The sequence below is a fragment of the Rhodamnia argentea genome, chromosome 10 (assembly GCF_020921035.1).
Source record: "Rhodamnia argentea isolate NSW1041297 chromosome 10, ASM2092103v1, whole genome shotgun sequence".
NCBI lineage: Eukaryota > Viridiplantae > Streptophyta > Magnoliopsida > Myrtales > Myrtaceae > Rhodamnia > Rhodamnia argentea.
Genome location: NC_063159.1, coordinates 10,892,282 through 10,960,330, shown reverse-complemented (window position 1 = coordinate 10,960,330; position 68,049 = coordinate 10,892,282). Strand labels below are relative to the sequence as shown.

The 68,049-nt window shown below is 41.8% G+C and overlaps 7 protein-coding genes and 1 pseudogene across 10 annotated transcripts in view; 2 read left to right on the top strand and 6 right to left on the bottom strand.

Moving 5' to 3' along the window:
* LOC115742725 (carboxylesterase 1-like) overlaps positions 1-1,605 on the bottom strand; it is a 10,544-nt gene extending 8,939 nt beyond the window's left edge. Inside the window, exon 1 of the mRNA XM_048271702.1 lies at positions 725-1,605. Within this exon, the coding sequence (XP_048127659.1) occupies positions 725-1,513 (789 nt within the window). The 5' untranslated portion in view covers positions 1,514-1,605. The remainder of the gene's footprint in view (positions 1-724) is intronic.
* Positions 1,606-21,678: 20,073 nt separating this feature from the next.
* LOC125312698 lies at positions 21,679-23,103 on the top strand. Its single transcript, XM_048271807.1, has one exon. The coding sequence runs from the start codon at positions 21,679-21,681 to the stop codon at positions 23,101-23,103; it is 1,425 nt and encodes a 474-aa protein (XP_048127764.1).
* Positions 23,104-26,232: 3,129 nt separating this feature from the next.
* Positions 26,233-29,225, top strand: LOC125312697 (annotated as a pseudogene).
* A 6,009-nt stretch (positions 29,226-35,234) lies between these two features.
* LOC115742705 (transcription factor bHLH36-like) lies at positions 35,235-36,571 on the bottom strand. Its single transcript, XM_030677147.2, has 3 exons — positions 36,305-36,571; positions 35,819-36,157; positions 35,235-35,701 (listed from the first exon to the last, which is right to left on the bottom strand). The coding sequence occupies exons 1-3, from the start codon at positions 36,506-36,508 to the stop codon at positions 35,621-35,623; spliced, it is 624 nt and encodes a 207-aa protein (XP_030533007.1). The 5' UTR covers positions 36,509-36,571; the 3' UTR covers positions 35,235-35,620.
* Positions 36,572-41,455: 4,884 nt separating this feature from the next.
* Positions 41,456-43,241, bottom strand: LOC115742647 (transcription factor bHLH36-like). 2 transcript variants are annotated; one of them, XR_004015593.2, is made up of 4 exons: positions 42,969-43,241; positions 42,483-42,821; positions 42,131-42,366; positions 41,456-41,573 (listed from the first exon to the last, which is right to left on the bottom strand). XR_004015593.2 is itself a non-coding variant. In XM_030677061.2 (3 exons), the coding sequence occupies exons 1-3, from the start codon at positions 43,239-43,241 to the stop codon at positions 42,286-42,288; spliced, it is 693 nt and encodes a 230-aa protein (XP_030532921.1). In that variant the 3' UTR covers positions 42,112-42,285. The 2 variants fall into 2 exon arrangements, 1 of the variants encoding a protein (XP_030532921.1); XM_030677061.2 differs by lacking the exon at positions 41,456-41,573 and having other exon boundaries at positions 42,112-42,366.
* A 3,182-nt stretch (positions 43,242-46,423) lies between these two features.
* On the bottom strand, positions 46,424-51,299 carry LOC115742646 (probable protein phosphatase 2C 75). 3 transcript variants are annotated; one of them, XM_048271328.1, is made up of 5 exons: positions 50,666-51,299; positions 50,150-50,476; positions 48,416-48,521; positions 47,080-47,455; positions 46,424-46,477 (listed from the first exon to the last, which is right to left on the bottom strand). In XM_048271328.1, the coding sequence occupies exons 1-4, from the start codon at positions 51,140-51,142 to the stop codon at positions 47,106-47,108; spliced, it is 1,260 nt and encodes a 419-aa protein (XP_048127285.1). In that variant the 5' UTR covers positions 51,143-51,299; the 3' UTR covers positions 46,424-46,477; positions 47,080-47,105. The 3 variants fall into 3 exon arrangements, with proteins under 3 accessions (XP_048127285.1, XP_048127284.1, XP_030532919.1); XM_048271327.1 differs by lacking the exon at positions 46,424-46,477 and having other exon boundaries at positions 46,533-47,455; positions 50,666-51,298; XM_030677059.2 differs by lacking the exon at positions 46,424-46,477 and having other exon boundaries at positions 46,533-47,437; positions 50,666-51,296.
* Positions 51,300-55,452: 4,153 nt separating this feature from the next.
* LOC115742645 (subtilisin-like protease SBT1.3) lies at positions 55,453-58,054 on the bottom strand (the record flags this gene model as incomplete). Its single annotated transcript, XM_030677058.2, has 1 exon — positions 55,453-58,054. A coding segment is annotated over one exon (2,409 nt), but the record flags the coding sequence as incomplete, so codon positions are not given.
* A 3,400-nt stretch (positions 58,055-61,454) lies between these two features.
* Positions 61,455-63,306, bottom strand: LOC115742701 (3-ketoacyl-CoA synthase 6-like). Its single transcript, XM_030677142.2, has one exon. It carries the CDS (start codon positions 63,131-63,133, stop codon positions 61,658-61,660), a length of 1,476 nt encoding a protein of 491 aa, XP_030533002.1. The 5' UTR covers positions 63,134-63,306; the 3' UTR covers positions 61,455-61,657.
* Positions 63,307-68,049: the final 4,743 nt, after the last annotated feature.

Here is a 68,049-nt window from a genome sequence, read left to right as displayed (position 1 = left end):
CCGACACATATTTCACCTCTCGCCACCCAACAACGTCATTGCTTGCCATTTTCGACGACAGCCGCGCTCTTCCAACTCCGAGATCTTGAAGGGAACTATAACGTGTATGTGAGTAAGATTTTGTGTAATAGAAGGTAATCCTTTCCATCTCGATCTACAAAAATGTAATCGTTTGGTGTGAACATTCGTTTGTTTATTTTAGACATGCCACGTGTTCCAAATTTTAGCATTATTACATGTTAATTTATTTCTGTAAATACTCGTGATTGGCTGCGTTTTCTTTCTTTCTAAATCACCCATGGTGTATATCGTACAAAGTTCAATGTTTTACATCCCCATAAAAAAGAAGAAAAAACCAAAAAAATTGCATCTTTGAATTTCGAGTAAAATCCATCAAAATTGCCAAATCAAATATTTTTCATGAAAATGGTACCGAAAGGGCGTTAGAGAAATCTGACGTAACCAAATCCCCGAATTCAAAATCTCCGGTTCGCGGAAATAAGATAGTTTTCTCCCGCTATTTTATTTAGGTTTCTAATCAACCTACCGAAAATGATTAGTGGCGACTCCAAATTCAAATCACATTGCATGTTAATTATTTGAACCTTAAGTTGCGATTTGGTATGGACTTGGGAGAGTCCGAGTTAGGTTAGTTAATTAATTAACCCGATAATCCATTAGCCCGAAAATTAACTTGTCTATTATTTTTTAGGTCGCGACACACCCCTTCCGACAGCTTGGAGCCACCGTATACCGCTGAATTGCAGTACTCGTGGTCGCGGCTAACCCCGAGCGGTAGCGACAGCTCCCACATGAGATCGCTGGCCGCCAGCGGCAGCATCTGGTCGTTTTCCAGCCTCAGCTCCGACGGCGTCCGTTGAGTCCCTCCAAAGAAGGGATGGTGAAGTATCAGTCCTCGTATTTTCAACGGCTCCAGGTCTTCCTGCGACGCGGATGCGCGTAGCCCTGCATGGAAGGCCAGGTTGCCGCCCGCGCTGCTGCCCATGAGATAGCACGTGGAGAGATCGGCATGGTCCGTGAGCCACTCGTCTCGGGCGTTTTTAACCCAGTGCAGCGCCTCCACCGCGTCGTCGAATGCCAAGGGGAGCCGGTGCTCCGGGGCGAGGCGGTACTTCACTGACACAACAACAGTGGAGAGTTCGCGGGCCAGAGCGACGCAGAACTCGTGGAATATATTTGAGGCCGGGCTGCCCAGGATGAATCCCCCGCCATGGTAGTAAACTATGAGGGGGAGTTTCTCCTCCGCCGAGCACGACCGTGCATGGTGGGGTAGGAAGATCCTGGCCCAAGTGTTGTGGGAAGGGTTGATTGGGACGTCCTTGGAGAGGACTGGACCGGCGGGCAGGGTGGGATCGGGTGTGGCGGAGGTGTCTGGAAAGATGAAGCAGTCGCGGTTGAGGGTGCCTTCGGGATTGAGGGTGACCTGGAGATATTCCAAAGGGTTGACGGTGAGATTGGATGGTGCAGTTTCGGTCGACATGGTGTTAGGCATTGAGCATCGGAGTGAACGGGAGGGACAAGGCAAGAGGTGATTCTTATATCCTTGTGTCTTTGTAGCGTGGGCGTGTGGTTGCGGCCTTGCCGGTAGCTAAAATTTGTCAAAACTGACCGATATTTTGTCACTTCCAAGTGCCAAAAGTGGAATTGATTTTTTAAACTTTCATCTGTTTGGTTCTTCCTTACAGTCAATCTTGCTGCATTCGTCTTAGTCGACAACAAATACTATTCGGTCAATAGAACATTGGTACTTAGAATTAGGAAAGTAAATTCCTAAATTTAAAAAGATGAAAACACCTTCTAAAATTGACCTTCTCTATTTTTTTAAATTTTTAAATTTATTTTTTATGTTAAATTTTTCTTTTACTTTATTATAATTGATTTTACAATTTCTTTTCTTTTCTTTTCTTTTTCTTTTCCTTCTCCCTACTCAAGTGGCCAGGCCTAAGCAACCGCCAGCGGGCTCGAGCTTGCTCATGGTCCCCGCTGACCGATCGCTGTGATGGAAAAAGAAAGAAAAATAAATTAATAAAATAGCAAAAAATTATTTAAATTTTTGATTTTTTTCTTGAGATAATGTGATCAGATTAAAATAATTTTTCAAATAAGATCCAAACACCATAAAATATTTTCGGTCACTAAATAATTCATACATAAATCTAAAAAGCTAAAAACACTTTCTAAAATTGATCTTCTCGAATTTTTTAATTATTTAAATTTTAAATTATTTTGTAAGTTTCTTTCTTTCTTTCTTTTTTCTTCTCCCTCCCCAGGCCACCACACCTCGGCGACGAAAAGTTATGAGTTTGCTAGTAAGTCAAGGGCCCAATACCAAAAAAAAAAAAAAGAAATCCCAAACTTTAACACATGTCTCAATTATATTCAACTTTTTTTTGTCTCATAAAAAACCCCAAACGTTTACTTTTTTCTCAATTCTACCCGCCAATGCCCAAAAAAAGCCCCAACTTAAGCATTTGTTTCGATTATATCTAAAAATGTTTTAATCTCATAAAAAACCCACAACTTTTATTTTTGCCCCAAATCTATCACCGTTAGCCTTCTATCTATAATCACCGTTAGTTACTCTTACGTGGTATTTCCACGTCGTTAATAAATTACATCTCAGCAAAGCCGACGTGCTTCTCTTCTATTGTGTGCTTTCCATACATATTACCGAGATATACAAAGCCACTCAAGACGGTGCATTTCGGATTGTCCCCGATACTCAACAGTTCAAAGAACAGCTAGACGCGGAGATCTTATTATTTGGATTAATGATCTCAAATCTCGTCATCCGTGCAACCTACTGTTTTCAAATTTCGAAGATTCTTTGGTACGCTCAGCGAGAAAGTTTGAGCCACGTAAGATTAATTAATGGTGATTATGGACATAATACCGAAGAAGGTAAAATTACAATAAAAGTAAAAGTTTGGGATTTTTTATGAGATAAAAAAAAGTTTTGGACCTTACCAAAAAAAAAAAAAAGTTTTGGATATAATTGGAACAGATGCTAAAGTTGAGATTTTTCTTTGTATATATATATATAAGGACGGTAGAATTAGGACAAAAGTAAAAATTAGGGTGATTTTATGAGACAAAAAAATTAAATATAATTAAGACAAATACTAAAGTTGGAGATTTTTTTTGGGTATCAATCGGTAAGTCAAGCCATACTTTTGAAGTCCCTGTCTATGATTGTGATAAGACGAAAAGTTATGAACTGGCCGGTAGGAAAAGTTTTGCTACCTTCCCGAAACACATCGGACACAGAATCCACGTTTTTTCTATTTGAATCGTACCTATCTTCAAAAGATTTCTTCATGGCAGAGCATAACATCGGTGCCATCCAATAATACTCCGTCTTCCTTGCTACCTTGACCCCATCTTTCTACCACAAAGGCATTAGCTTTCCCTATTTTTGCGAAGCCATCATGTTCTTGCGTAAGTCCTCCTCCTCCTCTCGCCATTCTAGACTTGGGACACTACTTCATGTCCAACATAGATACTTCGACTTTCTGGCTCCGGTTCTCTTCACGCTTGAGAAGGAATCAGCTGCCCTAGAGAGACAAGGTTGTCAGACAAGATGGAACCATCTCATGTGATGGAAAACGTGTTTCACGAAGGTCCTATGAACTTTAGATCTTGGGTGTCGGCATGGGTTTCTGACACTGGATTAGACAGCCTAACTGCTACAAATGAATTGACAAATAGGCTTCAAGTTCATAGGCTTAATTTCCTTTAAAAACCCATCTACCTTGATCTTTTTTTATTTAAAGAAAAAGTTCTAAAGTTTCAGCTCAATCTCAAATCTATCTTTATCTTCTTTTTATCTTAAAAAATTCCAAATTGGCCTCGATTTTATTTTGTCTAAAAAAATTAGGAGTGAACTTTTTTAGGTTTTGTACAAGTTTTGCTTAAAACCTGAAACCTATCCGTCGGAACATATTTTTTATTTTTTGGAACCTATAACCTAACCTCTATACCATGAAATCTACCATATTACTGATTTCAAGATTGGTTCTAAGTTTAACATGTATTTTTAATTAAACTATTGCAGTTAATCATCATTTTTAATGACCAACATTTGTTGTACAATCTACTGATCACAATTCATACTTAGATACACAAATAAATATTAAACATTAACAAAGTAAAATCTTCGATAATAAATATCGCTGGAAATGGAAGATCGGACTAGTAGTTTCATATTATACACTGATCATAGAACACAATGAAATACGGCAAGATCCCACAAAGACGTATGCTAAGAAAAATATTACATATTATAGGTTCTAAGTTCTAGGTTCCACCTAATTGAAACTTGGAATCTACCCATTAGAATAGGCTCTCCAATTTTTAAAATCTGTAACATACCCTACATATCTTAAGACTTGGAACCCGACCGATTCCCTACCGGTTCGATTATGCTCACCCCAAAAAAATCACCAACTGTCAATCTATTCTCAAATCTACCCTGCACTCTAGTCCCAACTTCATGTGATATTTCCATGTCGGTAACAAATCTACATCAACAAAGTAATGTGCGATAGATACAGACCGACGTGGCATTTTCATGTGAACAACAAATCCACCTTAATAAACATTGTTCAAATCTGCTTTAGGATATTAAATTTAGTGATGAATAACAGTTTTTTGAACAAAGAGCTAGTATGGGATTGAGATTAGAGTAAAAATTGTGATATTTCTTTTAAATAAAAAGTATGGGGTAGATTTGGAACTGGGCCTAACATTTAGGGTTTTCTCTGAGATAAAAAAAAAAAAAAACATACGATGTAGATTTGTGGATTGGACATAAAGTTTGGAGTTTTTCCTCAGACAAAAGAAGTTTTGGGGCAGATTTGAAATTGGACCTAAAATAGCGGATTTTTCAGGGAATTAAGCCCAATTCGATAGGATATTCTTGGCTTCAGTAGCATATTCAACTTTTTCCTGACCCTGTTTCATCCTGATCCAGCATGGGATCGTGGGCTATGGCTTCGAACCACTATTGCGGGTATGGGCTTTGCTTATTTGAGTCAAATAGCAATACTCCTCTGTATGGGCTGTGATGATTGCGCCCACGGAACTAGCTAACAGTAACATGGGCTTAGCCACTTCGATTATGTATACCAATCGTTTTTTTTTTTTGGTCGAAGTATACCAACCTTAATTTGAGTAGAATAGCAGAATGCATTCAAAACTTTTAATTAATAGCCTGAACTCGATCTTTCATTCACTATTGGTGTTGCCTGGTGCTCCACTGTATGAACTGCGAAGACGAAAGTGCATTTTCTCTATAAATATACAGACGTGAGAAAAAGAAAAGGAAAATCCATACTTTTTATCGCACTAATTTTGGCACGAGTAGAAAGCGCACAAATAAGGTTTTGTTTGTTTCGCGAAAAATGAATGATTTAGAAAATATTTTTCCAAAAAGGACTGCTTATATCGCTTGTAAAATTATATGAACGAAAAGTTTTTTCATTATCAACGAAAATATTTAGACATAAGTAGTTGTCAATAATAAAAATAGTTTCCATTAGCTAATTATTTTAAGCGGTACAAGCGATTATTTTTTTGAAAAGTAATTTTCAAATCATTTATTTTTTGCGAAACAAACGGAGCCTGAGAAATTCTTAGTTTTCTGATTAACTCAAAAGAACAAAAACCATCTTACAAAAGTACAAATGCACATTTAAGGTGCTTAAAATATATGAAAGAAGTTGTATTTTGCCTCAGGTAAGAAGTAAACCGAGGTCAATCAATGTACGCAAATTGGGTCCGAACTGACAAATAAATGGGCCCAAATTGCAAAGTCGGCAGGAGGAGAACAACTGATTACCGAGGATGTCTTGTACTTCTTATAGTTCTTATTGTGGGCAAAAAATACCTGAAAGTGTCAATATTTTTGTACAAAACTCACTTTGATATCGATATTATTTTTAGATCACTTAAGTGACAATTTTTTTGAAAAACGGTTATTCAATGCCAACTCCGGTGAGCTTCCTTAGAGATTTATATAGTATTTACGTAGCTCGTTGGAGGATCCTAGTTAGCAATGAAAAAAGATAAAAATTAATAAAAAATTTCACATAATATTAAAAAATTAAAACATAAGCTAAAAAAATTTAAAAAAAAAATACAAGTTACAATGGCGAGGGTGGGTTGATGGTCGAGGGGGGTCGTCGAGCCCCAACGACCCCTGCCCAAGCCTAGCGAGGGTCGCAACGACGACCTTGCCCAAATCTATGAGGTCAACCTCACTATGAGTTTGCGAGGCCTAGACAACCCCCACCACCCCCACCCCCCCTCCCCCGCCCCCCACTCGGCCGGCCATTGCCGTCGATGGTTTGGGGGGGGGAGAAGGGCAAGGACTTGCAAAGCCTTGGCCACCGTAAATAACTTTTTTTTTTACCTTTATTTTATTTTTTACCTTATTTTTATGTTTAATTTTTTTTTAAATTTAATTTTTTTTTAATTTTAAAAGTCCACCTGGTGACGTGGATGGCCTGATTTTTATTTAAAAAAAAATTATCACGTGATGTTAAACAGTTAAAAATAAATGACATGTAATTAGTTGGTCGGATTTTCTCGTCGTTGGTACTAATGTGATTGTTTTTTCTTGATTTGGCACTTAAGCGATCAAAAAAATATTGGCACTAAAGTGAGCTTCGTACACAAATATTGACACTCCGGATGTCCTTTTGCCTCTTATTATGTAACTAGTTAATTAATTACTACCCTTTTGCTTAGTTCCCGATACCATTTACATGTGTCTCTGTAAAAAAAAAAAAAAAACTTATATATATGAACACACACACACACACACACACACACACACACACACACACACACACAAGTTTTTTTTTTTTGTTAATCGAGGATCTATAGGGACCTGCCGACTTGCCGGCTTCGCCGCCGCCAGCGTCCAGCTGTGTCAGCATCTCGGGGGGAGCTAGCACGGCAGCCCACCAATTATGGCCCCCCACTTAAGTCACGAAACTGAGTAGGGAGAGTTTCGAACCAGTGACTTGACGAGGGATAACACGCCCCTCAACCAACTCAGTCATGCGTGGGTGGGTCTCACACACACACACACACACACACACACACACACACATATATATATATATAGTTTGTCCCTCCTTTATAAGTTAATGTAACATTATATAATGCTGATTTACCTAATGGCCTAGGCTCGATGGAAATGTCTAATAATTGAAGAAATAGGACAACATGGGTTTACCCGTGATCTTGAAAAGTATACTATAATGTTTGTAGACATATAATACTCCTCATTCTCTTGCAACAGAGACTGGAGCACTGGTTTCTTTTCTTAGATGAAAATACTTTTTGTTCCTTTTATCAGTTGTAACTTGTATATCATTTCCCTCCTCGATAAATTAATTAATGCTGGCTCACCTAATACCCTAGGCTCGGTTAAAAGGTTCTAGAATTGAAGAAATAGGACAACGTGTGCTTATGGGTGATCTAGAAAATTATACAAAATCTTTTGTAGACAGATAATCTTCATTGTTTTCCTTGCAAAGGAGACTGGACCACCGGTTTCTCTTTATTCATGTGGAAGGGGTGGCCAGGGCTTCATTTGGTTTGTAATCATAGTTTATATTCAGTTAAACTCCGTAATTCAGACCACTTGACCCATCACGTAATCAAAGCAGAGCAATTTACTCATTAGAATGCCACTGGTTATATTGCATGTGTACGCACGTGTAAAAGGTTGATGAATTTTATTTACTATATGACAAGCTAAGTTCAAATCGACATATCATATAATATTGTCTTTTGTCTTAAGTATAAATAAACCATTGTAGTGCAAATGCACCCAACCATCATAATATGGGAGAGTTACAAAAAAAGTCTTAAATCTACTACAATTTTGCCAATCAAATCCTAAATCTTTTGCATTTGTGCCAATTCATAAAAAACTCTAAATGTTGTTAAAATACTATTAAAAAAAGTCCACGTCGGTGCCAGCGATCCCACGTAAGTGTTGGCCGGCCAAAATTGGCCAAATAGACTGAATTGACACAAATACAAAAGGCTTAAAATTGAATTGACACAATTGCAATAGATTTAAGACTTTTTTGATAATTTTTATATCGTAATATCAATCCCTAATTATAAATAATCTGTCGTAGCTTTTTGTTTTCAACACTCCAAGGTGCTCCATTCTAAGCAGAGAAAGAGAAGAACCCTAGCTGTCATATCTTCTACGCGAATCAAATTGATTTCTCTTTAGCTGTCATATCTTCTTCACTAATCAACTTGATTTCATTTCCGACTCTTAATACAGGATATTTCATATTTTCTTAATGTTATCAAGTGGGATTTTTCCTTCACAAACCCACTTCATAAAAAAAAGACTCGACATATAACCACCAGTTGATAATTACTAGGTTTATTATTAGTGTAAGAAAATTATACACGATCATCGTTGGATGATACGTGAATTTGGTGTTAATTTTGTCGTCCAATAATAAGCCGCCAAAAGTTGAGAGCATTTAAGCAACAGATGGCAATTATAATTCTTCCGGTTAGTGTATTTTTCTCTCCAATGGATGGGTGTTCAGATCAGTCTTAATATTAACCAAAGTAACCATCATTTTTTTATGTGCGAGTAAAAATTGCTATCCCTTGTATCAAAACCTGCATTGTCAGTGAAATCTCAAAAATGTTTGCCATGTTTTTTTATTTAATTTGTTAACTTCCCACGTAAGTGTTTGAACTTCATCTGACGCGTCTTATGTTTTCTCAACACAGTGCAAGACTTAGTTAATCTTTCCAATACGTTAAGGAGAAAAACTCAAAGGCACTTTGTGACCTTACCCTTCTTGCGGGAAACTTTCCATGAAAGTTCATCCTTGTCAATGACAAAAATGATATATAGTCCTATATTTTTAAAGGATGTACAAAAACTCGCACTTAACATTATCAAACTATCTGCCAAACAATCTCAGAATCAATCTCTCTCATTTTAAATTTGAATCTGTACATCTTTCTCACCTTGTAATTGCTTAATCTCGTTCTACTGAAATCGTACAAAACTCCAATTTTTATATGCCTTTATCCCTTTGAAACTTCTACTCACGATGTTCGCACGCACACGCATGTGCTCTTTTGCTAATCTTGAAAAACAGCGGTCTCTTTGAATCAATGTCAATATCGTAGGGAAGGAACACTCAAGGTTAGGTGCTTTTACTCATTCTCTTTCCTCCTTTGGTGAACAATAAACCTTAGGGAAAGATGGTATTTGCGGCGCAATTGATGCGGATGTCATTAGTAATACGTTTCTGGATCGATTGGATCAACACAAATCTAATCGGAAGGCGAAATGGTGTTGCAGCTAGAACCAGCGGATCGGGTCGACGACGTTGGATTGAGCTCAAATTCGGTAGGCTGAAGCGAAACGGCGTCCTGATCAATACTCACGGCCTTTGGCCGTGACTAACGATGAATTTTGGCCGTTCGAGAATGTCTATATGGGTTTTCCTATTTTTTTTAGTATTTTCGGGCTTAATTTTATTTCAGTGGCACTTTTATAATTTTCCGTTTTTTTTTTTATTTTGATTCCTAATTGGACTAGGGTTAGGATAACACCCTATAAAAGGTGTTTATCACGTTTTTTTGAAGGAGATTATCAATAATATTCATAGAATTTTCGAGATTTCTCTCCTTTAGCAAGGATTTTCTTGCATTATTCGCTGAACGCCGCGTCGGGTGGTATCAGAGCCTATGGCGACCGGCGGTGGTCTTCGTGACGATGTTCGGGAGACCGGAGCCCCAATCCTTGGGGACGACGCGCTGCAACGTTTGGAGCAGCGTTTAATGGAACGCATAGATCAACGATTTAATCAAGGCCTTCGTCGTTTCGAAGAGCGATTTGACGAGATAGCGGATCGATTCGAGGGTCTCGGCGTTGATGTGAATCGGAATCGACGACAAGGCAGAAGGCCGGGTGCAGATTTTGCTCGCGGTGACCTCGTCGATAGGCCCATTCTGTTCGCGAGCGGGATAATCCTCTTTATTCGGAGAGTTCGGAAGAAGAGGAGACCGAAGTTTCGGATGAAGAACGTGATGATTATGCAAACCGGAACAATTATGGAGGAAATCGAAGGGGACGTTACAACGATCGTGGAAGAAGAGACGGCAGGCGACGCTATGACGATCGTGAAGGTAACGACTTTAAACTAAAAGTCGATATCCCTTTTTTTAATGGATGTCCTGGAATAGAGGAATTTCTGGATTGGGTTCCCGATATAGATAAATTCTTCGATTATATGGAAACCCCTCGTGAGAAAAGGGTGCGATTAGTAGCCCGTAGATTGAAGGGGGGTGCGTCCGCATGGTGGGAGAGATTGCAGAATAGGAGAGAGAGAGAAGGAAAAGAGCGAGTTCGAACTTGGCAGAGGATGAGAAGATTGTTGAAGCGGGAGTTCCTTCCTCCCGATTATGAGCAGATCATGTTCCAGCAATATCAACGTTGCCAGCAAGGTAATCGGTCCGTACATGAGTACACGGCAGAATTTATGAGGTTGGCGGAGCGGAATAACCCGTCGGAGACGGAGGGGCAACAAAGTGGCCGGATATCTTGATGGGTTGAAGCCCTTCATCCGAGATAAGATTGGAGTACGCTTTTTGCGGAATCATGCCGAAGCAAAGAACATGGCGATGAAGGCAGAGATGATGCAGCAAGAACGGGGTAAGAGGGGCTACGAGAACTATAGAGGTAGCAGTTCGAACAGTTCCGTAGAGAAAAGCGGCTTCAACAATCGCTATAACCCGGAGCGGAGTCGAGATGATAAGGCGGTAGAGAAGCGCCCTATGAACGAGGCGAGGGATAAGGGAACGCAAGCGCAGAAATCTGCGAACCCAAATCCTTACGCTAAACCAGCGGGGATAAAGTGCTACGGGTGTAATCAACCTGGGCACAAATCTAATGAATGCCCTCAGAGAAAGACGGTTAATGTGGCAACGAGGGAAGAGGAGGAAGATGAATTTTGTTGTGAACCGGATGGCGATGAGGATGATTTTGAAGAAGAGGAAGAGGAGGTGAATTGTATTGTGCGCAGGATGATGTTAGCCCCAAAACAGGAGGATGATTCGCAGCGACATCGGTTATTCCGAACCGGATGTACTATTCTGGGAAAAATCTTCGCTGTGGTCATTGATAGTGGGAGCATGGAGAACATTATCGGGAAAGAGGCAGTGAAGAAGCTAGGCATACCCGTGGAGAAGCATCCTAACCCATACACGTTAGGATGGATTAAATCTGGAGCGCACGGCATTCAAGTGAGTGAGCGATGTAAAATTCCATTCTCCATTGGTAAATATCATGATGAATTGTATTGTGATGTGGTAGACATGGATGTATGTCATGTGTTATTTGGGAGACCGTGGCAATTTGATGTAGATGCTCGGCATTCGGGAAGGAGCAATCAATATAATCTCGTGAAAGATGGTGTGAAGTATACATTGCTGCCCTTGAAGAACAAAAGCAAACAGGTTGCCGGAAGTAATTTCCTTACCCTTATAAGGAAATTTGACTCTGAAATTAAGGAGACCAGGGAAATTCATGTTTTGATAGTAAAGCGGGCGGTTGAAGCAGAGGCCGAACAACAAGTAGAGGAGCAACCTGAATCGGTTAGACCTTTATTGAAGGAATTTAGCGAGTTGATGCCCGAGGAGATTCCGGACGGGTTGCCTCCTATGCGCGATATTCAGCACCATATAGACTTAATTCCCGGTGCTAGTCTGCCTAATCTGCCGCACTACAGGATGAGTCCAAAAGAGAGCGATATTCTAAAGGAGAAGGTGGAAGAGTTGCTGCGAAAGGGGCATATTCGAATAGTATGAGCCCATGTGTCTTTGTTCTCGCCCTATTAACTCCTAAGAAAGATGGGAGTTGGAGGATGTGTGTAGATAGCAGAGCCATCAACAAGATAACTGTGGGCTACAAGTTTCCTATTCCAAGATTGGATGACATGCTGGATAGGTTACACGGCGCTAAGTGGTTTTCGAAGCTGGATTTGAAGAACGGATATCATCAGATTCGTATTTGGCTTGACGATGAGTGGAAGACAACTTTCAAGACAAAAGAGGGGCAGTACGAGTGGTTGGTGATGCCGTTTGGGCTTTCTAATGCTCCAAGCACTTTCATGAGGCTTATGAATCAGGTTTTGAAATCTTTTATTGGCAAATTTGTCGTAGTTTATTTTGATGATATCCCGATTTATAGTAGAACCGAGGAGGAGCATTTGATGCATTTGAGGGAGGTGTTGACAGCTTTGCGGATCAATAAGCTGTATGTAAATCTTAAGAAGTGCGGTTTTCTGACTAATAAGTTGTTATTCTTGGGATTTATTATTACCGCTGAGGGAATAGAGGTGGATGAGGCGAAAGTTAGAGCAATAAGAGAGTGGCCAGCTCCTAAAACAGTTTCCGAAGTTAGGAGTTTCCATGGGTTGGCTACCTTTTATAGGCGTTTTATTAAAAATTTCAGTACTATTGCGGCCCCAATTACAGAGTGTATGAAGAAAGGGAAATTTGTATGGGGGAAGGAAGCCGAGAGTAGTTTTGCTGTTACGAAGGAAAAGTTATGTACTGCGCCTGTTACGGCTTTACCCGAATTTGATAAATTGTTTGAAGTGGACTGTGATGCTAGTGGAGTGGGCATAGGAGCTGTTTTATCTCAAGAGCGCAAACCAGTTTGTTATTTCAGTGAGAAGCTTAGCGACGCGAGACATAAGTGGAGTACTTATGACAAAGAATTTTATTCTGTCGTAAGAGCTTTGAAGACACGGGAGCATTATCCGATTGGAAAAGAATTCGTGCTATATTCTGATCATGAAGCTTTGAAGTATCCGAATAGTCAGAAGAGAATTAGCAAAGACATGCACGCGCGTTGGTGTCAATTCTTGCAAAAATTTCCTTTCGGATTACAACACAAGTCGGATGTGTAGAATGTAGTAGCTGATGCGTTGAGTAGAAGGTCCGGCTTGTTGATTACGTTAAGCCAAGACATTCAGGGATTCGAGCAACTGAAAGACCATTATGCGGGGGATGATGACTTTGGGCAGATTTGGGGGTCATGTGCTTTTGGGCAACCCGTGCAAGAATTCTATGCCATGGATGGTTATCTGATGCGAGGTAATCAGCTTTGCCTTCCTCGGACCTCATTACGAGAGAAGGTAATTCGTGATTTACATGAAGGAGGTTTAGCTGCACATCCGGGACGTGACAAAACTATTGCTGCTGTTAGGGAGCGCTTTTCCTGGCCCCGGTTGCGTAGAGATGTCAGCGAGTACGTGCAAAAATGTTATGTTTGTCAAACTGCTAAGGGGCAATCTAAGAATACAGGTCTATACATGCCTTTACCTGTTCCCGACAATATATGGGAAGATCTGTCTATGGATTTTGTGCTTGGTTTGCCACGAACCCAAAGAGGCGTAGATTCTGTTTTTGTTGTGGTAGACAGATTTTCCAAGATGGCACACTTCATTCATTGTAGGAAAACGTCCGATGCGATAAGTGTGGCCGGATTATTTTTCAAAGAAGTGGTTCGCTTGCATGGAGTGCCTAAATCTATTACTTCTGATAGAGACAGTAAGTTTACGGGGCATTTTTGGAGGACTTTGTGGAAGCTCTTTGACGCTTCTTTGAATTTTAGTAGCACAGCACACCCGCGGTCTGATGGTCAGACAGAGGTGGTCAATAGAACCCCGGGCAATTTGATTCGAAGCATCTGTGGAGACAAGTCGAAACAATGGGATATTGCTTTATCTCGGGCAGAGTTTGCTTATAATAATGCAGTCCATAGTTCTATTGGCGGATCGCCTTTTTCCGTTGTTTATACAAAGGCGCCTCAGCATACTCTAGATTTGATACGATTGCCTAAGCAAACAGACAAGAGTGTTGCGGCGGATCATATGGCTAAACAGATTGTAGAGGTGCATCATGAAGTCGACGTGAAGCTGGAGGAAGCTAATAAGAAGTATAAGGCAGCCGCAGATAAGCACAAGCGAAAGCAGGTATTTGAGGTAGGTGATCGGGTCATGGTGTTTCTTCGTAAGGAGCGGCTACCAGCTGGATCTTACAGCAAACTACAGCAGAAGAAGTACGGGCCTTATACCGTCGGCAGGAGAATTAATGATAATGCTTATGTTATAGACCTTCCACATAGCATGGGCATATCCAACACTTTTAATGTTGCTGATTTGTCGCCATTCCATGAGTCAACCGAGCCGATGTATCCGGATTCTGATTCTAACTCGAGGACGAGTTTTTCTCAAGTAGAGGAGAATGATGCGGATGTCATTAGTAATACATTTCTGAATCGATTGGATCAACACAAATCTAATCGGAAGGCGAAACGGTGTTGCAGCTAGAACCAGCGGATCGGGTCGACGACGTCGGGTTGAGCTCAAATTCGGTAGGCTGAAGCGAAACGGCGTCCTGATCAATACTCACGGCCTTTGGCCGTGACTAACGATGAATTTTGGCGGTTCGAGAATGTCTATATGGGTTTTCCTATTTTTTTTAGTATTTTCGGGCTTAATTTTATTTCAGTGGCACTTTTGTAATTTTCCGTTTTTTTTGATATTTTGATTCCTAATTGGACTAGGGTTAGGATAACACCCTATAAAAGGTGTTTATCACGTTTTTTGAAGGAGATTATCAATAATATTCATAGAATTTTCGAGATTTCTCTCCTTTAGCAAGGATTTTCTTGCGTTATTCGCTGAAAGCTGCGTCGACAATGTATCGTTTGCACAAGTAGACATGTTAAGGATGGATTCTGCAATGCAATTGTTCGTACATTTGCTCCTAAAGACAGGAGAGAACTCAAAAAATAGAGTACAAAAACGTGCAGGCACTCTTAGTAGTAATGTTGATTTTGGAGAGCACACAACCAAAACTGATTTGCTCTCCGAGCAAATTAAATCATAATCACACGGTTTGTGTTGTACGTCTTCAAAAGCTGGATTCCAATATTATATGTCGACGGTCCTATGACAAATGCTAGATATATCAGATACCAGGAATGACTATATAAATAATTTACTAAATGATGTAACCGATGGCAAGCTCGTAGGCCATATTCAACATCCAATAACAATTTGTCATACCATTTCTTTTTAAAAAGTAGATACTTAGATTCAACTTTGGAACTTGAAAATCTTTACATCCTTATCAAGATGGTACTTCTTTCCGGTTTACCATCTTTTCATTCCACATAATTTTGAGGAAAAGAACAAACGTATTTTCAGATATTCTACTTTCTTAGAAACATCTTGCTATCCGAGGACAGTGAATTAATGTGAATCACATCCATTTTTAAATTTATTACCAGAATGCAACATATGTTTCGCTTAGTTTGTTATGTACATTTGATAATAGTGCCTCTTAACATGGAAAGAAAAGGAAATGTAAAAGAGAGACTAGCCATGCGGTGAAAACATATTAGGAAGTTGCTAACTTGACGGTTTGACAAGACTGTCAGTTATTTCTAACCACACGATTTCCTAATCAATGGTTGTTTTATGCGAAACACGACATGATTGTGTGTGAGTCTACGATTAAAATTATACAGTCCCTTACGATCCTGATCCCAAAATATTATTAGAAGTGAATAGCACTAGGGATGTGCATGGTCCGGGCAGGTCTGGTCCCGGTATGGAACCGGGGACCAGACCGGTAGTCCCGGTCTCCAAATTTTCGGTTCCCAAATTTTCGGGACCACGGACAGCACCACGATCGGACCGGACCGAGACCGGCGATCCGGTCTCGGTCCCAACCCGGTGGGACCGCTAAAATCCAACCCTTGAAATAAAATATGATTCGATTACATGTTAATTTACAATATATACCCCCGGTTGAATAAAAAAACACGTTGGTCCAGTTTGCTCACCTTCATAATGAAAGCGTGTCTTCACATAATGGTAGGTTTAACAATGACATTGGTCTAACCGCTAATACAATAGAGATATATAAAGGACATAATCGAAAAAACTTAGCTGGCGAAAACATACTAATAGGGATGTTGTTCACTAAACGGATTCCACATCTAAGTAGTATATAGTAACAAAATACAGGATTACTCATTGAAATGAACAACCGAAACGCATGAACAGTAAGAAATTGCTACCACTATATTAAATGAACCGATTGAATCATTTCTTTCCGGAAAGAACATGACAGTGTATACTCACCACACAATGTACTGGAAAAGAACATGATAAATAGGATATACCGCATTCATAACATTGAAGGTGTTGACACCTAATTTTGTCAGCCTTGTATTTTATTATTCCTCCGCAAAATAGAATAGATCGATTCATGTAAATTCACCCATTGTGCTTTTAAAAAGAAAAAAGAAAAAAAAAGAAAAAAAATGGAAAAAAAGAAAAAGAAAAAGAAAGGGGAAGGATGTCGGATCGAGTCGTTAAGAAAAGAAGAAGAAGAAGATGATGATGACCCGGTTTAAAAAAAAAAAAAAAAAAGAGAAGAGAGAGAGATCTACACAAAGAATTTGCAAATGGAGAATATCTCGAAATATCATCTACAGCAGAGAATATTATTTGCAACTGAAGATATTACCTACACCAGAGGATAAGAAGAAATGGAAACCGATTAAGCTGGTTTCCAAGACCAACAACTTGTCGCCGAATACACCGCACTTGGAGATTTTCGGCTGAAAGGACAGGGGAGCAGAACACCAAACGCAAAGAAGAATGATGACTGAAGATTTAGAAAACAACTTGCGATGGCCAGATTGCAGCTTAAGTCATCCAGTTCCCAAGAAGCCGCAAGCCACGAGATTGGCTATTGAGAGAGGCCGAAGAGCCAAGGAGCAAAGCATATGGGACAAAAAAGAATGATGACCAGAGAAAGATAGAGGCAAGTGGAAGTTGCAAGTTGAAGCCGATCGGTCTTTAGAGGCTGATTTGGGCGACAGTGCAAAGCAGGAAATCCAGCAGAGAATTTCAGTTGCAGCAAAAGGAATGATGAATTTAGATCAGCAAGCAAGTTGAGACCGATATGGAACCGACGTGAAGCTGATGTGGATGGCTCTTGAAGATAACTTGGGGGCGACTTCTCGGAGAAGAAGCAACAGAAAATTTCGGCAAAAGACCAGATGCAGAACACCTTCAGCAGGCGAGCATGATATTCAATCACCGCTGGCAAGTTAGAGCTGATGTGGAGCTGAGGTGGGCGACTCTTATAGGCTGTTTTGGGCAGCTGTTTAGAGGCAATCAATAGGAAATAGCTGCTGTGCAGAAACAGCAGAAAATCTCGCTTGAGATAGAGAGGAGCAGAGGATTAGGAAGGTGTTGCCTCTTGTGGTGCAAGGGGGGTGAATTTCCTGAAGTGATGAAAAAAAAAATGTTAGTTGGTGAAAGATATAAAAAGAGAGAAGGGACGATGCGCAGGGGGGACTCTCTCTCTCACGTACTCTCTCCGCAACAAAAGGAGAATGGCAATAAAAAAGGGAGAGGATGAGGGATAAAAAAAAGGGGGTGAACAAGGAGGACTCCTAGGCTCTAACGTCAAGTTCATCACTGTTTTTTGAGGTTCCAACCTTTAACAGGTAGCATATCTACTGTTGGGTTTTTGCTTTTGTTTCTCTTGCTACTCGGGTTCGCCGGGCCGAGATCCTTGGTTTCCTCGGTCCGGCGAACTCGAGCTTAAGTTGGCATTGTAATTTGAGCAAAAATGGAATTCGTTCATGTCATGTTATGGCTATATATTGTGCTGTTTTTGTTTTTTTTGTTTTTATTTTCTCCCCTTTCTTTTCCTGGACCTTGGTTTGGTTTTGACCGATTGTGCTTTACTTGCTGCAAAATCGTTGAATCCCGAGTCATATGGCCGGTGAACAGGGGTCTCCTATATAGCTTACTTCACGTTGCTTTTTCAATGAGTGCGCCTAACCATTTTTAGAACCGATCAATGCGCCGGAAACTACACGTTACCTAGTTTCATTAAGACCGAACACTTTTTCTGTTCTATTGCATACATGAAAGGCTTTCTGATCGGAATGAAGCTTATCTACTTGTTTGACTCTAAAACCCAGTTTTTCTCGAGCATGTCAAACTCGCATATTGGGGTGAACTTTCATTGGGATTTCATTTGATCCACCCTTCGCTACTTAGTTCAAATCATTCTGCGTGCATGGTAGTTTGTATCCGTGTTCGAGTTTGCTGTTTGCGATACCCGAAGTTCGTGATTTGCGGTCATGAAAACACTCCTTGAGGCGGTTTTTATAGATTCTCTAAATGCAAGTGTCTGAGGAAAGAAAAAATAATAATAAAAAGGAAGGAACCCCCTTTGTTTATGACCCACGGTGCTTTAAGATGATTCATATTAGACTTAGGTTTCTGTTATTTTGTTTGTGTCTTACACCAAAAAAAAAAAAAATTATTAGAAGATTTCGTATTCTAAAAAATGACATAGAATCAAAAATACTTTTTTCTCTTTTTGTATATGAAAGACCAAAGGGAAGTAAAAAAGAAAGGCAAAAAAAGAGGGGAATCCGTTTTATACAAACTCATGTCATTTTCTTTTATATAATGTAGAGTCAGATTTTTTTTTCTTATTTATAGAAGAAAAGTAAAAAAGATATCGAAAAGGACAAAAAAAAATCAGAAGAACCAAACAATCTTTGCCTTTTCATTTCCGCCGAATTAGTTTCTCTTGTTGTTATTTTGCAATGGGTGTTGACTGATGTGCACTCTTGTTTAGTTTGTTATATACTCGACCGCATTTCGTGTCCGATTATTCGAGTTTGCAATTGACCCACGAGTTTACTTTTTTTATCAATGGATAGTCATTTTTTTAGGAATGCATGGTCACTTTAGGAATACCAATTGGTTAGGTACCGAAAGGGCGTTAGTTAAAATAATTAGCGTAAGTAAGTCCCCGTACCTAGATGCTCCGGTTGCGTAGGAATTGAGATAATACTCCCGTATCTCGATTGGTTTCTAGTCGATCCCAAAGGCTAGTGGCGACTCTTAATGGTTTAGAATGTTAGTTCATAAAAACGAATTCCAATGTCACGCGAGGTAAGATTTGGGAGAATTTGCGCCTAAATGGATAGGTAATGCCTCTAAACCTAAACGATCCTCGAGAGGGGAAAGGGTAGGTCGTGACAGCTTGGCGACTCACTTGGGGACGTAGTTTGCTACTTGTGGACTTAGGCCTAATAACCAATTGTTTGTTTCCTAATTTGATCTATCTTTTGTAGCATGAGTGAAAGTCGGGTGGAAAGCGAGGTTAGTCCATTAACCCGTGTTAAATGTTTTTGCAGATTGGGAGTCATAAGGGTGTAGTAATATGTACATTTGAGGATGTATATAGAAGTGATGTTTGTTTAAATATGACCGCATGTGAATTGCATTTGCACGACACTTTGCACACACACCTGCGGCCAAACCCCGCTGCATTCGGGAATACAATTAGGAGGTACTGAAAGGAGGAATCCGCGTGGGGAACGACCCGTGGTAATCCCTTTTCGGTCCCGCTCATTTTCGCATGAAAGGAAGAGAACCGTCCGACGTAAGCGTGGACCCGGGGAAAACTCTTCCGATCTAGTGGAAATGGGAGCCTTTAGAACCTCACCTTTTAGAAGAACTCACTAGTGCATACGATATGTGATTGAGGTTGGCATTTCAGGTTCATTTGTTTCCATTCAATTTGTAAGTATTGCTTCGATTTCTTTAATTTCTTTTTACAAAGAGTCATTATATTTCCGTGACAAACGGTGATTGTTTAAAATGCCCGTCTTGGTTTAGATATAATGGGGATTCCCGAGTTACGTATCATCCCGATTCCGAGGAAGGCCATTCTTGACATGTGGAACAAGCTGGGTAAAGTCGAGCAAATTTACGTTGAGAAAAAGATCGGACGCCTTATCTCCCTCCCGGACGTGGAGCCTCAAGTTGCCATGGTCAAAGCTTTGGCCCATTTTTGGAACCCAAAGACGTCCACCTTTGTGTTTGGTGAACATGAGTTAACCCCGACTTTAGAGGAGTTTGATGTCATCATAGATAAGCCAGGCTCGCTAGGTTTCGCTAGGCCACCTGTTATTTCCGACCCTGTGATTGTGTTAAGTCAATTCCTAGAGGTCGAATCCGCTGAAATTAGAGAAATCTTAAAAGGAAATTCAAATGCCTTGCCACTATCTTACCTAGAACACTATGTTAGCAACTTACCTGCTAGGTCATACCTCCGTGATGCTAAAGTGTTCGTTCTGGTTTTCTTCGGATTTGTCATTTTTCCTTTTACCAAAAAAACAATGGACCCTCGTGTCGCTTACGTAGCTTCCCAGGTATGTTTGTTTAATGGTTTCACAAACATGATTCTCGCGGAGACCTTCATTTCACTTAATCGCTTTAAAGAAAAGGGTAGCGGGATTCTTGGAGCCCCAATAGGTATGCTCCAGGTTTGGTTCTTATCTCACCTAAGGGAGTTCGGAAAACATATGCTCGTGCTCGAGTTGTCCGAGTTTAGTCATCCTCACGCTAAGTTCCTGCGCATTCAAAAAATCATGCACTCCTGGAGTTTCCCATCTTGGTTTCATTTTCTGAAAAATCTTACCCTTAACCAAATCAAGTGGCAAACCGCTTGGATACGTTTCCCTAGGGCTTGTCCGTCGTGTAACGATGAGGAATATGTCCCGCTGTTAGGGCTTACTGGTTCCACGTCATATTGTCCTCTTAGAGTTGCCCGACAATTCCGTGTCCTCCAAGACATTCCACCCCCTCCGAAGTCGGGTTTATATCATCTTGACTTTCGCAAGGAGTTCGTCAGAAGAGATCAAGCTGGAGACTTAGAAAAAGAAATCAAGCACATCCAGAGCTTACTATACCATTGCCTACCGAAGGATGTTGACTGGGTCGTCGAGCTGGAAGGAGAAATGAAAGTGTATCATGCCTCCGTGAACTACATACGCCGTCGGGTTGAGCCGGAACTCAAAGTGGTCCTTCCGTACGTCGCTCTAAACCCGACGCCTAAGGAAACCATGATGGCTCGTATTATCGGTGAAAGAGACGAGGCATTAGCTGAAGTGGAACGTCTTACCCAAGAGAACAAACGCCTTCGCGCCACAAAGAAGTCCACCCGAAGAGCTGGAGCCCCAAGTACTTCGCATCAGTAGATTTCTACTAGGCACTAGGCGGGTTATGTAGTTTGGTTTGTGAGTGTGGTAATAAAACTGCCGCTACTTTGGGCATTGTATATAAGCCTTCCCTTCGCCAAGTTGGGCTGTAATTGGCGAAGCCTTTTGTGTGTTTGTTTTTCATGTACTGTTGTATATAAACCTTCTCTTCACCAAGTTGTGATGAAACTGGTGAAGACCTTTTTGGTTTTTTGTACTCGCCTAGCTGAATGTAAACGGGGGCATTTTGAACAATCATCGTGTGTTACTCCTTTAAAATGTCATATTTTCCCTTTTTGATGAAACATCACGAGAATTATCAAGCTTTTCCTTGTCTCGGTTTCATCACAAAAGAAATATGAACTTAAAGGTTCTATATGTTATTTTCATTACTTTTCTACATGCTGACTTTTCCTTTAACGGGTAAAAAAACAATCACGAAGTTCCAACGTTCACCTTACCGTACTCGGTCCCGGGTTGCCCAAATGGAACAAGAAGCACGGAACCCCGGTGTAACCGCACCGGGCGAAGTTCGTGAATTAAGACAGGTGATTACGCAGCTTGTTCAAGAAATGAGGACACTGTCGCAGCGCAATCCGAATCCAGCCGCACCGCTTGATATACCCGATTTGGTTGACGAGAACCCTGGAGCCGAAATCATTGAAGGGGTACCAATTCCTATTCCTGGACCCGTTGATCTCGATCCCATAACTACTGTTATCTCGGCCCGGTTAGAGGAACAAGCTAGACAAAGGTTTGCTGAGCTCGAACCGGAATTCAAAAACAAGCGCGATTGTGAAGCAATTGGGGATTTGTCTCGGTTTGCCAGAATCGAATTTCCAGAGAAGTTCAAAGTACCCGACTTCGCAAAATATGCTGGGACAGGCGATCCTAGAGCACACCTTAAGCACTATGTCAACAAAATGGGCCCATATGTCAACAACATCCCTTTGTTGACTCGGACTTTCCAAAGCAGCCTGGAAGGAGCAGCTCTTCGTTGGTACCTAGACTCGAATGCAGATAAAATTGAAAGGTGGGAAGAATTGGCTAAGTTGTTCGTAGATCATTACCAGTATAACACCGAAATGGCTCCAACACGTGATGCTCTATCACGAACGGAAAAGAAGAGGGATGAAACATTTCGGGCATTCGCCCGGAGATGGCGTGCGCTAGCGGCGGAAGTCCGCCCACCCCTTGAAGAAAGTGAATTGCTGGACCATTTCTTAAAGGCACTTCCTAACGAATTTTATCACAAGCTCGTTTGTTCATGGTGTCAAAACTTCCCACAACTAGTTGCGGTAGGCGAACGAATCGAGAGTGGTATGCATTCGGGGAGAATTGTGGAAGGGGCAAGCCGAAGGCCTATGGCGAAGAAGGAGAAAGAAATGGAAATCGCATTTGTGCAGAATCCTCCTACGGTGGAACGACTACCGGCGGCCTCGTCGGGTTCCTCGACCCCTTATTACAAGGGTTATCAAAATAGCCAGCCCGGAAAGATGAAGTCATTTACCCCACTCCCCACTGCCTCGTCTCGGCTCTTGCCAATATTGCTGGAAAAACGTCTTGTAGCCAAAGAAGTCGCCCGAGATCCTCTCCCGAATTATTTCGGATTTGACCCATCAAAGTCCTGCATATACCATATGGGCGAGAAAGGGCATGACGTTGACAACCGCTTTGTCCTCAAGCTTAAGATCCAAAATCTGCTAGATAGAAAAATACTTTCGTTTAAAAATTCTGAACCCAACATCCAGCAAAACCCCTTGCCAGCACATCCTCGAAATGTTGGGATGGTACTTGAAGATGAAGATCCTTCTAGCCGGAAGTTACGAGTAAACATTTCTCGATTATATGAAACCCCGGTGATAGCTGGACATTACGGTGCGAAAGATGTTACAATCCACGAGAAATGAGCTCGTATCCATGAAATGGTCCAAATGGGCGTAATACGAATCCCCCGAAAGAAGCTCCCTACTCCTTTACCGATGGCGTCATGTGTCATCCGAATACCCGAGCCTGAAGTGGAATTGGCTGGGACCGAGATTGGCAACCTCTTAGATGAGCTAGAGGACTTTAATGAATCCGGCACGTCATCAATTGGGTCGCCCGATGAACAAGAATCTGATACCGAAGACAGACGCCGATGGGATCATGAGTTTCTGATAGCCGCAATCGAAAATGGTGAGGTGCTCGACACCCTAGGGCAGCCTAGCGGGGGATATGATTTTATGGTGAAGTATTCGCCCCCTTCTTGGTTTTTTCAAGAGCGTATACCCGAGACTCGAGCCCATTGGGATGAGTGGGATGATGACTATGATACTCCCGAGTCTAGCAATGGAGTTACTCTGCCAGCCCCGCTGCTCCCGACTATTGATGCTGAGGATGTTGCTACAGAAGGTTGGGAAGATATAGCGGTAGCATCGAACCCCGATGAATTAACTATTGCTGTAATAACACCTACGATCGTCGACCTACCCGCCGAAGAAGATATGTATAGGTTTCTAGAAGAGGACCCGGGACATACGCTCATTGATTTAAATTCTCCAGAATTCATCAAGATGGAAGCTAGTTTAAATGCTAGTATGGATCTCTATGGTAGCAATTTTTGGCCGATCATGATTGATACACCGCCTGCTGGTGCAGAGGATGGTTTCCTGCCCGGTGAGCCATTCCAATCGGTCGATGTCGAATTTGCTCCCTGGGATTACAAGATGACACCCCCATGGAATTATGATGCAACAGCTCCATGGGACTACAATGCAGCAGCACCATCAAGTTTCAATCCACCAGCTCCATCAACCCCGTGGGATCACAACGCAGCAACACCATTGGATCACAACACAGCATCCTCTTCAGCCTCGATAGACTACAAGGCGGTCGCTCCCCGGGACTATAACACAGGTGGAGTCGATTCGGTTACTCGAACGGGTCGCTCTTATGCACCTCCCGGGCCGTCCGAAAAGAAGCCTGTGATTGAAAAGAAGTCTGAATCTGATAAAGAGGCCGAACAGCTCCCGTCGGTAATAAAAACCGGTGAATTTTCAGTTGTGGATCAACCGAGGAAGATGCCCGCCCGGATCTCGATCCTCGACCTGTTTCAAACCTCGGATAAACATAGAGAGGCCCTCCTAAGGGTTCTTGGCGAAGTCCATGTACCAGAGACAACCAATGAAGCTCGGCTAGGAGAATTTGTTGGGTCTATTTTGCTTAAGGACCAAATATCTTTTGCTGATGAAGACCTTCCCCTTGGTGACCGATCACATGCGGATGCACCGCACATCTCCGTGAAATGCTGTGGAAGGATGGTATCAAGGGTTCTGATTGATAATGGGTCTGCGGTTAATATTTGCCCATTAATCACCCTTCGTCGGATTAATTTTCATGAGTCAAGAATGCGTGCGTCGAACTTGTATATTCGTGCATTCGATGGTGCGAAGAAGGATGTTCTAGGCGAGGTGGACTTGGAACTCCTGGTTGGACCAGCTACCTTTCTGATCACTTTTCGGGTCCTAGATATCCCTCCTTCCTTCAATTTGCTACTAGGGAGGCCCTGGATACATACAGCTGGAGCTGTACCATCAAGTTTGCATCAAAAAATCAAATTTGTCGTTGATGGCCAGTTGATAACTATACATGGAGAATCCGATATGGAAATCTCGGAGGGCGTGGCAATCCCTTACATTGAGCCTGGGGGAAGCGAAGAGGCAAGCTACCACACTTTTGAACTGGTATCCACTATCCATGTTCTTGAAGGAGCAATCATGCAAACCCCAAGAATGTCCGGCCCATCACTTATGTCTAGCCGGGTTCTACTCCGGCATGGCCATGTACCTGGACAAGGTTTGGGACTACACGGCCAAGGAATCACAGAGCCCATCATAGCACATCAGAAGCTCGGCAAAGGAGGTATAGGCTATGACCCAGCATGCGGTCGAAAAGGTCGAAGAAGCCGAAGTTGCCTTGGTGATGACCGGGATCGTCCGGCATACACGGGCGATGGTATTGCTACCATGGATTTGTCTTATAACACTCCAATTGAAGAGGTTTTCGTTGGCCCGGCTAGGATGTTGCACGAGGAGGAGATGTCCATGGATGGTATAGCCGAGCTGCTCGAGGAGTTCATCGTCTGTGTCACTCTGGGATCCGATGCAGCTGAATCATCGGGGGTTTCTGTCAACCCTCCAGAGTAGGGTTGTTCATTCCTTTATGTTTTGAGATGTACATATGTCTTTTGTGACCGTTTCCCGTACACGGGATTCCCGTCGGCGATGTGTAAATTATTTTTTGACCTTTAGACCTAGAGCCGTGGGTCTAAGGTTGTAAATGTTGTAATGCGGCTCCCTCGTTTGAATAAAACGAGGCACTGCCTTTATTAAGGACGTGTGAAAGTACATGCCGGTCCTATGACGAGCTCGGTATAATCCCGAGGGCTGGACTTTCACACGCATCCCGAGTTCCTTTTATAAAAAAAAAAAAAGTTTTCTAAAGGCCTATCAAGTCCGATGAGATGAAGGCATATCCAAAGGCTTCCCGTTGAAAAATGTTTTGCCAAAATGATTTCAAATGATTACACGTTTTGCACATGTTATCTATGTTGAAATTTGCTAACCCTTCTGCATCATGTCTCGGGCATGACATTCTGCATATTCATGAGAATGCATGTGATTCGGATTCACCAGAGAAGCATCCCTCGGACTCGGACAGCGATACCGAGGACCCAAAGATGATTGAATTCGAATGGAACCGCCATGAGGAGTCAAAGCCGCTAACAGCAGAACCAACGATAACGATAAATCTGGGCAGCGTAGAATGTGTCGGAGAAATTAAAATCGAAGCACGGTTAAGAGAAGTAGAAGCCGCCAGGATAGTCGACCTTCTCCGAGAGTATCAAGATGTGTTTGCCTGGTCTTACACCGATATGCCGGGACTAGATCCTGAAATCGTGGAACACACTTTGCCAACCAATCCAGCGATATCGCCGAAAAAGCAGCGTTTGAGAAGGATAAAACCCGAGTTGTCCAAAAAAAATTGAGGAGGAAGTGATGAAACTCTTGAAAGTAGACTTTATAAAGGTCACACAATATTCGGATTGGATAGCGAACATCGTCCCCGTGATTAAAAAAGATGGCAGAGTCGGAATATGCGTCGATTACAGGGATCCGAACCGAGCTAGCCCCAAAGATAATTTTCCGCTTCCCCATATCGATGTGTTAGTCGATAGCACGGCTGGATTCGAGCTATTTTCTTTCATGGACGGTTTTTCCGGTTATAACCAGATACGGATGAAAGTGGAGGATAGGAGCAAGACTTCTTTTATTACTCCATGGGGAACTTTCCGCTAAAAGTAATGCCATTTGGCCTAAAAAATGCAGGAGCCACATACCGTAGAGCCATGGTCGCATTGTTTCATGACATGATGCATAAGGAAATTGAAGTATATGTGGATGATATGATCGCGAAGTCTAGGCCAGGCGAGGACCATGTTAGGGTTTTGCGCAAGCTGTTTGAACGTCTTCGCAAGTTTCGACTACGCCTTAACCCCGCAAAATGTGTGTTCGGAGCAAAATCCGGGAAATTGCTAGGTTTTATGGTCGGCAGCGGGGGCATTGAAATAGACCCGTCGAAAGTTAAAGCCATATGCGAATTGCGACCTCCTACTTCCGTCAAAGAGGTCCGTAGCTTCTTGGGAAGGTTGAATTATGTGGCGAGATTCATATGCCGGTTATCCGAGACAACGAAGCCATTTTTTAAGCTCCTTAAGAAAAACGCAAAGATTGTGTGGGATGTTGAATGCCGGGCAACCTTTTTGAAAATTCAGCATTACCTAACTCATTCCCCGGTTTTAGTGCCACCGACTCCTGGTATTCCTTTGATTCTCTACCTTACCATCCATAAGGAGTCATTAGGGGCAGTGTTAGTTCGAAAAAGACCATCAGACGAGAAGGAATGCGCGATATACTACCTCGGTAAAAAGTTCACCGACTCCGAGGTAAACTACTCCGAGGTTGAAAAGACTTGTCTAGCTCTACTTTGGGTATTGCACAGGCTGCGGCAAGACACCCTTCATCACCGGATCCCGCTGGTCACCGAATGCGACCCCATCAAATACTTGCTGGAGAAGCCGGCGCTGATTGGAAAACTCGCCAAGTAGCAAATCCTTCTCTCCGAGTTTGATATACAAAGCATGACTCAAAAGTCTGTGAAAGGTCGCGCTATAGCCGACATGTTGGCGGAGGACTCGACGAGTCTAGAAATTCCTCATACCGATCCTCTTGATGATCGCGTCCTACTTATAACCACCGATAAGTGGACGATGTACTTCGATGGAGCTGTAAATCTTTTAGGTTTGGGTACGGGAGCGGTGCTTATCTCCCCGGATGGCCAGCATTATCCGATTGCTGCTAGGTTGATATTCCCATGCACCAACAATATTGCTGAATACGAAGCCTGTATCCTTGGTTTGCAAACCGCCATAGATATGGGGATTCGAAGACCGCAAGTCTATGGTGATTCAGCCCTCATCATCCTCCGGACCGAAGGAAAATGGAAAACTCGTGACCCGAAGTTGGTCCCGTATCATGAATTCTTAGCGGGGTTACTTGAGGAGTTTGAGCAGATAACATTTGAATATCTTCCCGGATCACGGAATCAATTTGCGGATGCATTGGCTACGTTGTCCTCGATGCTTCAGGTAACTGGAGGGTCAAATATTAAGCCATTAAGAATCGAAATTTTGAAGCGTTCGGCTCACTGTATGGCGATAGAAGAAGAGGCGGATGGGAGGCCGTGGTACCAAGATATCATGACATATCCGCAAAAGAGAGAATTCCCCGAGGGAAGTGAATCGGGCGATAGAAAATATTTGATGAAGCTCTCATCAAAGTTTTTCCTCAATGGCAATGCATTGTATAAGAGATCATTTGATTCGATCCTTTTGAGATGTGTCGATGCCAAGGAAGCTAATCAGCTGATGAGTGAAATTCATGAGGGAGAATGTGGTCCCCATATGAATGGATACTTGCTTAGTAAAAAGATCATGAGACTAGGATACTATTGGCTCACCTTGGAGGCTGATTGTATTCAACATGTTCGCCACCGCCATCGGTGCCGGGTTTATAGTGACAAGATCATCGCTCCGCCCAATGAGTTACACCGGATGTCCGAAGCATGGCCTTTCTCTATGTGGGGAATAGACGTGATTGGTCCGATCAATCCTCAAGCATCGAACGGGCATCGTTTCATTCTAGTAGCTATCGATTACTTTTCAAAGTGGATTGAAGCTAATTCCTATGCTAATGTCACCGCAAGAACCGTGGCCAAATTTGTGCGTCGTGATATCATTGCCCGATACGGAGCTCCGGAGGCTATAATCACGGATAATGGCACAAATCTAAACAACAAGCTGGTTGATGAGGTATTTGAGGAATTTCGGATAAGTCATTTGAATTCTTCCCCGTATCGCCCACAAATGAATGGGGCGATTGAGGCAGCAAACAAGAATATCAAGAAGATTCTATCGAAGACAGCTGAGAATTACCGTGATTGGCATGAGAGGCTTCCTTATGCATTGATGGCATATCGTACATCAATTCGTACCTCGACTCGGGCAACTCTTTTCTCATTGGTGTATGGTATGGAAGCGGTTCTACCTGTTGAGGTCGAGATTCCTTCGCTAAGAGTTCTCTCACAAGTAAAGCTGTCAGAGGCCGAGTGGATCCAGCAGAGGTATGAGCAATTGAACCCGATTGATGAGAGAAGGCTGCGTGCTGTGTGTCATGGCCAGGCTTATCAGAAGCGAGTGGCAAAATCGTTCAACCGTAAAGTTCACCCCAGGCTTTTCGAGATCGACGACCTAGTGTTAAAGAAGAGGCTGCCATTTGTACCACACCCGGGAGGCAAGTTCACTCCGAATTATGAAGGGCCATATGTGGTCAAGAAGGTTCTCCCTGGTGGTGCTCTGATTTTAGCTGAAATGGACGGTCAAGTATAGCCAAGCCCCGTAAATGCCGATGCTGTGAAAAAGTATTTCGCATGAATAATATCAGAAGGGCCTTGATGGCCATTCCTCCTAAAAGTTTGAGTCATTTGCACCTGTTTACTTCATGCATATCATACATACATATATATTTGGTTTGTTTTGCAGGTGACTGAGGCATATTCAAAGAAGAGGATGTCAGACCGACATAATGGGGTGCCCATTGCAAAAGCCTTACAAATAATCGACGTTTGAAATAACATGAAGGAACATGGCGTGCTTGGACAGTCTCATATAAATAAAAAAGGGGCGCCTTATAGACGCCAACAGCGCCGTGGCCGGGTGGTCGTGGGAATGAACAGGTCCGGACGCGCCAGGGGTTCGATCCCCGGGAACAGCATGAATGGGGCACCTTGTAAATAGAGAAAGGAAGCTCCATTGTAAATATTAATAAAAACTTTTTGCATCTCCTTTTTGCGGGAAGAGGATGCAAACGTCTGGCCCAAATGAAATGAAGAATTTTTTTTTCAATATGCCAGCTCACGAAGTCCACATGAAACATCAAAGATATCTCTAGCAAAGCATTCCAAGCATTGTGATAGTTATCAATGACGAGATGGGGTTCGGTCTCACACAAGTAAAAGCAAAAGGATTCACCGATTAGCATAGTCCAGGTAAGTATCCTTCCCCATGAAAAAAAAAAAAAAGAAGAAGAAGAAGAAGAAAAGAAACGTCAAGGTCGATTCGAGCATGTGATCTTGCAAAATGAAGGTGAGGTACTAGAGGATGCTGAGTGAGCATCAAATAGGATGGAAGGTAGGCCATGTCCTAAACACGTCCTTGATACACTTTGAGAGTTGAGTGCAGTAAGAATCGTGTCTATGACACAAGGCTCATTCACAATGTATACACGGGGTCAAGGTGACGAAAGGCATTTCTTTCTCTTCCCAATACACTCAATATATCCCTTGCTAACCACTTTGAGCCCGAGTAAGGAGGATGTTCAAAACACCCTTGTCGGGAACCACCCCATATTGGGGCAAACACACGAGATTATGGTTGAAAATTAGTTGGAGAAAAGGTAAGAAAGATTTAATTGCCTTCACTTGTGTTAACCTTTTTGTGGCAACTTCAGGTGAATCTTCGTTGAAGCTTGAAGCATCTCGAAATGAAGAAGAGCATCTATTTCTTCTACCCAAACACCGATATCCTTTGCTTAGCCAAGTTGAGCCCGAAATTATTCGTTTCTGAAACCCGAATGATGATCATCTCCCCACACTGGGGCAAGGCGTGTGATTTACCAAGAAAAATGGTAATTATGCATTGATGTGAAATGTCTTGAGAGGTCAGAGAGCTCATTAAAAAAAAAAAAAAAAGAGAGAGAGAGAGAGAAAGAGAAGCATAAAGCTTACCTTGAACAGAAACAAATGTAGAAAATGGAATGAAACTATTTTCTTGCCAAACAAAGATAAATAGCCAATGGACTCTCAAGATTTCTTGGCTTCCCAAAGTAAGGTGCTTTTCAGAAGCATATAAGATTGGTATTGATGCCAATATGATCACTGACCCATGAAGCCTCCGAAAAAAAAAAAAACCGAGCCTTGCAAGCCTTCCCAAACCGACATTACAACCCATCCGAAGTCTCTTCTGATTGGGATGTTTCAAGTCGACACGAAGACTTTACAATGAGGTTACTACTTGAAGGAGTGGAGCCAATTATTTCTTGTCTTACCTTCCGGGTTCTTGACTTGTAAACCTGGCGAAGGTAATGATCGAATGCTTCCCCAATGAAACCTCAAAGCGGGAAGACCCTTCATGTAAACCCATGACCAAGCCTACGTTACGGTCCCCGAAAGACCTTTCGGATTGACTGAAGTGTATGCACTGTGAGTGTATCCGAGACCGTAGACACGAAGAGAGTGTAATGAATCGAGAATACTTAAACCCGAGTCCCCATAACAAGTACGATGATATTTGCCATTCCCTCAAAGGCCAAGCCCGTTCTTACACGGTCGTGCCTATTTTCCTTTTTGCCAGAAGGCCAAGCCCGTTCTTACATGGTCGTGCCATTTTTCTTTTCCCAGAAAGGCCAAGCCCGTTCTTACACGGTTGTGCCATTTTTCTTTTCCCGAAAAGGCCAAGCCCGTTCTTACACGGTCGTGCCTATTTTCCTTTTTGCCGTAAAGCCAAGCCCGTTCTTACACGGTCGTGCCTATTCCCCTTTTTGCAAGAAGACCAAGCCCGTTCTTACACGGTTGTGCCTATTTGCACCCTTTCTCAAAAGGCTAAGCCCGTTCCTACACGGTTGTGCCATTTTTCATATCCAGAAAAGCCAAGCCCGTTCTTACACGGTCGTGCCATTTTTCATATAAAAAATCAAGCCCGTTCTTACACGGTCTCGCCATTTCCCCACTAGGCCAAGCCCGTTCTTACACGGTCGTGCCTATTTACCTTTTCCCCAAAAGGCCAAACCCGTTCCTACACGGTCGTGCCATTTTTCATTTTTCCAAAAGGCCTAACCCATTCTTACACGGTTGTGCCTATTTTCATTTTTGCTAGAAGGCCAAGCCCGTTATTACACGGTCGCGCCGCTTTTATATTCCATGAAGACCAAGCCGGTCCTTGATGGAACAAAATTAGATGTTCAATCGTCTTGGAATGGAACCTCTTTGAACTCCCCTTCCAAGAGGGGCAACTGTTGACACCTAATTTTGTCGGCCTTGTATTTTATTATTCCTCCGCAAAATAGAATAGATCGATTCATGTAAATTCACCCATTGTGCTTTTAAAAAGAAAAAAGAAAAAAAAAGAAAAAAAATGGAAAAAAAGAAAAAGAAAAAGAAAGGGGAAGGATGTCGGATCGAGTCGTTAAGAAAAGAAGAAGAAGAAGAAGATGATGACCCGGTTTTAAAAAAAAAAAAAAAAGAGAAGAGAGAGAGATCTACACAAAGAATTTGCAAATGGAGAATATCTCGAAATATCATCTACAACAGAGAATATTATTTGCAACGTAAGATATTACCTACACTAGAGGATAAGAAGAAATGGAAACCGATTAAAATGGTTTCCAAGACCAACAACTTGTCGCCGAATACACTGCACTTGGAGATTTTCGGCTGAAAGGACAGGGGAGCGAAACACCAAACGCAAAGAAGAATGATGACTGAAGATTTAGAAAACAACTTGCGATGGCCAGATTGCAGCTTAAGTCATCCAGTTCCCAAGAAGCCGCAAGCCACGAGATTGGCTATTGAGAGAGGCCGAAGAGCCAAGGAGCAAAGCATATGGGACAAAAAAGAATGATGACCAGAGAAAGATAGAGGCAAGTGGAAGTTGCAAGTTGAAGCCGATCGCTCTTTAGAGGTTGATTTGGGCGATCAGGTAAAAGCAGGAAATCCAGCGAGAGAATTTCAGTTGCAGCAAAAGGAATGATGAATTTAGATCAGCAAGCAAGTTGAGACCGATATGGAACCGACGTGAAGCCGATGTGGATGGCTCTTGAAGATAACTTGGGGGCGACTTCTCGGAGAAGAAGCAACAGAAAATTTCGGCAAAAGACCAGATGCAGAACACCTTCAGCAGGCGAGCATGATATTCAATCACTGCTGGCAAGTTAGAGCTGATGTGGAGCTGAGGTGGGCGACTCTTATAGGCTGTTTTGGGCAGCTGTTTAGAGGCAATCAATAGGAAATAGCTGCTGTGCAGAAACAGCAGAAAATCTCGCCCGAGATAGAGAGGAGCAGAGGATTAGGAAGGTGTTGCCTCTTGTGGTGCAAGGGGGGTGAATTTCCTGAAGTGATGAAAAAAAAAATGTTAGTTGGTGAAAGATATAAAAAGAGAGAAGGGACAAGACGCAGGGGGGACTCTCTCTCTCACGTACTCTCTCTGCAACAAAAGGAGAATGGCAATAAAAAAGGGAGAGGATGAGGGATAAAAAAAAGGGGGTGAACAAGGAGGACTCCTAGGCTCTAACGTCAAGTTCATCACTGTTTTTTGAGGTTCCAACCTTTAACAGGTAGCATATCTACTGTTGGGTTTTTGCTTTTGTTTCTCTTGCTACTCGGGTTCGCCGGGCCGAGATCCTTGGTTTCCTCGGTCCGGCGAACTCGAGCTTAAGTTGGCATTGTAATTTGAGCAAAAATGGAATTCGTTCATGTCATGTTATGGCTATATATTGTGCTGTTTTTGTTTTTTTTGTTTTTATTTTCTCCCCTTTCTTTTCTTGGACCTTGGTTTGGTTTTGACTGATTGTGCTTTACTGCTGCAAAATCGTTGAATCCGAGTCATATGGCCGGTGAACAGGGGTCTCCTATATAGCTTACTTCACGTTGCTTTTTCAATGAGTGCGCCTAACCATTTTTAGAACCGATCAATGCGCCGGAAACTACACGTTACCTAGTTTCATTAAGACCGAACACTTTTTCTGTTCTATTGCATACATGAAAGGCTTTCCGATCGGAATGAAGCTTATCTACTTGTTTGACTCTAAAACCCAGTTTTTCTCGAGCATGTCAAACTCGCATATTGGGGTGAACTTTCATTGGGATTTCATTTGATCCACCCTTCGCTACTTAGTTCAAATCATTCTGCGTGCATGGTAGTTTGTATCTGTGTTCGAGTTTGATGTTTGCGATACCCGAAGTTCGTGATTTGCGGTCATGAAAACACTCCTTGAGGCGGTTTTTATAGATTCTCTAAATGCAAGTGTCTGAGGAAAGAAAAAATAATAATAAAAAGGAAGGAACCCCCTTTGTTTATGACCCACGGTGCTTTAAGATGATTCATATTAGACTTAGGTTTTTGTTATTTTGTTTGTGTCTTACACCAAAAAAAAAAAAAATTATTAGAAGATTTCGTATTCTAAAAAATGACATAGAATCAGAAATACTTTTTTTCTTTTTTGTATATGAAAGACCAAAGGGAAGTAAAAAAGAAAGGCAAAAAAAGAGGGGAATCCGTTTTATACAAACTCATGTCATTTTCTTTTATATAACGTAGAGTCAGATTTTTTTTTTCTTATTTATAGAAGAAAAGTAAAAAAGATATCGAAAAGGACAAAAAAAAAAATCAGAAGAACCAAACAATCTTTGCCTTTTCATTTCCGCCGAATTAGTTTCTCTTGTTGTTATTTTGCAATGGGTGTTGACTGATGTGCACTCTTGTTTAGTTTGTTATATACCCGACCGCATTTCGTGTCCGATTATTCGAGTTTGCAATTGACCCACGAGTTTACTTTTTTTATCAATGGATAGTCATTTTTTTAGGAATGCATGGTCACTTTAGGAATACCAATTGGTTAGGTACCGAAAGGGCGTTAGTTAAAATAATTAGCGTAAGTAAGTCCCCGTACCTAGATGCTCCAGTTGCGTAGGAATTGAGATAATACTCCCGTATCTCGATTGGTTTCTAGTCGATCCCAAAGGCTAGTGGCAACTCTTAATGGTTTAGAATGTTAGTTCATAAAAACGAATTCCAATGTCACGCGAGGTAAGATTTGGGAGAATTTGCGCCTAAATGGATAGGTAATGCCTCTAAACCTAAACGATCCTCGAGAGGGGAAAGGGTAGGTCGTGACAGAAGGGTTGTCCGAGTTTCAAGAATGTACAGCCTAACAATGGAAATGGCTCGAGAAATGAACATTGAAAACAAATAAAAGCTTCATTTTTTTAATTGTATATATCTATATATATAAATAATTATATATATTATGGGTGGTCCGGTCTGGGCGGTCCAGGCCGGTCCCATCCACCTGGAACCGAGGACCGGACCACCCCTCAAGGACAGGACCAACCCGCCGGGTCCGGTCCGGTCTCGAGCCGGTTCGGTCTAGTTTGCTCACCCCTAAATAGAACATCATATTTCTTCCCCTAGTTAAACAGCATGGTCTTCATGAAACCATTGTTCCTAATCAAGGAATGATGCAAGTCATATCGCTCCTCTAGTTGTGTTAAAGATACAAATAGAAGAATCTCGTAAACTAGTTAAAGAAATTGATTCAGTTCAACTCAACAAATGCACGTAAATAGTCAAATTATTTGATCTATCTTTAGTAAGAAATCGACCCTATAGCATTCTCTCCTTGGCCTATTAAATGCATGGGAAAGCATGGAAACTCTTGGTAGATTGTGCAAAGACAAGCATATTATATATGTCAGTTACCCACAACTTACAAGCAGTGCATACCGATTAGCTAGGAAATTTCTTTCTTTTTGCTGTCTACAACGAAGCTCATCAGTTCTCGCCATACCTTTCTGTTTTCTTTTTGCATGGAAGGTACAATTTTGCATATTTCAAAAGCTACTACAAGCCTACAATCAAAATCTCATACCTCTTCCAATATCAGAAACTGAGTTAAAACCAAGCAGGAGGCCTCATCCTTCCATTAGGGTCACAAATCCTCTCTAGTATTAACAACAGTCTTGGTAGTCATATGTTAGATTACTTGCGAATTGCAATTAAGGGTTCAGCGCCGGAATGAGCAGCCCCTTGAGTTCCCCCTCCAACTCAGTTAAATCGAAACTTCCGTCCCCATCAGCCTACAAATGATATTGAACAAACGGCTTAACCCAAAAAAATGCAAAAGAGGTATAAAAAGATTGGCAAGAACCATGTAAACCTGAACATTCAAAACAAATATTACTTAGGTTACTTACCAGCTCGCAGTGGATTGTGTGGCCTACCCTATCATTGACTCGACTGGAAAAACAGCTGACAACATCAATTCCTTGTTGAAGCAGTAGCTCTAGTACTGTAGATAACAGCAAATCCTTTTCCCCGATGCTTCTGCTGATCACGATTTCCATGCTCTCGGTACTTAAATTGACCTTAAACGTGGTCGAGCATGAAAGATCGGAGCTAGGAGAGCCGAGGGCAGTCAAACTATGAATGCTCTTGAGGTCATCTCTCTTGACGCTCAGCTCTCCGATCTTCGCCTGCAGGTGTTTGATGTAATTCACAGCCTCGTTCATGTGATCCGACATAGAACGCTTTCCCTAAAAAACACCAGTGAAACAAAACCCTAAATTGCATACTCATATTAATCTCTTGCCTCTTTGAATTATCACACGATTAAGCACGCTCACGATTGCGCAGGCACAGAAGAAGAGAGCAAAGACTCGAAAGGTAATTAGGTTTTTCACCTTGATGGATTCGAGGGGCAGCTTGGATCTAAGACTTGTGCAAAGCGAAGCCATCTCTTGCCGTCTTTGCCTCTCGATCTCTCTATGCTTCTTCTTCCTATCGCAGCCGTGATCATCATCTTCGCCGGTCCTCTCGTGGTAGTTAGTTATGGAGAACTTCCGTCGGTTCTTCACCACTTTAAAAATGGCGCTACTACTTTCCATATAAGGGCGTCCCAGGAGAAGATCTTCGGGGATCTTGAGCTGTTGGTGGGGGTTGGAAGAACAGCTCATTGCTACTGTGTAATGGGAACATTAGCTCTAGATGGAGCGGTTTAAATACTCGTTAAGTACAATATATGGAGATATGTTTGTTGGGGTATGTGATTATGGACCTAAGTGGCAAGGGGCAAGCTGAATTAAATAATGGGGAATCGCATTATTGTGAGCTCCTCCAAATGGACTGCCAATTAGATTAATTAAGGATGTTACTTAGGGCTTTCTTTTTCTTGTGGGCACTGTACATGTGAACGGAAGTAAGGCCTAACATCTGTGTTCACATCTTAGGGACCATCGTTCCCACATACTAATTAATGAAAATGCATGTCTCCATCCCATATGAATTTCAACATGTGTACTAAATTCTTGAAAATCAAGATTACAAGTCCAAAAGTGAGGAAACAATAATAGATCGGTTCACATGGCTTCACACTAATTATAGATGCTATCCAAATCCTTTTCCCCACACCATTGATAAGAGGAAAAGTACAGTAAAAAAATTTAAATTACTCCTTATTATACTAACACACCAAACTTTTTTGTGTCATCAAAACCCTCGAATTGACACCGGTGTGAGAAAAATACCCTCTATATACCACAAAAAAATCCTAAAACTTTGCCCACTAGATACCAATATCTCCAAACTTTTTGTTCGTATAATCAATCTTCTAAACTTATTTCATTATAAAAAAAAATAGGAGATTTTGTCAAACTTGTACAAGTTTGGGGGTTTTGGTGTCACAAAAAAGGTTTGAGGTAGCGAATTTATCTTAGGATTTTTGGTGAACCAATAAAAGTTTAGGATATTGGTGTGATAGTGGACATATTTTACAATTTTTGGTGGTATTAATGCTTGATAATATATGATAAAACAATCGTTTCATATGTATCCTTTATACTTCTTGCCTCAATTGGCATAGATGAATGGTGTACTTTCTATGCTCAGCTGCAAGCAACAACTCGGCCACAACTTGTAAAAAGCCCTGTAAAAGATTATTTCAAAACATATGCTACAGGTGTGACTACCTAGAGGCATAATAGTAAAAAGAAATAAGGAACTTACCTATTATTTATTGTTAATTCTAACCCAACCTCGCCCATATATGTTTATAATGTTGAGGTCCCACATCAAATTTGTGAAGAACCAAGTCTAGATGTCTCTACTCTCAAGTATTGCAACTACCAAAGCAATTGGGAACATCTGATCGTTTGCATCCCTTCCAACCGCACACAAGATCCGACCTTAACAAATTCTCTCCAAGAAGCAACCATCTAAAACCACAACTTTCTACATCCAGCAAGGAAGTCCTTTTTTTTTTTTTTTTGTCAAGCATCAAAGCAAATGTACATTCCCTCGGACAATGCTTATATTGCATATGAGACTTTCCACTTTTGAATATAATTGTACTAACTGGATTTTTCTCCCTGAGCTCCTAAGGGTAATCCCACAGCTTTGCATATTCCTTCCTATAGAATCTATATCAAAACTTTAGAAGCGAACAACTCAGCCTTCGTACGTTGAGTCATAGTTACATCTAAGCCCAAGTGCTCCTTGATAAGCTCCTTCAAAGCAAGAGTAGTTGGCATAGATCTTATTGTACCAAAATAGTGATTTGCCAATCAAAAACCTGTTACTCTCTTATTTTTTTCAAGTTAAAGGCTACATGTATGTTATGAAAGGTACCTAAGGCCTTAGACCAACAACAGAAAAAAGGAACTTACGTAAGGCCGTGAGGCTCTTGAAAATATGGCACACCATTCACAATTGGCGTTGCGATCTTGGGCTTGCTCATGTTGGAAGGATCCAAGCTTCATCATCTGATTTTGCTAGGACTGTCGGATTTGGGTTGGATAAAGTGCTTAAGGCCTTACGAATAAGAGTTTTCACCCCACTTCAGCTGCTTACTTATAGCCTTTGTTAGGTCCGATATCTTTTACAGCAGCGTCTATGTTAACAAACTTACATTGACATATCTTAATATATCTTCTTCCCTCCTTTATAAGTTAATTTAGAATTGCGTAATGCTTGCTCACCTAATACCCTAGGCTCGACGGAAGGTCCAAGAATTGAAGAACTAGGACAACGTGTGATTACCCGTGATCTAGAAAAGTTCACAATAATGTCTGTAGAGCAATGAAGACTGGACCACTGGTTTCTCTTTATACACGTGGAAGGGGTGACCCCTTCATTTGATTTCTAATCATAGTTTATATTTAATTAAACTCTATTATTCAGACCACTCAAGCAGCTAAAGTATAGCAATTTATTCATTTGAATACTAGTGTGTACTTATTTAGTAGTGGAAAAGTTCGATGAAGCTTATTTGTTATTTGACGGAAAACGTGTTAATTGATCGACTGTAAAATATCATCCAAAAATATTATGGTAGTGCAAATGCACCAAATCATATCATTTATGCATTAGCTTCAAGTGATATTTCAAGTCAATCATTATCATGATACTAAGTATATTGGACTCTATTCTATTGTCATAACCAACAAAAAAAAATTAAATTCTAGCGGTTTGTTCTCTGATTTCCCATCACGTGATAAAAAACTTGTCAAATTACAAATCATGCGAGATCCATTTCGGTCGGTCGTGGAGCAGGCCCAACCAATTAATTTGTGGTAGCTTTCGTTTTCAATGCTACAAGATGGCCCGTTCTAAGCAGAGAAAGGGAGGAACCCTAGCTGTCATATCTTCTACAAATCACATTGATAGCTGTCAAATCTTCTACTCTAATCAAATTGATTTCACTTTAGCTGTCACAACTTCTACACTAGTCAGACTGACTTCACTTTAGCTGTCATATAATTCTGCATTAATCAAACTGATTTCACTTTCCAACTCTTGATTAGGATTTTTCCTCCACAAAACTGGTATATATAATTACTTAGATTTAGGATTATGCACCGAATTTTTGAACGTGCACGTTCTAACAAAAATTAGGGACATCTAATTTCGGGTTGGGGGCATTACTGAGTCACAAGGAACGTAACAAGTGGATTCTTGATAAGTGCGAATCACTTGTAGTAAAATTATCTTTACTGAGTATGAAGTTATGCTAAAAATCTCAGATAAATATTTGAGCAACTGAACCTCAGATTTGTTTAAATCTTTTCGGCCTACCCAATTGTTTAAACGAAAGTTAGCCTTTGTACAGCTTAACCAAATAATTTGGACTCACTCCAAAAAGATTTATGCCACCCCTTATTTGATTCCTTAGCAAAAATTTCTATCCCTTGTATCAAAACCTGCATTTGTCAGTGAAATCTCAAAGATGTTTTCCCACGTTCTTTCATATGTTAACGTAACATGCAAGTGTTCGAACTTCCTCTGATACGTATCATGCATGTTTCTCAACATATTGTAAGGCGTAGTTAATCTTTCTATACATGAAAAGGAAAAACTCATAGGGGCTTTGTAACCTTAGCCTCTTTGCGGAAAACATTCCATAAAAGCTCACCCTTGTCATTAACGTCTATCTCTATCATACACAGTCGTATACTTTTGGGAAATGCTTCATTGACAACACAGTCAGGGACGGTACAATCTGAATCAGAAATCACACATTATAATCGTATATTTTACATAAAGCACTCATTAATTGAGAGATCATGTGATCGAAAATAACTGACAAGATAAGCTAGCAGCTTCCTATACTTTTAATAAATGTACAGAACTCTCACTTAAAATTATCAAACTAACTACCAAACAATCTCAAGATCTCTCTTCTGATAAAAAAAAAAATCTCAGGATCTCTCTCATTTTAAATGTGATAATATCTTTCCCATCTTGTAATTATCTGATCTCATTCCCACGAAATCATTCAAAACTCCAATTATCACATGCGTTTATACCTTTAAAGAACCTTTACTCACTATGTTCACACTCACAAGCACGTGCTCTCTTGCTAATCATGATGAAAAACAGCCTTCTCTTTGAATCAATGTTGATATCGTATGGAAAGAACACTCGGGGTTCGTTGCTTTTACTCGTTCTTCCCCATCCTTCGGTGGAAAAGAAGAAAAAAAAAAAGATAGGGAAACATGGTAATAGCTGTGCAATGTATCGTTCGTACAGGGAGACAAGTTAAGGATAGATTGTGCAGGATCTGAAAACAACTAAACCAGGAGCAATGTACATTTGCTCCTGAAGGCTAAAGAGAACTCAAACAACAGAGTACAAAACCCTGGAGGCATTTTTGGTAGTAACGATGATTCGATAGAGTAAGCTACACAATTGAAAGTGGTCTAGCTCACGAGCAAATTAAAGGAAAATCAAATGGTAAATGTTGCATGTATTCGAAAGCTGGATTACAAATAGGGAAATGCTTCATTGACAGATCTGTCAAAGACAGTACAATCTCAACCGTAGATGCACACTTTTACATAAAGGACTTATCGACTGGGAGATCGTGTGGTATCATGATATTGTCAGACTCTCATGCTAGCTGCTTCCTTACAAGTATTACATCAATGACAGGATGGATCCTATGAGGAATGCTAGATAATACTATACATAGTTCACTACAAGATGTGATGGACTGCAAGCTAGCAACACATCTCCAACATCCAATAACAATCCGCCACATCATTTCTTTCTAAAAAAGATGATAGTTAGATTCTACTTTAGAACTTGAAAATCATCGCATCCTGATCAAGATTGTTCATCTTTACCAGTTTTTCATTGCACACATTTGACTTTCTTTGAACATCATGCTATCCTGGGGCAATGAATCTGAATCTTCTATGAGTGCTACTCAAACTGTGAGTCATGTGCATTTGGAATTTATTACCACAATCCAATATATGATTCCCTTATTTTGCTATTAAGTCCAATAGGCATTACTAGCATGCCCGTGGTACCTGTGGAATCAACTTTTATGCGTTTACATGGAAACAATTAAGTATGAATAGAGCATCATATTTTCTCCATCGCCTTCATAAACCATTGTTGCTCATCAACGAATGATGCGAGTGACAGAAGAGTCTTGAAAACCTCCTAAATCTGACAAAACACAAGAACACTATATCAAGTATGGAAAAAGAAAAACTAGTTAATGATTATCCATGTAGAAAATTATCGAGTTTTACGGAGAACGAATTGCCGGCATCCATGTTTTTGGATCTAACTTCCAATGGGGCCAACAATTCCCCTGTCCAAGAAATCAAGTTCAACACAACTCAACATATGCATATAGATACTCAATTTGTTTGATCACTTTTTGGTTAGAAAGGGTCCTCACTTTGGGGGAATGAATAATTTCGCACAGAAACTGCAGTTGGAAATCATGGGGAAAGCATGAAAGCTCTTTGGTGGATTGAGCAAAGACGAACATAATGCATATCTCAATTGCCCACGACTTACAAGCAGTGCATACTAATTAGCTAAGAAACTTCTTGCTGCTTGCTTTCTAACAAGAAGCTCGTCAGTCGTCGCGATATGTTTGTTTTAGCCATGTTTTTTTTTTCTCTCTTTTTTAACTCTATATTGCTTGCAAGGTGCTATTTTGCTATTTTGCATATTTCCAACATGCAAAAGCTACTACAATCAAAATCTCATACCTTATGCTATATCAGAAACTGAGTAAAAAACAAGCAGGAGGCCTCATCCTTCGAAATGCGTTGCTCTAGGAAATCAATCGCCATAAGGGTCGCAAATCGTCTTTAGTATTACAACAATCTCGGTAGTCACGTGTTAGATTACTTGCGCATTGCAATCACGGGTTCCCCAATGGATTGAGCAGTTCCTTGAGTTCCCCCTTCAAGCGGGTCAAATCGAAACTTCCGTTCCCATAGGCCTACAAATCATGTTGTACAAATGGCTCAACCCGAAAAAATTCAGAAGAGAGATAAATGACTGACAAGAACTTTGTAAACCTGCATATTTAGAACAAGAATAATTTCGGTTACTTACCAGCTCGCAGTGGATTGTGTGGACTATCCCATCATACGCTAGACTGGAAAAACAGCTAACAACGTCAAGTCCTTGCTGAAGCAGTAGCTCTATTACAGTAGATAACAGCAAATGCTTATCCCTGATGCTTCGGCAGATCACGACCTCCACACTGTCGCAGCATGAATTGACCGTAAACGAGGTCGACCATGAAGAATCGGAGCTAGGAGAGTCCAGGGAAGCCAAGCTATATATGTTCTTGAGCTCGTCTCTCTTGAAGCTCAGCTCTCTAATCTTCCCCTGCAGATGTTTGATGTAATTCACGGCCTCGCTCATGTGATCCGACATCGAACGCTTCCCCTGAGAAAACGAGCGAAACAAAACCCTAAAATCACACCCCCATGTAATGCTTGCCCTCTTCGTATCATCACGTCATTAAGCAGAGTCACACTCGCGCAGGCACAAAAGAAGAGAGCAAAGACTCGAAAGGTAATTAGGTTTTTTCACCTTGATGAATTCGAGGGGCAGTTCGGATCTAAGAACCTCGCAGAGTGAAGCCATTTCTTGCCGCCTTTGCCTCTCCATCTCTCTATGCTTTTTCTTCCTGTCGCCGTGGTCACCATCTTGGCCGGTCCTCTCATGGCAGTTTGTGACGGAGAACTTTCGCCGGCGGCTCTTCACCACTTTGAAAATGGGACTGCCACTTTCCATGAAAGAGCGTCCCAGGATAAGATCTCGGGGGATCTTCCGTTGTTGGTGGGTGCTGGAAGAACAGCTCATTGCTACTGTGTAAAGGGGACCTTAGTTCTTCCGACCAAAAAAAAAAAAAAAGGAAAATGTGGGGGAGGGGGGACCTTAGTTCTAGATGGAACGTTTTAAATACTCGTTTAAGTATAATAGATGGGGATTTGTTTGCTAGGGTATGTGATTATGGGCCTAAGATGCTACGTTTTCTAGTGTCTTTCCTTCATTGGCAAAGGGCAAGCTGAATTAGATAGTGGGGGATTGCATTATTGTGAGGTCCACGCTAATTAAAATTAATTAAGGATTGTTGTTTAGGGCTTTCTTTTTCTTGTGGGGGCACTGTACATCCTGTAGGAAAGTACGGCCTAACATGTGAAATTCACATTTGAGGGACCATGATTGCCACATGCTTATTAATGAAGACGGGTCTCCATCATGTATGAATTATCGACATGTGTACTAAAATTCATGACTATGGAGATTACAAGTCCAAAAGTGAGAAAACAACAATAGGCCTGTTCACACTGTTACTCCACCTCTTATATCTAAAAGCTTCACACTAATGATAGATGATATAACTAAATATGGGGAAAATTACCAACAAAAAAAAAGTCTTAAACCAATTGCGTTGCATCAATTCAATCCTAAACCTTTTTTTTTTGCCAATTGAATCATAAATATTTTGTATTTGTGCCAATTAATTAGTCGGAAGTCGCTTACATGAACATCAACCAACCTACTTGGTGTAGCCACGGCTGATGTGAATAATTTTTAATAATATCTTTTTGATTTGTTATTTACGTTTCTTTGTTTTTTCTTTCTTACTATGACCTCGCCGATCTCTCATCGACCATGCAAAAAAGGAAGCACGTCGTCAACTTTAAAGGAAAAAAAAAGATTACAAAATTTAAAAATATATTATTAAAAATTATCTATGTCGGTACCAACCGTGCCACGTAGGACAGATGACATTCACGTCATCGATTTTTCGTCAAAATTAATCCGATGGATTAAATTGACACAAATATAAAAAAGTTAGGACTCAATTAGCAACAAAAAAAAAAAAGATCTATGATTGAATTAATAAAATTACAATACATTTAAGATTTTTTGGTAATTTTCTCCGATATATGTTATCTAGTGAAATAGTTTTTAACAGATTATTGATAAAATATGATGTCAATATATGTGCCATTAAGACGGTAAATGCATTGTTATGACTAATGATGATGAAGAGTGCCACTTTAGTACGGTAATTATTCCTAATGTGATTTGCTTCTTCTTTTTTTAAAATTGGAAAATGCTGCCTTTTAACTAATATGGAAGACATTCCTCAAATTTTGCACGTGTCGTTCAAGCTGACTTCGCCCTAACACTATGTCAAATCAAATGGGACGTTTTCTTCGCTAGAAAGGTCTCGACCTACGAAGTCTTTTCGAAGATTTTCACCAAATTATTTCTTAATTCCATAGTCAATTCTTTTTATGGAAACGTCAGCGTTGCGAAAATTTTCGAAGAAATGATAACACAAATTATCTCTTAACTTTGCTTTAAAGTGTAATATCGTTTCTAGACTTCTAATTTGTGCGATGCGGTCTCGAACTTTGACTATCGTCCATAAACTTCCAATTTATTTAATATGATCCTTAAAATAATGGTAAATGTTCAATATAATCCTTTCGTTAGCTCCAATGACAAATTGGATGTTGTTTGACAACGTAGATTGTTGAACTATTCAAAATAATGAATAAGCATGTCCATTCTTTTATCAAACTTAAAAAATCCAACAAAAAAAAATCTAATTTAAAAAAGGAAAGAAACAAATGAGGGACATCAGATATTTTAATTAGAATTCTCTTTTCCAGGTTTAACATGAATATTGAATAATATTGGGATGTGGTTCATACTATCATTGACATAAAAGCACGTGGGTCTCGTTATAATTGAGTGATGTAATAAGATATGCAATGTGCTAATTATGGTAAAATTCTCTACCGGACGTAACTCTAGTTTAAGGGTGAACCATGATAAAATTTTATGTATCGATTTCTCTTTCTCATTTTACGCTCTATTTAATTGTGATTGCTCGCTAAATCCTAAAATATTTGGCATTTAACTATTTTAACTTGACGGATTTAAACTCCAAGTCTATCATAGATTATAAGTTTTTTTAAATTGTATATTTATGTGCGTGAAGGAAAATTTTGATTTTCGTGATCTAGTAGGTTGAAAGAATTGAAATGGGAATAAGGAGTCAGGTTCACCCTCTCGTGGGTCACGCTACCACGTAACGCTATCTTCCCACTAAAGAATATGGCAATAATTGAAGCCTCATGATCCGTTTCATTGTTACTTATTTGCGACCTTTTGCAACATACGTCGTCGTTCTGTAAAAATTTCACTCTCCAATCGTTCAAGCACGTTGTAGTAACTATTTCATACAACACCCTTGATTATTTTGTTTTCATCATTAATGATGTTCGACGATCAAATAGAATCATTCACCCCCACTAAGAACTTTTACTTTTCTTATCGCTCGGAGGTGAGAATTCATCTCATCATGTTCCAGAATTAAAGAAGAACTCATCTATTTAAGTATTTTGGATTTAGTTGGGTATTAATGTGCTTGAGAATGTGGATTTCTTAAGGTCTTTTCAAGTGCGTGGTGATAACGAAGGGACTTCAGCACAATAATATGTATGAGCTTTCAAGGGCCATAGCGAAGATTTTTGCCGCGAGCACGTTAGATGCATCTGTTCAATAGTAGGAATTTGGGGCACATAGACAAAAGTAGCTAAAATTTCTTAATGAAAGAAACCTGCTATGTGATTATTTGACGAAGGAATTGAATCTATGCATATGTTGCGATATACCCTAATGGCAAAAAGGGTATTTCAATATGACCACCCTGAGTGGAGATTACGAAGTTGATTCACTTGGATATTCACCGGCTATTGCAATTTCTTTGAAAAAAGAATGTTAGATTTATGCTAGTAAGTGTAGAGAATCACTTAAGGAGGACGTGGATATTTGTGCTAAAGGAGAACTTGGGTGTTTGTGCTGAAGCACAAATTTGACAGTACTATTAAGATCAGGCAGTTGATAGATTTGTTCAAAATGGTTGGTAAACAATCAAACATGCGCTGACTAACGATAACACGACTTCTTCACAAACTCGTTCTATAAATTGTGCAAGGAAGAGGACAAAGTGAGTCCCCGTACTGAGTTGGCGATGCCAATAGTTCTGACTTTTCTTCAGGAATTGCATCCAACTGCATGAGGCAAGTGTCCAGGCCAATAATTGTGTTGAAATGTAAGATTGAGTAATTGTCTGGCGAAACTATGTGATGACTAAACTCAGTATAATTTATCAAAGATAATTACGGATACGAGAGCACGGTAAGCGTTTAAATCACTCGAGTGCGATCGTCATTTGTGCTACATCGCTTGACCTATTGCAAAATCCTGTGCTGCTTTTTGACAGAGTAAGTCACATCAACCGAATCACTTAAATTCGACGTCCAGCTTCTTTCTTGATCCATTTATCTTATCGACCGATTGCTCGATCAATAACCAACAAACAGGACAATCTGTGCTAAATGAGCTACCCATTCAACGGATCGTTCCAATATCAAGTGCAGCTACTATTTCCCTCTGCTTGATCGTGATGCATAACAATCAAGGTCCCACGCAAAGAACTCCACCCTAACCAAAATTGAACCCCACCCCCAACAATGCAAAATTCCAATCTCCGAGCCAACCAGATCAATTCTGCAATTCTAAGGCCATTTTAGTTCTTTCCTCATTGAATTGGACGGATGCCCAAGTTCCCATTAGGAAAACCTGTACAGTTTGATGCATGAACATGATGTACCTTCTGTGTTGATGGTTCCTATCATCTCAGCTCTTCTTCAGATCGACTACAATGACACTGATGTTGTCCCAACTCTTGCGTCCCAGAGCAAGGCGAGTAAGGAGAGAAGCAGCCAACACACTGCGCGAAGGACACAATGAATGGCTCCCATTGTCTTCAGCCGCTGGTCCAGAGTTCAGGTCCATTGCTGGAGGACCACCTTCCCTAAGGCACTCGAAGGCCACTTCACAGGCCAACTCGCTTGACAGGACGTCCCACAAGCCATCACTCGCCAGAATTAAGCAATCATCCTCTGCTTGTCTCGCTGTAAAAGTTATCTCGGGCCCTGATGTTATGACTGGCTTCAAGTACTTATCTCCTGAACCACCAAAAGTTTCTAATAATCAGTTACTCCTCAAGCCACAGTAGAGAGACATCTATTACTTACTATAGCTTACAAGAGAAGTTAGACAGCAGAAATGTTACGAGTACCCTAAGCAAGAGGATCATCAATGTGCTTTCACCCTCGGAGGATAACACAAGTGAAAGAGGAGACAAATGAAAAATAGATTGATCTAGGCAACTAAAGTGACTAAAACAAAGTCTATTCGGTGTCACTCGGCAACCCAAACATCTACTTACCCATCTTAAAGTTAGCACTACTGAGTTTCACTCTACAGGTATCCGTTGAGCACCTTGGTGCTGTTTCTATCCATAAAATCCATCTGTTGAAAGTCCGACAAATGCTTATATCCAGACCTAGCCTGTATTTCAGCAACAAGAATCAACCTAGAAGGAGATACCAGTGCAGATAATGCCACAATCAAGGGATGCAAAATAGCAGAGTTCCGCAGGAAAGAACTACAGATAGAGACTTCGACTGAATGGTAACGTTGACCTTTTTACTTGACATTTAGTTACTAGGTAAAGAAATGGCGGTAGCTGTTTCCTGTCTTTAACCCTTTCCTTTTTCTATTTCATTTGTTTCTGCCAGGTTCTATCGGGAAAGCAAAAGTTTTTATTTTTTGTAACCGAAGAGGTCGGTGCCGCATACTCTCTTTAAAAACATCAGATAAACACCCTTGTATAGAACAGCACATAATGCATGCTCTATTGAAGTTACTTTCTCTCGTTCTGGTCCAAACGGGTTTGCTGTTTGCATGCTAAAGTGAACCGATGCCAGCAGGTTCACTCTGAATACCATAATTGAAATATATAAATAACCGTGTAGGAAAAGTCCCTGCCCACAATACTAACTTAAGCAACAGCGAGACTTTTCAACGTTTCATAACAGCTCCAGCCTGCAATCACCAAAAATTAACTCCTTAATTAAGACTCATGTTGCGATGATTTTTACCTATGGCTCGGGACATAGCCAGAATCCCTTCAACTCTAGCTCCATTCACGTAGATTACCCGTCCTCCAGCAGCTTCAATTCTTGCAAGTTCATCTGGTCTATCTGGCTGTAAGCACAAGAATAAGGGATCTATACGCTTAACCATAGTATGGTAATCACTGGAAGATATGCAAAGAAGCTTGAGACATTGGTTTGCTAGCTGTATGATAACTTCATATTAGATGCAATTCAGTAACTGGAGAATGACTTGCTTGAACCAGTTGACATGCTGCAGTTGTTAACAAGATTCAAAGCATTGACCTCAAGAGTTACAGTGTAATACTCCAATTAATGTGTGAGATCACCCATTAAACCCGGACCATGCCCCTAAAATGCTTGCTTTCTTTGAATTTGGCAGTAAACAGCTCATTCTCACTGCAGCCTTCTCACACCATGAGAAGGCATGGATTTACCATGTAGAAGTAAGGAGGAGGAGCAGAGTCATAATGGTCGTTCTCTACAAAACATTCTTGCCTAGATGTATAACTAACTCTCTTGACACAGAGGCCCAAACATTTATCCGAAGAGAGAGATTGCCGAGAAGTACTTTATGAACCCAAAGAGTAGATAATTATGCGTCATACCTAACATACCAAAAGTTTAGCGACTTTCCTCACTAAAGGACGTACTAGTCCAGAACACGCCAAAACTGGATTAACTCCTCCAATCATGGATTCCGTGTGAATGTTCCAAATCCCAGGACTAGATGATTAATATAATAACGTATGAAAACCACAGTATGGTATCTCCACAAACCCCCCTTTTCAAAGAAGGAATTTATACGGAGAGTAATCTAGTATTGCAAACGAAGCAAGAACCATTCTTGCTACCATGTTTACTCTGTCACAAAGTCAAAGAGAAAAAGCAGTATTTAGCATTGCAGGGGACTGTCGGAACAGCCATTCTGTTACATTTCATATCCCGAAGACAGAATCAAGAAAACCAACGCAATCATAGAAGTAGTTTATCAGCCATCTATCTTCTACAATCACATAGTAAGTCATTGGACAACCTAAGCATGCCGAGGTTTTAGGGACAAATGTAAGGGCATGTTTGCTGAAGGGCAGTCAGTGTAAGTTCTGGATCTGATTTCCATAGGTCAAGCTAAGCATAGTTGAGTACCATTTCCAAGTGAAACGAGCATCGACACTACTAGAGCCATGGTATCATCAAACTTTGCCATATCCACATCTCTCTCATCCACACTCTGTTTTATCCAAACAGAACAAGGGAATACATCCTAATTTCCTCATCTCCTTATTCATGTGTATTGACAATCCAACATGCAGTGTGGACTACCAATTCCATTCTACCATGTCATTCCGCTCTGCAATCACATTTCAGCCGAGTTTCAGTAGAAGGCAGTAGTTAGACAACGAATTGAACAAACTCGAAAGCAAAGGGCCGGGCAATGGATAATGCTCACGTCAAGAATCTCATCTAATGCAAGAGAAGCTACTTGCAACATCTGTCAACTGCAGACCGAAAGGCGTGTCGATTGCTTCTAATTCTAAAGACTCTCTTTGATCAAATGAGCGGTTCACACGACACACCATCCATCAAAGAATTGCGTCTGGCCGGACAGGGCCCCCCACCCAATGCCCCTTATCCAACCAAAAGATTACTCCCATTTGCTCCTTTTAGAAGCTGAGCTGTCCCCTGTTCATCAGAAAGCCAAAGGAGGAAGGAACCAACCTTGTGATCGCGCGAGAGAGGAATGGCCTTCCCGCCCCGGCATAGGACGGCGCGCGAGTCCCCGCAATTGGCGACGACGATCCGGTCGGGCGTCAGGAGGGCGGCCACGGCAGTCGAGCCTCCGAGCGCCACCTCCATGGGGTGGCAACCGCACTGGGACCCGACGCTGCCGCAAGCGCACGTGTTCATCGCCAGCTCGTCCATCCTCTGGAAACTTGTCCTCATCACTTCCCTCCACACATCGTCTTCATCAGCTCGTTGCTCTCTCACCCGCGTCAACTCCTCCTCTAAGAACACGTGCATCATCTCCCTACATAATCTGGAAACCTTCATAAGGAAAAACCAATTATTCAATTCCAAGAAATCATTCAGCTAAGACGCACAATAAGCTGTTCCGCGTCAGTCCCACGTGCATAAACTCAATAACAAATAATAGAAAATCGTCCAACAAGGCTTTTCACGCTTTTCGCTATTAATTTACGTTTATCAAAGTTTAGTTTGCATCACCGCACATACATGATGACCTCCGTGGCCATCGAACACGGCGAAGAAGTGGACCGGTCGCCGCTGGTTTAACTCCGGCCGGCAGAGTCCCGTCCTCACAGATACCGCGTCCTCCATCTCACGCGACCTTCCAGACACCGACATCACCCCGTACCACTCAACCGACGTCGCTTCTGCAACCACGGCCGGCTGCGGCTGCGGCTGCGGCTGCGTCGGCGCCACCAGCGCCTCCGCATCGTCGCCGGAGGATGCCGAGGAGGAAGAAGGGAGGCAGCTTCTATCCGACGTGCGGATCCGCTTGGCTTCAGAGACACAGGGGCTCTCGACGCGGCCGCCTCCCGGGCCGAGAGCAGATTGCGGCAACCACCCGGCGGTGGAGAGGGCGGCAAGCCGCCGCATATCTATCCTCCGGCGACGCCTCTCGCGACATTTCGCCGGAGAACCGTCATCTTCTTCACTTAGCATCCTTGGGCAAACTAAATCTATCATTTACAACCATGTGCGCATAGTCTCCGGCGACGTCTTCACTTCAAATTCGATCGTATCAAAGCACGTCGACTGATCTACCAAACACACCCTCGCACCATTAAACATGAAGAATTGAAATTATCGCGAGCGAGCGAGCGAGAGAGAGAGAGAGAGTATTTGCGTGCCTTTTCAAGTCGAGAGGCTCATAATAAGAGAACGAGCAGACGTGTTGGGTATCCCCAGAGAATCCAGAGGCAGGGCAGGCGCCCAAAAGAGAAGGGCAGGTCTGACCGAGCTGACCGAGACAGACTGGTCAGACGTCGGTTCGACACGTGTACAGCAAGGCGCTCCATCTCCGCAAATGGGTCCTGTCTTGTTCTCCACTCCCCCCCTTTCCTTCCGCGGTCAATTTCCCGTACCCCGCGAGATGGACATCATGTCACGTAGCCTGGAGGGCACGACACGTGGTGCGACCATTTTGACAAAGGGGGGATGTCTGGAGCACAAGGAGTGCACAGATGTCGCGTCCCGAAGCTTCCACGTTGACAATTTCTTTTAGGGAGGGTGGGCCCACAATACTATGTTCTGTTCCCTTTTCCACTGCTTTTGTTTTTCTGACTTTATTTTTTTTTTAATCTTGTATGACCGAGGTATCGCCATCGCGCCAGAAGATGCGTGGGAAGATGGAGAGGCAGCCACGTGTCGAAGAGCGAGGCATGGTCCAACGTTGAGTCGGTTGACACGTCGGAAATTATATTTGTTTCCCGGCTGCACGTGCCCGTCGCAGTTCACACGTGGATCAATAGAAAAAACCTGTAGTTACTAGTAAAGTCTTCTCCTGCCGAAAGGAGTAATTACATGTTACACATATTTATTTGCAGTGAAGTTGAACTCGGGATCTATCACTTCTTGAGGCGAAAATCAAATTGCCTAATACTTCAATAAAACTCAAGAGAATTGTGCGGCACATGACCTTTTGGGAAGAGAATACCAACACTTCCAAATCAAAAAAAGGCAAAGGGAGTAATATGCTTATGGTTTTCATCTCATGAATACGGATCTAATTAAATTGCTCCTTACTTTTGTAGATAATCATGTTCTAAATGGCGACCGTAAACGTCTGATATTTGGTTTCCAAAATTCATTATTAAGAAGAATTTCGGGATCACAGGATCATCGGAATGGAGATATCACGTATCGACACGCTTTAAGAATTGGGTCAATACATTTCGAAAAAGTCGGCCGCTTCATATAAAGTTATTTAGATTTTCAAAGTACAATTAATGAGACCTAATACGATGTCTACAAGCAACTCCTTTTAACGTTTTCCCATGAATATATTGAATCGTGTACGTATCATCTTATGTAATATTCCCGCGGGGGCCTCCGATGATTCCTTAAGGAGCCACTTGGTGTAAACTTACTGGAATTTCCATGAAGGTGTGTAGTATATTACCACGTGAGGATTACCAGAAGGTTGACTCTTTCCTGTGTATAAATAAACATGAAAAGAAATGGGAAAATGTTTATTCGTACGGCAGTCGTGGCCCTAAGGAACGAAGCTCGTGCCACGTGTCCCCACCATAGTTTTCTGGCCTCGAGGGTTATCTTATGGACGAGGACCCCCCCTAAATGTAATTGTAATGTACACTAATCTTTTATGAAAACTTTACTTTAGTAGGAGATAATGTAATCAAGCATGAAGATGTTGTCTATTGACGAACGCACTGAGATTGTCGGGGATGATCTACAAATTTATTTCTCAGACTTAATGGAGGATTTTAAAACAAACGTTATGAAGTACAAGTGTTAAAAAGGGATTTGAGAAGTTGACATTGTAATAAAATAACGGTGCAAGCTCAATCGTAAGTGTTATGATGGCAAAAAATATATAACAATCATGACGGGATCCAGCTCTGATCTTACATCCGACATTTTATCGTGATATTGTCACACAATCATGTTAGCGTGATTATGCCAAAAACTATATTCAAAGGAGAGAAAATGACGGTCCTTCATGATGTTTGCCCATTTTGTCTCTACTTTTTGCGACCCGATTTCTTTGAAAAGCACCAACTTCAAGCCGTATCGCAATTTTAGCACTAACATTCCTTGTCTCATGAAAACACACAAGCGTAGGTCACGTCGTGATTTTTACCCGAAGTTTTCCTTGTCTTGTAAAAAAGCCTCAACTTTCAGTTTTATCCAAATTCCCTGTCCAATGATGCCATTATAGATCCAACGCGTCATTCCACATATGTAGAGAGAGAGAGAGAGAGAGAGAGAGAGAGAGAGAGAGAGAGAGAGAGAGAGAGAGAGAGAGAGAGAGAGAGAGAGAGAGAGAGAGAGAGAGAGAGAGAGGGTATTTGGCGTCATTGTTGGATGGAAACTTATTAGGGATTGGATTTGGATACCAACTGAAAGTGAGTGCTTTCTTATGAGACAATAAAAAGTTCATGCCATGAGATCCGACCTAAAATTGATTTTTTTTTTATGAGACACAAAAAAAATTAGGGCTAAAATTGAAACTCAATCTAAAGTTGGTACTTTTTAAGCTAACAAAGCCCAGTTTTTCTGGCTGAATTAGGATGTCGCAATTCATTTTCACAAAAAAATAGGAGCTACATAAAAGTTGGAAAAAAAATGGAAGGGCCGAAGAAGAAAATGTATTGGTCATGGGCCATATGCATTGCCCAGCCCATAGGAACCGGCCCGATGTATGATTATGGTCCATAATGAGAGTCATCACATAAGATTTTTTTTTTTGGTCCAAAAGTCATCACATAAGATTGATTATGGGAAAATTGTCAAAAAATTCCTAAACCATTTACACTTTTGTCAATTCAGTCCGAAACTTTTTAAGTTTGCCGATTCAGTCATAAACATTTTCACTTTGTACCGATTCGATCCTATACGCCAGAAATCGCCGACGTGGATACCGGTCATCATACGTGGTACTGCCAAGACTGACATGAATAATTTTTTAAATATTTTTATTTGAAAAAATCTATCTTTTTTTTGTTATTTTTCTTTTTTTTTCGTTTTTCGGCTCCATGACCGACGACCTTCGCCGGATTAGGGCCGACAGGGGTCGCCGACCCTTGGGCAAGGAGCAATGGGGGTTGTCGGCCCTTGGGTGAGAGTCGACCACCCTCGCGGGTCCCTAGACGAGGGCCACGAATCCCTCGTGGCTGAAGGTGAGGGGTTGCGACCCATGGCCCAACGAGGGCGTCACGGCCTTCACCCGCTCTCTCTGTGGCCGGATCTGGCCATGTTGACCCCTGTCGGTCTAGATGTGGCCACGGTGAGGGCCGCAACCCCTCGCCTTTCGCCGCGAGGGATTCACGGCCCTCATCCAGGAACCCGCGAGGGTCGCCAGCTCTCGTCCAAGGGCCAGCGACTCCCATTAGTCCTTGTCTAGGGGTTGGCGACCCCTGTCGACCCTAATTTGATGGGGGTCATTGCCTTAAACCAAGCAAACAAAAAAACAATCGATTTTTTTAAATAAAAATTATTAAATATTATCGCCGGCTGTGCCACGCATAACGGCCGGCATCCACGTCAGCAATTTCCAACGAATAGGATTGAATCAACACAAAGTGAAAAGGTTTAAGGCTGAATTGACAAAAGTATGAAAGGTTCAAGATTTTTTTTGACAATTTTCCCGATTGATTACTAATAAATTTGACAAATCACCATCACTATCTAAAGTTAACCATCAATCCCGGGAAGATCCACGATTTCAAACGGATTAAAACAACTTTCATATTACGGTTTGTTTCGCGAAAAATGAATGACTTAAAAAACACGATCGCTTGTATGTTTGAAATAATTGATTAATGAAACCGACAACAAAAATAGTTAGTGTGGAGTTCATTAGTTAGACGAGCGATCAACCAAAAAACTACATTGATTTTGGGGATAACGGCATTAAAATTTTGAGCACCGAGCTGAGTGATCAACCGGAAAACTTTTGGGGTGTGGTTCATACTATCCATTGACAGGAAAACACGGAGTCCCACTCCCTGATAGCGGAGCCGCTATGGAGAGGGTCGTGGGGCCAGCGCTCCCGAGCCGCCAGAGGACTTATTGATAATTTGAACCAATATTTTTTCATTAGTAGTTTGAGTTTGGGCTCGTTAATAGCTATTGTTATATATACTCTTTTTCGTTTATAATTGAGTAACGTAACGAGAGGTGCGAGATATTAATTATAATGGAATCTACTGCTTGACATAACTCTAGTTTAAGGACTAACCAGGAAAAAATCATCGATTTCTATTTCTCGCTTTTATGCTTTACTTCATTGTGATTGTGCGCCAAATCCTAACAAATACTACACCGGCTTCGGATTCGCATTGCAAACCTAGTTGATACAGTCATTGTCGCCTTCATATGGTTAAGCAAACAGTACAAGATAGTGAAACAGAAATCTAGGCGATGATAAAATGAAGTGTAGGAATCAATTGCTTATTGCAAATTAGGAAACCACTGAACGCTCTCCACTGGAAGTCCTAGAGCTTCTCATACTGGTGGTAGCCATGTGACCACAACGGGGCTTCTCACTTTGTGAACCCCATCCTTCCACACCAATCCTCCGAACTCCGGCTTGTTCTGCCGAGCCGTCGTCGTGAACGTCATCTTGTACGTTAGCTTCTGATGCTTCTGCGTGAATTTCAGGGTGCTTGGCTCGACTCGGATTGACACGCCTTTGATTGGCGACACCACCGCATGGTAATTGGAGACTGGAGGGCCGACATTGGTGACGGTTCTGTGGATGGTAAGAGTAGTGACGGATGCCTTCTCCGGGAACACTACTGAAATGGCTGGATAGTTCAAGTCCCCAGCTCTGGCAATTGAGTGATGGCAAGATCGGTTCGCATATTTGGTGAAAACTTTAAGCTGCGTCGGTGTTAGCTTTTGAGTGCAGAGGAACTCGAAGTAGTCCTGCGCCTGGATGTCGTATACCAAACCCGGATCGAGGGCCTTCGATGGGTTTATGTGGCCAGCCCCGTGATCATACGGAGTAGAAGATGCGGCAGTGGACGCATCCTGGAGAGGTTTGCGAGTGTTGTCGTGGACATAAGCCGTGGTCATGAGGGCCGATTTGATCGCTGCAGGGCTCCAATCTGGGTGCCTCGCCTTGAGCAATGCGGCGACCCCGCTCACGTGGGGGCACGACATTGAGGTGCCCGACAGGATGTTGAATTTAACCTTCCGGTGGTCTGTGGATAAGCTGGACGGGCCCACATCGCCAGTCCATGCGGCGAGGATGTTAACTCCCGGAGCCACCATGTCGGGTTTCAGGATCTCGAGGGACAGGAAATTCGGGCCTCTGGATGAGAATGCGGCCACAACCGGAGACGGCCGGATGCCCAATCTCGTTCCTGCGAATGCCAGAGTAGCGGTGGCATTCTGGCTAGTCAGCATGTAATGCTTGATTGCCTTGCCTTCCTTCTCTCCAACTGCTACCGCTGGAAGGAGGTGGCAGTCTGCGACAAGCTCTTCTCCGTTGGCGGGCGTGTTCTGCAGGATCATGCCGATGCCTCCCGCGTTCTTCACCACCTGACCTTTTTGCACGCGAGGGCTGATTCCACGGTCACAAATCACGATTTTGCCAGCAACAGTGCGGGAATTCAGGGTTCCTTCCAAGCACAATGAGCTTGGATTAGGACCGCTCGAATTGGTCCCAAGATAGACCAGAGGATACTGCTTGTTTATGGACAGGTTCCTCCTGCCTTTATACAGAGAAGTGCCAGCAACAGAGATCCCAGTTCCCAATTTCACTGTCGCCGGAAAATCTCGATCCATTGTGCTCGCCCCGACCGTCGTGACCCACGGGGACACATTGGTAAGGCTCACTGGATCAGGGCCGCCGTTTCCGGCCGAGCACGAGACGAAGACCCCCATCTCCATGGCCCCAAAAGCTGCTATAGCCAAGCTGTCACGGTAGTAAGGAGACACCCCACCGCCGAGCGAGATCGACAGAATGTTGACTCCATCCGCCACCGCTTGATCAATTGCTGATAGAATATCGGAGCTGAAGCACCCACCCGTCCAACAAACCTTGTAAGCGGCGACTCTAGCGCCGGGAGCCATCCCGCGAGCCGTTCCGTAAGCATAGCCGAGCAGATTCGCGCCGTGTACAGGCGAGCCAGCCACCGTGGCCGCCGTGTGAGTCCCATGCCCGTCCTGGTCCCTCGGCGACTTGTACTCGGTCTGCTTGTTGATTTTTCCGGTGGCAGATTCGTATCCGCGGTAAAAGATCCTCGCCCCGACGATCTTCCGGTTGCAGTGGCGCTTCTCGAAGGCCCTCCCGGTCTCGCATGCTCCTTTCCAGTGCGCAGGCACCGGCGCCATGCCCGTGTCGTTGAAGCTCGCGCTCTCTGGCCAAATTCCAGTGTCCAGGACTCCCACCACGACGTCATGGTCCAAATCTTTGTCGGACCAAACGTTCGTGCTGTCTTCGCGGTCGAGGCCGAGGAACACGGGACTCCTCGTCGTGTGCAGTTGGTACTTCTCCTCCGGGAAAACAGCAAGCACTCCATCTTCTCGCTCTAGCTTCTTGGCTTCGGCCCCGGTCAGCCGAGCGGCCACTCCATGAAAAGCCGTTTGGTAGCTGTAGATGATCCGCTCCTCATCATCCGCATCGCCATGGATTTCCTGCGGGTTCGAGGTGGAGACCACCGATTTAATTTTCGACGAGTACCACTCTAGATTATCGGAGAACGATGCGGGCATCGCCGACTTATCCATCTGGACAATGTAAGTCGTTTTTGCGGCGCAAACCACGGAGTTGGATTGGAGAGAAGTCATTAGAACTAGAACGAAGAGCAGCCAATGCACCGGCATTGGCATCTTGAGTATTGATTCTGCTAGAGGAGGAGGCGATGCAGAAGAGGAAGGGAGAGCGATGAAGATGAAGAAGAGGGAAAGGAGTTTAAGAAGGCATGTGGAGTGTGCAGTGGAGATGGTGGGATATCAGTGCTGGGAGTGATGATGGTGGAGGTGGCGGGACCTCCTTCCTTACAAAGTCTAAACCTTTTTGCAGCTGCAGAGACATTAAAAGCGGGTTGGTTCGTTTCATGAATGCAATTTTCTGTAGACTTGAGTCTCGGGAGGACTGCCGGGCGGTGAAAATTAAATTGGGGATATGGTCCCGGCGTCCTGTAAAACACTCTGAAAAGATTAAACATTTCAAAAAAAAAATGACTAAGATGATTAAAGATGGTAAAAATCTATACTGTTACAGCGTGGTGAATAGAAACTGATATATTATGATCGTGAAAAGAAAAAAAAAAATTGCCGGAGAACTTGGTTCCGGCCATCATGCCAAAATCAGGTCTCTTGTTTATGGGATTTATAGGCACTTTTATATACACGTGGCCTTTTGGATTTTCGAACATGATACCAAAGTCGAGTTCTGTCTCGATTTTATTTCGCATGTGCGTATGCTTTCTGTATAGTTACGGTCTCCCCCCCGTCTATGGACTCGAGTTTTTGATCCCCGTAATAGAGGGGTTGGTCTACCAAGAAATCATGTGGATGAAACATTTATTCGCAGGTTAGGACAGTTGGGCCCCAACATTCATAGGATGCACTTAGTGGTCTCTGTCAGACCCGCCATTCCATGAAGCGGGGCATAACATAACATCATCCCATCTCTGATGCAGCGGTGCGGGTGCGTTTGCTCTCCGTGATTTCCGCACAAAGGGCCGGCCTTTGATTGAGAGATCGGATGAAATAGAGTCAAAAAAATTTTGTTTCCTCTCTCGAATGAACAGTGCATTCGCCAAAAGAGCAATGCTAGGTACATTAAGATCAGTAGGGTTCACTAAATGATACGACGGATTGCGATTGGGTCTCGGAACGAGCGGGCTTAGGGGGGCCATCAATGGTTAATTCACTTGAAAAGAAAAGGATGTCTCGCAGTCAGTCTAGGACCTAGTTTTGTGGAACGCCACAACGGGACAGCAACCTACGTGTATTATGTTCGGCGGACTCGCCCAGCCAAAGATGGCAAAATACTGAACAAGTCCATCGTGTTCTAATTAAACAATCCGCCTAGTATCAAAACGCAAAAATTTTCAAAAATGTTGAAAATCCATTGCACTTTCGCTAATTCAATTTTAAATCTTTTTTCCTTTAGCTAATCGAGTCCATTCGATAAATTTTGATTGGAAATTGCTAACTTGGACGCCGACCGTTCTACTTGGCACGGCCGACGCCGACGTGAATAATTTTTAATAATTTTTTGATACTTTTGAATTTTTTTCATTCATTTTTTTCTCTATCTTTTTTTCCTTTGTTTTTTCTTTTTTTTTTCTCAGCCATGCCAGCCGTTGGGCTAGAGTCGCGGCTATGAGGGCGTTGTCGCCCTTGCTAGCCGAGAAAACAAAGCAAAAAAAGGAGAAATTTGAAAAAAAAAAATTAAAATATTATTAAAATTATTCACGTCAGTACTGGCCATTCCACGTATAACAGCTGGTGTCTACGCTAGCAATTTTCGACCAAACTTGATCGGATGATCTCGATCGGCCAAAGTTAAAAATATTTAGAATTGTATTACCAAAAGTGTAATAGATTTATAATCTTTTGGACAATTTTCCCTACCAACAGCAAAAGATTGTTCTACATGAAAATTGTGAAGCATGCATGAAGGAGTAAGATGCTTTTGTAGGAAGTTTTCTTATCTTCTATTCTTACTCATCGTAAGTCTCAGAAAAACCATCATCCCTTTCTCCTTAGTACGAGGTAGGATGGTCTTCATCGTGCAGTCGCAGAAGCTTCCTCCAAATAGCCGATAAAGGAGCATGTCGTAATCGAACTAAAAAACCTAAATGGATCGTATTCAAGCACTACTCACAGTTCGGGTCGGGTTCGGGGTCAGATAGAACACACATCTCTTATGGTCCATGTCTTCGCTTTTTTATTTTATTTTTAATAGTAAGCTTTATTGGTAAGATTCAGTTCCAAGTTAACCAGCTAATTAACTCTTGTTAGTCTTTTTATAACCGATAGGGTCATGTCATGAGCCTTCCACTATAGCTTGCAAGCTATGTTGGCAGGTGGTCCAGGTAAAACAATCTTAGCCCCATTAAAGTTGTATGAACTTGCATTAACTAATACGCTTTGAAGTTTACATTTTGGGACAAATGTAATCTCCAAAGAGATTTTAAAAATGTAATTTTCAAAGATATGAACTTCCCGTTTGAAGAGAATGCACATCGATTGCTGAACATCAAGCTCTCCATCCTCCAAATCTTGTTCAATCTTCCTTATGATAAACCCAAACGTGGCTCGCCCTTTCCCGAATCCCGAGCTATCATCTCCAAAAATTGCAGACGGTCATGGATGTTGGGAACACATTCAAGAAGAAAGTGGGATCAAATAGGAAACTATGATAAGGGTGTAAGCGACTCAATTTGTCTACGAACCACTTGAGTTTGGGGAACATGTTACTCGAATGCGGGGTCAATTATTTTTTAGTTCAAATAGCTCAAGGTACTTAGCTGAGTCAAGCTTGAATTTTGAGATAATCAACTCAAGCAGCTTGTGAGGTTAATTGAATATTTCAAGATTCGAGCTCGTGATTTGGAGTTTAATGTGAGAGTAAAATTTAGTGATTAATTGAGTCGAGTCGAGTTGAACACTTCCTTGAAAAAGTTCCATAGTGCCTTGGTCATTAGTGTCGAGACAAGTTCAAATATTTTGTGTCTACTCAACTCGACCAGAATTCCACTCCTAGCACAATGCCTATATCTCTTGGGAGTAATGCTAAGACCACATAACCCCAGTCCAAATGATTGTTGTATTGTTTCCTTACGAAGTTTAACAATTTGTAACATCTCTATGTAAAAAAAATCAACACTTATGTGGAGCATCTGACTCCATTGCACAATCGAACCATAGATAGATAGCAAAGAGTCAAGTGCAATCAACCCCACTGACGGTTGAATTTCGGACGGTAGGCAAGTTATCAAATCATCAGTTTCTTCCATCACAGCAATTCATATACATGTAGGTCCGTTCCACTTGAGCAATTTGATAGTCTGATGGCTGGTCAATCGTCAACTTTCCTGCCGTAAAAACCTTGACGGGTGAAAGAATGTGAGCAAATTTCGACGGATGGATCGAGATTCGCTAAACGTAAAGTCGTGTGGTGTCATCCCTATCGTGCACAGAGAAGTTGACATGCATTTATGAGTTGTAGGAGAATCGAATCCATTCATCTTCCCATATAACATCTCGATTCATTGATTTACATTGTCTCGGCTAAATTTTACCTTATGCCTAGTAAAAAAATCACTGACGTAAATAGTGATATGATCGTAACAAAGTAAAATGTAATCTCCCTTACAGTAACTTATATCAGAAATAAAACGGTCCATCAGAACACTAATTCCTCACACAATGGATCTTATGTGGGAAGGAAACCATCCGTCCGACTTTAATGCCAAAAATTGTCGAGAAAATCTCCCTGAAAATGACTGACAATTTAGTAAGTGTGTACTCGACTGACTTGAACATTGATAGTCAAGCAACGTCAACTTCATCGATGGCCACCGGGTATTCATGAATGCAAGAAGCCCATGGGCCCTTCTCGGACTCCTCGAGAATGGGCCGAACACATTCCAGCATGAGGCTGATGCACTTGGGCCCACTCCCCATCCCGAGCTGCCACACCTTGTCCCCTTTCTTCACTCTCTGCTTAGCCTCCATGTAAGCCAACTCGTACCACAACGACGACGACGATTGATTGCCAAACCTGTACAGCGTCATCAGAGAAGCCTCCATGTCCGCCTCCCCGAGCTTCAGCCCCTTTGCGATTTCCCTTATCACCGGCCGCCCCGAGGTCGGCAAGCAAAAGTGTTGCACCACGGTCTTGAAGTTGGGCACGTAAATCTTGCCAGACTTGTCGATGAACCTCTTCCGGAGGACCGAGAGGCCGTGCCAGAATTTCTCCGTGAACGGTAGGACTCTCGACCCGAGGACCGTTACGTTGGACCGGAGCGTCTCTCCTGCGACTTGCAACAAGTCGCGCTTGAGGGTGACCCCGAGTTTCCCGTCGGCGTCCTCCTCGCGGAACGCCGAATAGTAAGCTTTGTCCTCGAAGGCTCTTTGGGTCCTTAGAGAGTGGACGAGCTTGTACTTGGAGGCATTCTTGGCTTTTGGCTTGTTGGTGAGCAAGATGGCGGCGCTGCCCATGCGGAAGAGGCAGTTGAGGAGCAACTTGGGCCGCTCGCGGCCGGAGTACCAGCCGGTCGACAAGATCTCGGTGCTCAAGACGACGGCGTACGAGTCCTTGTGGACTTTGAGGAGGCTCTCGGCCATGTCGATGCCAAGAGCCGAGGCGCTACAGCCCATGCCCGAGATGTTGAAGCTCTTCACATCGCTCCTCATGGAGTACCGGTTGACGATGATGGACGAGAGAGATGGGGAGGGGCAAAAGCCACTGCAGTTCACTATGAGTATGTCGATGTCACGAGCGTGCACGTTAGTTTTCTCCAGGAGGTCGTCCAACACCGGGAAGAGCACCATGTGGACTTCTCTGATGGACTCCTGGAAGTCGGTTTTGGGAGGAATGTAGTGCAGTTGTGGAGGGAGGTAGGTCTCTTCGCTTAGGCCTGAAGAAGTGAGGATCTTGGCCATGAAGTCGATGCTCTCCCGGTCGAAGGTGTTGATCATGGATGCATGTTCCAGGAAGGAAGTGAAAGGGACTCTGCAAAAGCTTGGAGGCTTCAGGCACGAGAAGTCCACGAGGTAGACTTGGTCGGGGCTCGAAACGAACCGTCTGAGGATGAAGAAGACGATAAAGAAGGAGAAGAAGAGGAAATGGAAGATGGGTGTCCATTTTCGGAGGAGAAAGAGGGTTTCAAGTGCAAGCAGGGCCAAGAGGAAGGAGAGACTGACAAGATCAAGAAAAACGGAAACAAAGCGGTTAGAGATGGATGACCAAAGAAGGTGGCGGACATGGTCATCATCATCGCCAAGCTTGGAGAAAGAGTCCATCTGATCAGACTCAGAGTAATGACTGAGAGAAGCCAGAGCAATGGTGGTGGTGGTTTCTATGGGACTTGTTATTACCAGAGGGATGGGAAGGATTTAATGCCATGCAATGCATGGACAGAGATGACGTTTCTCTCTTGAATAAATAGAGAGTTTAAATGAGCTTCTGCGTGTTGACTCAGCCTACTGGAGAATCATTATTTCTTCTTCTCCTTTTTATATTCTCATTTTTTTTCTGAATCATTGTGGTTGGCAGATGCACTTAAAGCTTATGAATGTGATTGTCTAGTGTTAAATATGTCTCAAGTTTTTAAAATTATTTACGGATAAGTACCGATTTGTTAAATCGGTTCATTAAAGGAAAAACAAATCCTCGCGTACGCGTGCAACGGAGGTCTTCTTCTTCCCGCTCCAGAATTGTTATTGGCGCTACAAGACAAAATAAGGGGATCACTTATTTTATGCTTATCTATATGTGAGAAAGAATGAGAAATCTTGGCAGAAGGCTCGTCCACTTCTATCTTGAATAAGTGGGTCCCAATCAAAAGTTAGGTTTGTTGACCACTTAAAAAGGCCACTCTCTGACTCCGACCTTGTTCTTTAAAAAGGAAAAGAAAGCCGCACAGTAGAAGCGCACCGCAGAGAAAGAACACGAGAAAGGAACAAACGTACGAGATGTTTTTTCGAGAAGCTGTGCAGGGAGCGTACGCACGAAGAGAGACAAGGACGTAAGGGGCGTTCTGGTATTTCGATCGTACGCGAGTTTTATTATATCCAATTAAGTTGTTTATTTGTGAACATTTTGAATTTGGGTATAATCTAGGTGTGAGAAATATGAGCGTATTGAGCGATTGTAATTCCGATTCTCCGATTATAGTGGATTGTTCTTGCTGGCTCTCCCGTGGATGTAGGTATCGATATTCAGACCGAACCATGTAATTTCTGGTGTCCTTTATCGTTCATCGTTATTTTTCTGTACTTTTTGCATTGACTTATTTGCAAGATCCTGGTTAGTTTTCGCGTCATTATATTTCAACATCTAGGCTCTGATTCCATGGAACGAGACTTGTCAATGACATCATGAGAAAATAGAGAGAACTAAGCTGCGATCCCAAAAGCTGTTAAGACACGAGGAAAAATGGAGGACAGAAGAGCTTCTACAGTGCCACCAACAGCGAAATAGGTAAAAAGAAGACCATGAGAAGACAAGCTATGGATCAATCTAGGAGCCAGGTATGACACTGAACTTGTGACTTCGGTTTCTTGGTCCTCGTAGTTTTGTTTACTCTTCCAGTCAAATGATCATGTCGAGAGAATTAAAATTTCACACTCCAGCTTGCTTAGCAAGTGTGATGTGTGGCCCGATAATTTTTTTTTTTTTTGGGGGTGGAGCAAGATAATGTCGTATATGTTCAAAGGAAGCCAACCAAATCAGAGGGGATGATATTGGTACAACTTATTTATTGCAAGTGGGATGGCACACTCCTTTAGGAACCGCACAGCAGCGAACGGCATTAAATTCAGCCCATAAAAAACAGGCCTAATGCGGATATGATAAGGAATTTTATTTTGTGAATGGGAGTTTTGGTTGCATACGTTACGATTGATTCCACTGTCTAATTTGTTTAACATGTTCTCTGACCTTTTAGTACATTTTTAATTTAGTATATGAATCATATGAAAATATTCATTATTGTCCCCGATCTTTAATTAATGGAAGGATTATATTGAATATTTCCATATAATTCAGGAATTACAACGAATATTTTGACAAATTAAAAGTTCAGAGACCACAATGAACATTAGGTTAAATTTCGTAGATCGCATTTAGCAAATTTAAATTTCGAGGACCATATTGCACATTAGACCAAAATTTAAAGATCATTTGGATTATAATCCCTTCCAAAAATGTCTTACGAATTGCACGTGGTTTTTATCTTAAGAAATACACGAAAGTCAAGTTGCGAAGCAGAGAATCAATTCGTTAGCCATGGTATGGACACTTCGCTGAAGATTGCGAAACGTTATCTCGATAAGCTCCACATTATTCTGATGAAACGTTAGGAGTATGTTAAAAAGTCTCCCTAAGTATGCTGTGAAAGTTGTGTTCTTACTATAACATGTAACAAAAGAATACATATATTTTCATAATCCAAAGTTATTTAATGCTTAACCCTAAATCTATTGCACTTTTGCCAATTCAGTTCTAAACTTTTTAATTATGCCAATTGAGTTTTAAACAATTTTTACGTTTTTGCAATCGAGTCTATCCAACCAATTTTGGTCGAAAATATCTCTATGTGTGTTCTTCACCATGAATGATCATGACGATGGCTTTGCTAGGAATTTATAGCATACTAAGACCCTCGCTCGGTGGCCGGTGAGGGACCGGAGACTCTCGTCAATGGCCAGTGAGGGACCGGAGACTCTCGTCGATCACAGTAAGATAAAAAGACATAAAAATAAGAAATAACTAAAAGCATGAAAAAATTGGTAAAGAAATTCGATAAGATACTAAAATATTATTAAAATTATCTACCTCAACAATTTTCAACCAAAATTGGCTGGATGGATTCAATTGGCAAAACGAGAAAAAGTTTAGAACTCAATCGAAAAAGTTAAAAGATTTAAGATTGAATTTACAAATGTGTAATAAGTTTAGGATTTTTTGGACAGTCCCATCTAAAATCAGAGCTTATATGCGAATCACCATAGGGGTGATTAACACTATGTTTGGTAAGAAATACACCAAACATTAAAAAGAAAAATTCAGAAAGAAAATCTTCAGCAGATCTTCCATGATGGGTCTCATCTGTAATTTATTTGGTGGTTGGAGATGCCGACTCTTTTACTATCAAATCGACGGTAGAGGAGGAAGGCTCTTGAGAAGATTCACTATTGGTGTATGTGTAACTGATTCCAAAGAAGTAAAATAGAAACTCAAGAGTGATAGACAAGGCTGAGAAAATACTTTGAACGAGGCCGACGGCTCTTGTTCACATGGAGGGAGCATAAATGCGATTAGGTGGCGGAATAGTTTGTGCAGCAAAGTTGACTTTACAAGCTACCGCTGTGCTTCGGCCGTGCTATGCATTTGATGGTTGGTTGAACTAGGAATCTGCCAAAAATCAATCGAAAATTAAAAGAAAGAGAGCAATTTTTTGAATGGCTACAAAAAAAGGTTTTGCTTAGAGGGAGTTTCTAGGAATATTTCAAGAAAAAATCTCAATCCATTGATAATTTTCGTGGGAAAAGTACACAAAAAATGTCAAAAATTGTATATAGCGGCTTACTTTAGTGCCAAAAATTTTTACGGGATCACTTAATTGCCAAATCAGAAAAACAATGATCACTTAAGTGCCTCTTGTGAGAAATTTATGCCTGGCCGGCCATGGTGGGGTGGCGGTGGCGAGAGCTTGCAACTCTCTTTTTCTTTTTTAATTTTTTTAGTTAATTGTCAAATTTAATTTAATTTTAATTTTTATCTCTTTTTTTAAATTTTAAAAATCCACGTGGACTGAATTCTTTAAAATTGCCACGTCAAATTAAAAGTTCAATTATAGATTCTACGTAATTAGTTTGGCCGAAATTTCTCCTTGAAAGCACTTAAGCAATCTTTTTTTCTCTGATTTGATAATGAAGTGATCCGACGGAAACTTTCGAAACTAAAGTGAGCGTCGTACACAACTTTTAACACTTTCGGTTAGTGGGTAAGGCCATTTTCGTATAGAATTAAACAAAAAAGTATGCAAAGTTCCGATTGGGCCTAACGGCTGGACAAACAATTTCCATCTCGGGATGTTCGCGAGGTCCAAAGTACAAATTAGGATGAAATGAGAAGTCATAAGAGATGTGCCGATTAGATGCCTGTTTATCTTCTTATTTCTTAATACAAGTGCAGATTAGGGAATGGATACATTTCTTTCATTTGTTGTGGGGGCAAATCAAAAGAATAAAAAATGCGACAACTAGTGAATTTGACTTACTATACGGAAGATACTTTTCAATAATACGATAAGTGTTCTAATTTCAAGCTACCAATCATTCTGAATCTGTCGGAAATAATCCAATGTTTTCCAAACAGGATCTTTCGGCTCATTTTCAATCCTATTATTTAATTTTTCCATCTCTAATGCAAAATATCCATGGGCGGGGACAATCATACGCTGTCTTCACCATTGGAACTAATCGATAAAGTTACAACGACAGCTCAAGCAGCATCATAGCTACATCTGTAAGGACTAACACCTTTCCAACACTAACAAAATTCATGTTAAGTGTCTTTTTATGTGACAAACGGGCGCCAAGATTTTTCTTTTTCGGTCAGGAGATCGTTGAAAACTCACAAATCAATTTGTACTGATAAACATTTCTCAAATACTAAATTCTGTTTTGTTTTTTTTTTTTTTCCGTAAAGTAGGGTACTTGGCAAATTGCCCCGTTTACTTGTGTTGAATAAGGCTTGGCTTGACGAACGTGACACAGGATCTGTCGCATTCAAACGCTCTTGATAACTCAACCATTCTGTTGAAATTATAAGCACCAAATTCATTTCCTCGAGTTTCTTCTATTGGGAAAGACGTTGCATATTGTGGAGCTAGTTGGACAAGCATCGCCTGGTGGAGTATCCATCTTAAGAGTTACGTCCTTTAGTATCATTTAATTCGGGAGTAGTTTGGGAATATATTCACTTTAATCACGTGTTTATGGGGCAACATCAATATAATTTATCGTAGAGGTAATCGGTTTCCACCCTGAAATCGGTAATTGGACCAAACAAGATTGGTCCTCAGTTTGTAAAACTGGAACCTATCCTATCCACCCTAGAGCATGACTAGATCCATTTCGGTCCCCAAGTTGGCCTGGTGTTATTTTTTAGAAGTGTTTTAATTTTTTCTCGATATATAATGAAATTACTA

What these genes read in the sequence shown, in the direction of transcription:
- LOC115742701 (XM_030677142.2), bottom strand. Translation starts at nt 63,133, where the DNA reads ATGGACTCTTTCTCCAAGCTTGGCGATGATGATGACCATGTCCGCCAC.
- LOC115742705 (XM_030677147.2), bottom strand. Translation starts at nt 36,508, where the DNA reads ATGGAAAGTAGTAGCGCCATTTTTAAAGTGGTGAAGAACCGACGGAAG. An exon ending in TGCCCCTCGAATCCATCAAG is followed by an intron (nt 36,158 to 36,304) that starts GTGAAAAACCTA and finishes GGTGTTTTTTAG; the next exon opens with GGAAAGCGTTCTATGTCGGA. An exon ending in ACACAATCCACTGCGAGCTG is followed by an intron (nt 35,702 to 35,818) that starts GTAAGTAACCTA and finishes TATCATTTGTAG; the next exon opens with GCTGATGGGGACGGAAGTTT.
- LOC115742647 (XM_030677061.2), bottom strand. Translation starts at nt 43,241, where the DNA reads ATGAGCTGTTCTTCCAGCACCCACCAACAACGGAAGATCCCCCGAGAT. An exon ending in TGCCCCTCGAATTCATCAAG is followed by an intron (nt 42,822 to 42,968) that starts GTGAAAAAACCT and finishes TCGTTTTCTCAG; the next exon opens with GGGAAGCGTTCGATGTCGGA. An exon ending in ACACAATCCACTGCGAGCTG is followed by an intron (nt 42,367 to 42,482) that starts GTAAGTAACCGA and finishes CATGATTTGTAG; the next exon opens with GCCTATGGGAACGGAAGTTT.
- LOC125312698 (XM_048271807.1), top strand. Translation starts at nt 21,679, where the DNA reads ATGGAACAAGAAGCACGGAACCCCGGTGTAACCGCACCGGGCGAAGTT.
- LOC115742646 (XM_048271328.1), bottom strand. Translation starts at nt 51,142, where the DNA reads ATGATAGATTTAGTTTGCCCAAGGATGCTAAGTGAAGAAGATGACGGT. An exon ending in CTCTCTCGCGCGATCACAAG is followed by an intron (nt 48,522 to 50,149) that starts GTTGGTTCCTTC and finishes TTGTGCTTACAG; the next exon opens with CCAGATAGACCAGATGAACT. An exon ending in GGCTATGTCCCGAGCCATAG is followed by an intron (nt 47,456 to 48,415) that starts GTAAAAATCATC and finishes ACTGATTATTAG; the next exon opens with AAACTTTTGGTGGTTCAGGA.